We start from the raw sequence: 61,691 nt of genomic DNA, 5'->3' as shown, positions 1-61,691 counted from the left end.
GAAACAACTTTGGTCCAAAAACACAACGCTTTGAACCAAAAAATGGGAACATTTATATCACTTCACCATGTCTGATCTGAGTAGTCACTTCCGAACCCAATAGTAAACATTCATTCATATCCACCTGCTTGGGTCACGTCGGTAGGTTATAAGAGTTAGGGTTTCATTGGATAACTCTCGTGACTCGTGAGGATAAGAGAACAAAAGATGCTTGAGATTTGATGGGAGTGGGCTGTAAAGTGTAAAGACCTGAATTGGAACCGGGCCTACCAAGTTTTCAACAAAGGTCGGCCCATGTACATGACCCTGATTTTCACTGTATAAGCTGCCATGGCGGGAGAACTTTTTCCTCCCATTGCTAACCCTCTTTTTCAAGTAGGGTAATGTTACCCTTCATCTTAAACTTTGTCATTTTAAATCATATATATATATATGTATTAATGTAACATAGAAGAACCGCTGAAAATGTGTTATATCAGCGGACAATTCTCTTTATTAGTGGCATTTTCTTTTTCTCCTTATTGTCATCTAAATATGGTAGAATGTTCCTCATGTGATTCAACTATTAAGATTATATTATTGTCATATGATCTATCATGTGATAAGTGTTACATGCATGGATGGTATCCAGCTGACATTAACCTAAAATTTTGAAGAGTAATGTTAGATACAAGTCTTGAATAGACAAGTTTTATATAATAAAAAATAATTTTTTTACACTTTTTTTTTTTTAAATAAGATTTACTTTTTTATAAAGATTTATATGAGACTTGTCTATTTAAAATTTGTAAAAATAATTTTTCAATTTTGAAACGCTATTTTAGAAGCAATTTGAAGGGTTGGGAGTAGGTGAGGGTATGTGATCTGGTTTAAGCAGGTGTGGGTGAATTATGATCTGGTTTAGAGGATCATAATGATCCGTGCAATCATCCTCGGGCATGCGATCAATGTGCAGTGTAGCATATACATATATAGTACTGACTGTACTGTCTATATATATATATATATATATATATATATATATATATATATAAAGGGTGGGGTCCCATATGTTTTCTGTAAGCCATAATTGTGGCCACCAGCTTCGCGCACACTGCACTAATGATTCCAGCCCCTTTCACTCGATCAGCTTGGTGTCAAAAGATGGACAGAAAGACTTCGTGTGGCCTTGGTTGTTCTTTTGTTTTGTTCCAATCTTATTAGTTCAATGCCCCAAAAACAAAAACAAAAGAAGATGTGAAGCTTTATGAAATGGAAATCACAAAAAATCTGAACCGCTAGCTGTATATAATATATATGGTACATAATTATATATATATATATAATTTGAAAAATAGAAAATACAGACCTCTTTAATCATATATACAAGTTTGTTTACTTCAATACCAGATAGCCATGCAGCCAAAAGGTAAGATAGACTATAGTGAATCACTGATGATGAGCCAGAAGTTGACACTCATAGAATATATACTCTAAACATTATACAATTAGAGGCAAGTGCTCGCTCTTATAATAAACATTTTTATATTAGGATTCGATCTATTCTAGAGAGAGAAGCGCTACCTTCTCTCTAGAAACCCAAACCGAAAATCACCTGGGAGGGGGGGGGAGCTTCGGCTCCTCCCTCCTCCCAGATGCAGTTTTCTCTAAATGTTTTAATTTTCCAGTCGGTAGTTTGGTTTTGTTTTTGTTTATTCTAGTTAAAGCATGGAGAAGCGGCGTTTGATATTTTCCGATGGCCAGTAACAACCACGTGCCCCATCGTGGAGTTCCTAAGCCGTCGATTTTTCAAATTGCCGAAGGTTTTGCCAAAAGGAGCGGCGCGTGATCTACACGTGCGAGTCAAAGTGCGTGAGTGGCCTCTACGCTCCACCACACAGAGGGCTCTGCTGCTGCCAGGAGCGGCGTTTCTGGGGTCATCGATCTTGGTAGCTTCAGGATCGACGGTTCGGCACACTCCTAGCATGGAGCGTGTCCTTCACGCGCCATTACAGCCTCCTGGCTAAGTGTTTTTCTGGTTTTCAGTTTATTTCAAGTTTATGTTTTGTTGTGTTTTTGTTTTTTCAATTTTTCTATATTTTTCTGTTCTGTTGCTTGTATTAGGTAAAACAAAAATTCTATATACAACCACCCTGCATCCCATTGCGGCATCCCATCCGACATGACAAAAATTAAAAACGACGTCGTTTCATAATTCACTTCGTCCTGAAGATAGAAAGTTCTCTTGTCTACCCATTTCGCCCCACATTTTCTTTCTCTCTCTCTCTCTTCCACCCATCTTCCTTTTCGACATATGGTTAGGCCTGTCTGTTTTGGTTATGGATTTCTTAATTAATATAAAAGGAAAACTCAACCTCTTTGAACTAAATCATTTTCAAACTCCCTAGTCGACACTATTTATTATGTTTCAACCAACATAACAAAGTAAACTAGGCTCCGGTTGTTTCACGGAAAGAAAGTTTCCAAGTAAATCTAATTTTAGTTATTAAAAGAATTAATGAGGAAAAGTCAAGGAATTGCACATCTTGGAGAAAATTGAAAATGAAGTTTCATGATTTTTTATTCTATTTCGTTTTGGCACAATTCTAGGCAACCATACTGATAGAAAATAAATAGCCGATTCAAAGAAACATAGGGACTTGTACTCCTTGAGGAATCGATCATCGTCGAGATCTGGATCGTCTTGGAGTTCCTTGAGCTTCTCCTCGATTTTATCATCGATCCAGGACTTATCTTTTGGGAGAGAGGATTCTTCCTGGCCGGGCGTGAACGATGGTGGCTTGAACGCTAGGGGTTTTGCTAGTAAATTCCCGAGCTTCCGTTGAATGTCGTCCCATTGAGTCGAAGCGCCCTCCACTTCCTTGTACACGAAGTGATAGTCTGCCATTGTTGTTCATTTGTTTGAGCTTTCAACGTTCACTAACGCTTGCAGTTGCCTTCTAGCGTTCGATTTTGTTCCGTCTCGATTGGTTTGCAATTTTTTAGGTCCGCAAAGATTTCTTAATCTTGGGGCTACATGTTGTCCTCGTAAAGAATATAAAACAAAAAAAACCAGGAGATAGAGAAATGGGTGTTTGTATGCATTTTGTTTTTTAATATTTGTTGACGTGGCCAGTCGATGCAGCAAGGGTTTCCCACCCTGGTTGGCCCCAGAAGAACTGTAGGTAAAAATAAAAGAAATATGCTATCGGACTTGTTGTCCATAACTGGAGATGGTTTTCTCGCTCTTCATTTGGAAGATGGAGGTGGTTTTCCCTCTCTTCCTTTGAAAGATGGGGGGTGGTTGTCACTCTACTCCTTTGGAGAGTGGAAGTTGGTTATCTTGTTTTTACAGAGTGTTACATTCTTAGATAAATTGGGATTGAAATCTCTATTCTTACATAGTTTTATATCACAGAAGGTTTTGTTATTAGAGAGTTTATAGAAGTTAAGATAATACCCGTCACAAAGAAATTTATGTGCGGGGAAGTCCCAAACAGATGAGTAGTTTGGCTTGTAATTTGAGGTTTTTCCTGTATTTATCAGTCACAGCTGTAACTTCGATTTCATTGAATGAAATGAAGTCTATTTTTCATAAAAAGAAAAATTAATAAATATTTTTATAATTTAATATTATTTGAGAAATTGAAATAAACATTAATAAGTAGTATTGTAGGATTCATTTCATCATTAGCAAATATAATTAAATAAAATTCAATAATTTTATAATAAAAAAATTCATTATTGATATGCTCAACTAGGTTGCTAATAGCTATAATGGAAATGCTTGTTAACGGGAAAGAAAAAAGAAGGCATCTTTGGGAGCTTTGAAGAGACTGACAGACGACATGATTTAGTCGAAGATCCTTTTGTCCTGTTTTATTACAGTTAAGTTTGAAGAAGAAGTAGACTCAAAAAAAAAAAAGTTTGAAGAAGAAGCAATGTGGTTACAAGTACTAATAAATATATACATATATACCTGCAGTGAGTATTAATAGTTTAGTTTTATTAGTTTTCGAAGAAGATGAAATTATTTAGGCCAGGATCACTTCAACAGTCCACACCCTACGTGCGTCACACGTCTATATATATTAGCCCCTTATTTTGACCAATATATATATATATATATATATAATATATGATTGGTCTGCATTCTTGAAATAAATTAAAGAGTAATACTACATATAATCATGAAATGCATAAGTACCGTATAATTATTTTTAAAAAAATAGAGTTCACTATTAAAAAATTTATTTATTTTCATGTGGGTCCCGTATTTATTTATTTTTTTCAAAGTGATTGCGCGACGCTTATACACTCACGACTGCAATTATCATTTCTCTAAATTAAAATATATAAAATAAAAATCAATCACAAATGGGCATTGCACGCTTTGCAAGTTTCAAACCCAATAAATCCCCCTCCTCCGCTTTCATAGCACAGAAATTCCAAAGATCACAAGCGTTGAGACTGTAGTACAGGTGAAATCAATTTAGTTTTTGGATTTTTAGTTGGATGGATGAACAGTGGTTTTCATTGTAGCATCTAATCCAACTCATTCTCTTTAGTTTCCCACTTTAGTTTAGCTTTACACATAATCCAGACTTAATTTAAAGCTAGCTAATCTTTTTTTGTTTTCTTTTTTAGGGTGGCTTTAACTAACTAGCCATGAATGATTATAGCACCCAAAAGCATTGCAACCCTTCAGGATTCCTGCAATTTCTCTAAACAAAAACCATCTAAAAGGAGGTCACTCCCACCCTACCTTTCACCGAAAAGTGCAAGCACACCTGCATTTTTTTAATCTTGACTTTAGATTTAGCACATTATAAACACTCATTAAGGTATGTTTTAAAGTCATCACCACCCCTTGATCCAGCATGATTTCCTGTGACTTTAACCTCAGTGCAGCTTTCTTTCCAGACAGAGAAGGTTGTCCTTAAAGAAACTATATTCCCAGTTTTTGGTTTGTGACTGGAACGACAGAGGTTGTTGTTGTTAGGAGCTGAAGCAGTTATATTCTTTAAAGAGTGGCAATTATTTGGGTGTTGGTGGGAGTTGTGCAGAGCTATCAGTGGGAATTTTAAGGTTAAATTGCCAGTTTTAAAATTTTTTTGAAGACATGGGTGTCGTTACTGTTGGTGATTTGAAGCCAAGCATGTCAGGGAAGAGGTCGTTTCGTCCAAGTTCCAGTATAAGGCATGCTGCTGAATGGTAATCTCCTCCTCGACTCTTGACATGTTATTTCTCTTCCATCTTCTCCTCCTTGTGCTTTGGCTTCATTTTGTACAACGTTTCCCCAACAGTAATAAATCTTATGAAAAATTTGCATAGGAGTAATGCAAAGCCTAGAAGGAAAGCAAAAACCAAGCATGTTATGGAATTTGTTGTTTTCCTTACTCAAAACTGTCAATACATGTTAAGATTTAAGATGAATCGTCATTTTCACACTAAAAGTTAGATCTGATCACATTCAACCACATTCTGGGGTCAAACATTCCGGCAATTAGAGCTACTTTGCATTCTATCAGGTTATCATCATGGGCTTCTCTCTTTTCTACATCTTGTACTAAAAAACGACATTTTTAGATGATTTTGGGGGGCATTCCTTCTGTTCTTCAAAGCTGCCAAAATTTATGGAAGAAAACTGCACCTCATGTATCATGCTACATCACAAAAACAGAAAGCATGACTATGACGGATCAACCGTGACCATGGCCTCGAAAACCTTATACGACATCAGCACGAGGTTGATCTGATAAATGGACCATATTCCTTGCTGCAGCCCTCGAGATTGTGAACTGCAATTAATGTTTGCCGGGCAATAATTTGTGCGTATTTACTATCCATAGGTCCACAGACAAAGTACGGACAGGTAGTGCATTCGATCGGCGAGTGTGACAAACCTTCTAGCTCAATATACACAGAAGAGAACAAGCATAGGTAGTTATCAATTTAATCCGGAGGGACCCATATGGCTGCAATTCTATCTCTGCAACTCAGTAAGATTTCCCAAATTGGTTCGTCAAACCACAAAGATTTCTTCATTTTTCAGTTCTACTTTTTTTTTACCGTTTAAGAATCTACTCATATTGCCTAGAATACTGCCTGTCCAGTCCCACTCCTCCTAGCTGTATGTTTGATCCCTCCTTAGGTTTAAGCCTTTAAGGTATTTACACTGAGCACATGGCGGTGCAAGTTTACGGTTGAAGAAGCCACTGCAAGGCTCCTAAAATATTGACATTAATGAACATGTATGCGTGCAAGAGTAGTTTCTTTCTTTGCAATTCTTTCAACTCTCTGCTATCTAATTCATGCAATTCTTTCTCTTTCAGGCCAATATCTGATGTTTCTAGTGATCTTACTGTCGAAGTAGGAGCCTCAAGCTTTGCACTGCATAAGGTAAGATGGTACAACATTAGTAGTACTACTCTGTGTATCAAGTACTTGACTTCTAATTGTTATTTTCCTTATTCCAACTTCTGAGCTGCAAATTTTCTTTCTTTGAAATTTTGGGTTGTGTCTAGTAATTGATTGTAAATTAACCTGTTTGCACATTGTCATTAAAACTTAAAAAAACTTCCCTCTATGAAATCCTACAATATAATATCAAATCATAAATCTCTCTGTCAGTGGTCCTGCATTTGAGTCCGTCTGGGATAGTTTCTAGCTCAAGTTTCAGAATAAAAATTTCTCGAAACTTAGCTGCTGGTAATGAAACTACAAACAGTGCTTGATAGTCTGTAGAATTTTCATAAAAAGTGATTGGTTAATGTAATATTAAGGAAATTGAAGTGAGAATCGAAGAGGAAAAGAGAACTTCACCAGAAGCTTAAGTCAAATAATCATGGTTCTTTTGCAGTTCCCTCTAGTTTCTAGGAGTGGAAGAATTCGGAAACTGTTGCTGGAAGCAAAAGATTCAAAAGTTTCGCGCATAAATCTCCCTGTTGTTCCTGGTGGACCAGAGGCATTTGAGCTAGCTGCAAAGTTTTGTTATGGAGTAAATGTTGAAATTACACTCTCAAATGTAGCTATGCTATGCTGCACAGCTCATTTCCTGGAAATGACAGAGGATTTTGCAGAGAAAAATGTAGAAAGTCGAGCTGAAGCATATCTAAAGGAGATGGTGCTCCCGAATATATCAAGCTCAATATCTGTTCTTCATCGTTGTGAAAGCCTACTGCCCATATCCGAAGAGATCAACCTGGTTAGCAGACTTATCAATGCAATTGCCAATAATGCATGCAAAGAGCAGCTCACGTCTGGGTTATTAAAACTAGACCATAACTTCCCTGCGAAAATGGTCCCAAGCATAGAAACAGAAACACCTGCAGACTGGTGGGGGAAATCACTCACAGTGCTTAATCTTGATTTCTTCCAAAGGGTTCTGTCTGCAGTAAAATCCAAGGGTCTAAAACAGGATCTGATTAGCAAAATTTTGATAAACTATGCCCACAATTCTCTTCAAGGACTTGTTGCCAAGGACCCCCACCTGGTCAAAGGAGGCCTCTTGGATTTGGAACTGCAGAAGAAGCAAAGAGTCATTGTTGAAACAATAGTTAGCTTACTACCAACCCAATCAAGAAAGAGTCCAGTTCCAATGGCATTTCTTTCAAGTTTGCTGAAAACAGCAATTGCAGCATCAGCATCTACTTCTTGCAGATCAGATCTGGAGAGGCGAATTGGTCTGCAACTGGACCAGGCAATTCTTGAAGACATCTTAATTCCTGCGAATTCACATGGAAACAACCACAGCACACTTTATGATACAGAATCAATCTTGAGGATATTCTCCATTTTTCTGAACTTGGATGAAGATGACGATGAAGATAATCACTTGAGGGATGAAAGTGAAATGGTCTATGATTTTGACAGCCCTGGATCTCCAAAACAAAGTTCAATTCTGAAGGTATCAAAGTTATTGGACAATTATCTTGCAGAAATTGCACTAGACCCCAACTTGATGACATCAAAATTCATAGCACTAGCAGAATTACTTCCAGACCATGCTCGTACAGTTAGCGATGGATTGTACAGAGCTGTGGATATCTTCCTCAAAGTGAGCCACTCACTCTATCCCTCATAATTAATTAAACTGCACACTACATTATCATTTTGATCTTTCTTTTCAAAGTTGTGATCGAGCACCAGCTTGTGCTTCTAATTTCAGGTTCATCCAAATATCAAAGACTCTGAACGCTACCGACTTTGTAAAACAATCGACAGCCAGAAACTATCCCAAGAAGCTTGCAGTCATGCAGCACAAAACGAAAGGCTACCCGTGCAGATGGCAGTTCAAGTCCTATACTTTGAACAAATCAGGCTTCGCAATGCCATGAATGGTGGCCACAACCAATTCTTCTTTGGTACAATCAATGGTCAATTCCCTCAACGTTCAGGCAGTGGTGCAGGAAGTGGAGCCATCTCTCCGAGGGATAACTATGCATCAGTGAGAAGAGAGAACCGAGAGCTGAAGCTTGAAGTTGCAAGAATGAGAATGAGGCTAACCGACTTGGAGAAAGATCACGTGTCTATGAAACAAGAGCTTGTCAAGTCCCATCCTGCAAATAAATTATTCAAGTCATTCACCAAAAAACTAAGCAAGTTGAATTCCCTGTTTCGGATTAATGGAATGAAGCCCATAGGAGGAGGTAAGGCTAACTCAGAGAGTCGATTTCCATTTCAGAAGAGAAGGCGTCACTCAGTTTCATGACTCTGTAAATGTGTAAAATAATAAGCAGGAGTGTATAGTAGTGTTATATGTAGTAGCGTGATTGTGCCTTAATGTCAGATCAATAGCTTCTGAGTGTTGTTGATATTGGGTTACTGTGTTCAGTGATTTCTCCATGGGGCTTTGGAGGCAGGAACTCAAATCAAAATTGTATGCAAGAGGTATGCCCGGATGTGTGAGAATCTTTCAAATATTGAAATAGAATTTTGGAAAAAAAAAAAAAAGCCCCAAAATTTTCATGTTTTAGTTGTTTTATTTTTGAGGGAAAGAGTTCTGCTATGTACAGTCATTTTTATATACTTCACTGATGTGATTGGCTAAAACAGTTATTTTATATTAAAAAAAATAACATAATCAATTATATTAATAAAATGTACAAAGAAATATATAAAATAACTGCACATAGAAATTTTGATATTCATATAATCAGCGTAGAATTATTCTTCAGTGGACCAATAAGTTAATAAGATCCCATAAACTACTGGGCTAATTATTCTTCATTAACTTAAAAAAAAAAAAACCTGGCACAATAAAACAGGGACTCCATGGCCCAATGGATAAGGCGCTGGTCTACGGAACCAGAGATTCTGGGTTCGATCCCCAGTGGAGTCGTTTTTTGGCAAAGTTCAATTACAGTGTAAAACGCTTCGTTTTTTATTGAGTCATTAAACGGCGTCGTCTCTAAGTGCGGTCTCGCTAGTTAAGCCAGCGAGAAGCTGGAGCACGATCGTCGGTATCAAAACATTCTAGGAGAAGGCTCGTTCCCTTTCCGGTGGACATGCCACCGTTATCTTTCTCTCGTCTCGGGAAGTCCTTGCCATTCTCCAGGCTCTTCAGGTACTGACGATGTCTGTTTAGTTGCGTAGACAAAAATTCAGGAAAGAAAAAAATGAATTTCAAAGCGTGACATTGTTTTTTATTCCATTTCTTTCTCATCGTTTGGGAACCGGAGAATACCCTTCCGATTTTTTCCTATTATAGCTTTTTGTATAAGTTAATTTTTTTTTTTAAGGGAGCAAGCTCCCTTTCTTTACCAGTAATTGAAGCTGTTTGTTCGCTAATTCCTGGTACCGGTAGGCCAAATCGCTGTAGGAACAATTTAATCAAAGACTGATTGGAGTCTGCATATTTATTTTTTAACATAGAGATTAATTCATCTACGTATGTGGTGTAATATCGATAGAGATTTCTAGTTTCTTCTTATCCATGTCCAAACAGGGGGAAAGAAAGACATTCAGAACGCAAATTACAATCGCTTTAATATCTGAAACCTCTTGCATATTATATGGCTTAAGATTTTGTTGTCATCGTAGCTTGCTGCTGCCTGATTAATTGCATTCAGCAAATGTATATAGAGAAAGAAAGAGAGCCCTATTTTGTTGGATAAATATTTGAGAATTTGGTGTTCTAATGAAGAGTTGAAACTTTGTGAATGTTCAGAATGCTACTGTATTTTTTGTTTTGTGTTTAGTTATGAACAAGAATATCTGTCTCTCTCACATTTAGGACTACCTTTTTTTCTGATCACGGAGTGATGAAGATTAGCAAGAAAAAAGATCCATCACCCCCTAGGCATCACCCAAGCCATTCCACTTCCACTAAACACCCTAGTCACCTCACAATGTAATAATAAATGGTCCACCGATTCACCAACATTCTTACATAAGAAGCACAATCCAAAACAATTAAGCCACGCTTCTTGAGTTTGTCCAAAGTCAAAGTCTTCCCTAAAGAAGCAGACCAGTCAAAGAATGTGACCTTTGAAGGCACTTTACTCTTCCAAACACTCTTCCAAGGAAAGGAGTGTAGCATACTTGTACAAAGAACGAACTGAAAATTTCTTGTTACCAGACTACCAATGTGCTTCCAGACCATCTTATCACTCTCATCCCGCCCAAGCTGTGTAGCATACAATAAGCCAAACAATTTAGAAACAGCCTCTATTTTCCCAGTCATTAACGGCTCTAGAAAATTGAACATTTCAATGGGATGAACCACTAGAAGTGTCCAAAATCTCAGCCACCGAAGCATCCATATATAGAGAAATACGAAACAGATCTGGAAAAACAGCATTAAGAACGCTACCACCACACCATGGATCATGCCAAAAATGAAGTCTGGAACCATCACCAACCACAAAAAAAACCTGTTTTACAAAATCATCCCAACCACTCCTAATACGTTTCCACACCCCCACCCGAGTACCTCTTACCTCGTTAGAACTCCATCCCCCAAGCACTCCCATATTTTGAATCAATCACGGCCCATTTGCAATCTTGATGATACATCCATAACCACTTCCCAAGTAATGCTTTATTAAAGATACTTGGCTTTCTAAACCCCAACCCACCACATGACAAAGGAGTACAAATCTTATCCTAGCTAACCAAATGAAACCTTGCTTCCTCTCCTAAACCTCCCCACAAGAATTTGATTTGATATTATCTTAATCAAGTGATTTGATTTTCATAATTATTAAATCAAATAATTTGATTTTATAGTTATCCAATCAAGAGATTTGATTTTCATAATGATCAGAAAACCCATATGGGTTGGCTCAAGTGGTAAAGGCCTTGGTCTTGGTGGTATGGTCTCTCCAAGTCTAAGGTTTGAATCCTCTTGAGTGCAAACAATTTCTAGGGGCCATCGGATTAGGGGAACTTCCCTTGAATTATCCGAAGTGCACTTGCAAAAAACTTCTTGCCTAGGGGCCTGTGCACCCTCGAGATTAGTTGGAACTTTGTTCTCGGACACTTGGTGCCAATAAAAAAAAAAAAAAGAAAAAAAAAGAAAAAAATAATGATCAGAATATTTACCTTATCTCATTTCCATGTAATTTTTCCATATAATTTTCCTATAAATAGGGATATACACTTTGTATCTAAACACAATTGAAATTAATAGAATAGGAGATGGAGAAGAGAGGAGGGAGAGAGACTTTACAAGATAAGAAGGGAGAGACTTTAAGGGCTTCATCTTTCTAATTCTCAAGTGTGTTTGAATACAAAGCGTAGGTCTCTATTTATAGGGAAGAGAGACTTTATGGGAGAAGAAGGGAGTGACTTTAAGGGCTACATCTTTCTAGTTCTCAAGTGTGTTTGAATACAAAGTGTAGGTCTCTATGTATAGGGAAAAATTACATGGAGATGAAATAAGATAAAAATTCTGATCATTATGAAAATCAAATCTCTTGATTTGATAACTATAAAAATCAGATCACTTGATTTGATAATTATGAAAATCAACCAATCGATTAGGATAATATCAAATCAAATTCTTGATTTGATATTATGTCTAATAGATCCAGCCCCCATTGTGGGATCACTTTAAAAATTTGGGTTCAGCATTAAGGGTTCTAGTTCTACAAGATGCTCTTGTTTGAAACTACTGCTATCAACTGTTTCAGTGGCTTCTGATTTGTTTCTATGTTCGAATGTGTTTCTTGTTAGGTACTTGAGGATTCCATGCTTTTGAATTTCAAGTTTTTGCTCAGTTTACGAGGTATTTTTTATTGAACAGGCAGCTTGAGCAAGAGATGGAAACTGTGATAAAGGTGCTGCAGCCCGGACCACTGGGAATTATAGAACACAAATTCCCTGCTGAAGCAATACATGAGGCACATGCTACAGTTCGTAAAGCAGTTGAGAATTGGCAGAGTAATGCAAAGCTAGAGCAGAGAACCCAGGTCTTGAAAGACTATGTCAATTATTGAAGCTGTAAGGAACATGTGTGATGTTTTGTCATGGATGCTAATTATATAAACTCTTCTCTATGCTTCCTTAAAGTCATGATATTCCACCCCCCCCCCCCCCCCCCCCCCCCCCCCCCACGGCATCGTTTATTAATACCTGTTGCTGCAATAATTTTCTTCTCGGTTTCCTTTGTTATTCTATGATGTGGGATGAAGTTCCTTTTTTTTTTTTGAGTGATTAGGAAAGCCTCTTGCGTTATTCTTGACAACTGAAAGTTTTTGTAATTGAATATTTGTCTTTATATTGACAAATATGGTATTAATTAAGGCCTTTTTTACCATTTATTATGATTATGGTATTCCAGTTTGTAATTATTTTAAATGTGTCAACAACATTAATATGTCAGTCAGTTGTATAGTTCATCTCTATGCATTCAGAAGTTATAAATTGTTCTACAGTAAGATGTTTGATTTGAAGGGCACCTGTTTCGAAAGCAAGCATTGGTTTCGTGAGTAGGGTTACAGGTACGGGCAAATACAGGGCCCCAAACACTGATTTGCCTGTTTCTCTTATCATTTTTCTTTGTTTTGTTCAAAACAATCCTCAAAAGATGTTTAAATGGGGAATATCTCGGCCCTTGATTTTTAGGCACCGTTGAAACATGAAGGCAGGACAGGATGACAGAAACATGACCGAGACTCGATAAGTAATAGCACCTCATGAACTGGAGGGAAAGGGTGAGAATGGAATTAGCTGGAGGAGGTGATGTGCTATGGTCTCCTAAGTCCTAACTGTCGTATGAACTTAACCCAAGGGGTGGTGTAGTGGTCCTGAGGTGAGCCATATAAATTGGATATCTTGGATTCAAAACTCCGCATTCACACTTTTGGAGTTATCGAATTGGAGGATTTTCTTTTGAATTATCAGAAAAACTCCCTGCCTAGAGCCTAGGTGGGAAACTCTTTACTGAATGTTGCACCTTGAGATTAGTCAGCGCATTCCAATTAAAAAAAATTGTCATAAGAACTTTGCTCGAGTTTGATGGGAAAGACGGTTGGGGACCCTTCTAAGGCCCTTTATAGCTTATTTGGATTGGAGTGCTGCTAGGCTGCCACCGCCCAGCAGTGACAGCTGGGTGCGTCGCTTAGGTAAAATTTATCTTTTTTATTTTTTTATGTTTTATATTTTTTTAACATCTTTAAAGATTAAAAAAAAAATCAATATATTAATAATTAATTTCTTAATCAATAAGTAAAATAAATAAATAAATACATAACAAGTCAAAATAAGAGAGTAAAATGAAAAGGCATATTAGTATTATTTTTTAGATTATGTGGAGGAACTTAGCCAGCAAAGAGCTGCAGATTATGTGAAGCCCAATGTCTTTGGGACTATTGCCTTGGACCTGCCGACGGCGTTGCTTTTAGCAGGTCAGCATCCATTGTCTGGGCTCGTGCATTTCCTTCCACCTTGAATTGCAGATACAGGGCCCCAAGGTCAGGGCTAATAGAAACATGTGACAGTTTTTCACATGAAGCAGGCAATAACAGGTGGTCATTGACTAATTCTGACTCTTATTTTTATTCTATGTTGAAAATTATACGTGTTGGGCCTTACTCATCCATGGGAATATAAACCCAGGTGTAAACATCTATAGTAATGGTTAAGGGAGATTAAAGTCGACATTTCTTATCAACTTGAACTGGTGAATGAAATATGAGTTCCTGATGATCAATTTACACAGAAAATATACCCAAATGTTTCTCATAGTTTATGATGCTTAGGTTGCATACATACTTGACACTGAAACATGGTTATGAGCTTTTGCTGTCATGTTATCAAGGAAATATTGTGTAAGATAGTAATGCCTATATATTATATCAACAAACTCTACAATAGAAATGACTTTTTGTAAGAAAAAAATTGTTGCAAAAAGTCCATTTTTTATTGCAAAAGAGTATTTGCAATGATGACATGTTGTGTTACTCTTGCAAACGCCGCGTTGGTGAAAGTCTATCCCAACGAAATTTTTTTCGTTGCAAATAGTCAGTTTTAGTTACAAAATTTTAACGTTGCAAATTGATTTATTGTTGTCGCTACTGTGTTCGATCCAATTATGTACATTTCATTGCAAATAGATATTTGCAATGAAATGTAATCTTTGCAAGTGTCTAAATGGAACCAAATGTACTAGCTGCAAAGAAAGCTTCGAATTGGAAATTAATATTGGCTTTGCGGCCGTATGCATGGGCTTCGAGCTAATAGCTTTTGTAATTTACGAAAATGGCGTCCTATGGTTTCCTTTCAAGCATAATAGTTTGTGCTCCAATCTACATGACAAATCCTCTTCCAATTAAGAAATTTCCTATCGATCGCTAGAAATGTTAAAGCGCGCAGCAAGTAGTGATCAGTTGCATGCATACATTCATATATACATATATACATACACACATATGCTAAGTGCATACATACATACATGCATACATATATACATATGTTAAGTGTGTCTAAAGCGTCAATGCGTCGTGTGCATGTACGTGCGCGTGCGTGTGGTCAGTGCTTCGCATTGGGTGACACTTAGGGTTGTAATCGGTCCGAGCCGAGTCAAGCTGGACTCAAATAACTTGAGTTTGAGCTGAGAGCTCGCCGAGCCGAGTCAAGTTTGAGCTGATCAAACACAAGCTCGAGCTGAGTCGAGTTATTTATTGATCTTTGTTTGTACTCTTTAACAAGCCTAAATCGAGTCGAGTTATTACTCGAGTTTTGTTTGTACTCTTATATATATTTTTTGAATGAATTTAGTAATAACAAATAACGAATTACAAAACAAAATATTAAATCTAATTAAAATTCTACAATTAATATATAAACCTTATATTGAACTATAAAATTATAACATTTTTATGAATACATTTCTTATATGGTTATACATTGTAGCATATAATGAAACTACCAAGTCCTATATACTAACTATTACACATTATAAAATATATAATATAACTAATCATTTAAGTACTTACTTAACTAACATATAACTATGAACTATATTCACAATATAGGTAAAAATGACTAGGAATAATTAATTGAGTTACATACTACATATTTAATTATAAAGGTAACTATGCTTATGTTATTAAATTTAATATGTATAGAAGCATATATATGTCTGGGTACAAGAATACTAATATATAGAAATAAATTATATATATTCAATGATGTATGGATGAGCTCTAATTGAGCCGAGCTAATGAGTCGAGTTGGGCAAGAACGAGTGAATCTTAACGAGCCTTAATCGAGTCGTGTCGAGTTTAATCGAGTATGTGTCATTTACCAATCGAGCGGGTTTCTGCTTTTACAATCGAGTTTTCTTTTTTTCATGAGTCAAGCTCGGTTTGAGTTTAGCCGAGTGAGTATCGGGTGAGTAATCGTATGAACTTGTTCGTTTATAGCCCTAGTGACATTACTATTGTGTGTCTGCCCTTATATTCCAATTTATGTATTGTGAAACCCATTAACATATAAATCGCTAAAAGTTTTCCTGTCTTTCCAATGTGGGACTAACAAAAAATCACATTGAAGGGAAACTTAAAAAAAAAGTCAAAGTTAAATTGGAGGAATTTGAAATAATCCAACATTCCCCCACTTATTTCAAATAATAAATAATAGTTTTTTTTTTTTTTTTTTTTAAAAAACAATGCTTCTATTACAATTATATGTTGACACTTAAATGTAATTACCTTTTGGGTTTGAACTTCAATGTAGTGTATGATTCTCAAAACTTTATCAATATGATAGTAGACGTGATGTCTTTGAACTATCACATCTTTTGAAAAAACTAGAAAACCAACACATATCAACACATTTTTATTGTTATTTTATAGCCGCGCATTAAAGGCCATATGCATTGTCCCAACTTCATGAGTGCTATAGGCGGTTTACCAAACCCCGACGAAAGCGGCCTGACTTTACACTCACATAGGTAGAGTTCTTCTAGGTGCTCTTGCGTAAAAACACTTTTTATGCCAACTCACTAAGAGTTATGCTTAACCTTTCATTTTCATTGTAGGACTAGCACTAGACAATAATTTTTTAATGATGGTCTAATTCAATGCTATTACCATCACTAATAAGACTTTGTTTTTCCCATTGAACCTAGAACTTAGAATTCCAAATCTAGGTTGGGTTGCTATCTTTTAGTGATCTATTCCATAGGTTTTAGACCCATCTCAAGCGATGTTTTGGGAATCAGATCCTTATTTAAGCCTTTTGTTAGAGGATCTGCCAAGTTTGTACTTGACTTTATATAGTCTACTGTGATTATGTCTTCTTTCAACAGTTGTCTAACAGAGTTATGCCGAAAACTTATATGTCTTGATTTCCCATTGTATGACTTGTTGTACACTCTTGATAATGTAGCTTGACTACCACAATGTAATGAAATAGGGGGCATTGGACTTGGCCACTTAGGCAAGTCTATTAAAAGGTTTCTCAACCATTCAGCCTCTTTTCCAACAGCTCCTAAAGCCACTATCTCAAACTCCATAGTTGAGTGAATTATGCAAGTTTATTTCTTGGATCCCCATGAGATGGTCACGCCACCAAGGGTGAACACCCACCCACTTGTGGATTTAGATCCATCATCCACACAGTTCTAGTTAGCGTCACTAAAACCCTCAATTACAGATGGATATCCTCCATAATATAGAGCATAGGACTTAGTTCCTTTTAACAACCCAAAACAATGGAAATTGCTTTCCAATGTTCCACGCCTGGACAACTTGTGTATCTACTCAATTTGCCCATGGCAAAAACTATGTTTGGATGTGTGCAATGCATTGCATACATCAGACTTCCAATAAAACTAGAATATTCTAGTTGTGATATACATTGATATTTATTTGTTCCAAGCTTCGAAGTAGGGTTATTTGGAACACGAGATATTTTTTCAAGTAAATGATTAAATTTACTCAAAACTTTATCAATGTAATGACTTTGTGATATAGCATATGCATTATCATTCCTATATATTTTAATACCAAGTATGGTATTAGCAACACCCAAATCTTTCATATCAAAGTGAGATGACATGGAAATTTTGTATCTTTAATGCATGAGCTATTATCACTGAAAATCATTATATCATCTACATATAAGCATATTATCACAAAATGATTATTGCATACTTTAGAATAAATACATTTGTCTGCTTCATTTAAACGAAAACCATTATAAAGAATTACATTATCAAATCTTTCATGCCATTGTTTGGGAGCTTGTTTAAAATCATACAAAGATTTGACTAATTTACAAACCTTGTTTTCATGACCCAAAACAATGAAACCCTCTAGTTGCTCCATATATACTTCTTCATCCAAATAACCATTTAAGAATGTTGTTTTCACATCCATTTGATGAATTTCAAGGTTAAATAAAGAGGCCAAAGATATCAATATTCTAATGGACGAAATCCTAGTAGGAGCATATGTATCAAAATAATCAATGCACTTGGTCTGTCTAAACCCTTTGGCTACTAGTCTAGCCTTATACTTATCAATGGATCCACCAGTTTTTAATTTTCTCTTAAAAATCCACTTACATCTTATGGGTTTAGAACCAGAAGGCAAATCTACAAGGATCCATGTCTTATTAGACATTGTAGACTTGATTTCATCATCAATTGCCTCCTTCCAGAAAGTAGCATCCCTAGATTTCAACGCTTCTTATAGAGTAGAAGGGTTATTTTCCAAATTTTTATACAAACCAAACTCATGCAAGATTATATTGGAATTTCCTTCTACAAGATATGATATAAAGGCAAGACCAAAAGCTTTTCCTTTTCTTATTCTTTTGGATTTTCTACTTTTGAAATTTTTTTCATTTTCTGGAAGAACTTGTTCAATAGTACTATCTTTATTGGAAGTGCTACCTACAAGAGATTTTTAAGCTATAAAGTAATTAGTTTAAAAAAAGTCAGCATCTTTTGATTCGATAATTACATTAGATTCTTGATCCAAAAAATGATAAGTCTTACTATGTGATGCATATCCAACAAAAACACATTTAGAAGTTCTTGGTCCTAATTCAGATATTTTGAGTTCAGATAATGTTACATAAGCTAGGCAGCCCCACACTTTAAGATAATTTAAGTTAGGTTTGCGTTTAAACTAGAACTCATATGGTGACATATTTTTTTTTTAGAAGGTACTCTATTCAAAATATGATGAATTGCGGAAAATATAGCTTCTCCCCAAAGATTGTCAGGAAGACCTGATTGTTCAAGCATGTCATTGACCATATCCATAAGAGTTCTATTTTTTTGCTCAGCTATACCATTCAGTTGTGGTGTATAAGGTGCTGTGCTTTGGTGTATTATACCACTATCTTTACAAAAAAGATCAAAATCATTATTAAAATACTCACATTCTCTATCACTTCTCAAAATCTTAATATTGCAGTTAAGAAGATTTTTTACTTCAACTTTAAAGATTTTGAATTTATCTAAGACTTCATCTTTAGTTATAAGTAAATAAATGTAAGCATATTTTGAAAAATCTTCTATGTTGGTAATAAAATACCTTTTTCCGCCTTTGGTTAACTTACCAAGTAAATCACATACATTTGTATGTATCAACTCAAGCAAAGTTGAAGACGATCTATTAACATTTTGGAAAGGCTTTCTTGTTAATTTAGTCTTAACGCAAGTCTAACATTTATATCTATTATCACATAAATTAAAAGGCAATAAACCTAATTTAGTAATATGAAGTAGAGAATTATAATTTACATGACCTAATCTAGCATGCCATAATGAAAAAGAGTCAACAAAATAAACAAAAGCATTCTCCTTTATTAAATTAAGTCTAAACATTCCATCAACAACGTATCTTTTGCCCACAAACATGTCATTCTTTGTCAATACAAATTTATCAGATTCAAATACAAGTTTATAGCCATGTTTGGACAAAAGACTGTCAGAAACCAAATTCTTACAAATTTATGGTGCATGAAATAGATCAAGTAAAGTGACCATTTTTCCAGAAGTAAACTTCATGTAAAGTGACCATTAAATAATTACTCGCTTCAAATAGAAATTAAAAAAAAACCCTTTAGTCACTCACTTCATCGGGTGGAAGAGGAAACAACTATCGATACTAGTCTTCACTCCTCAATAGTGCTAGAGACTATAACAGAAAATCACAATTGAATCACAAGATCATTTATGAGAATCATATGGTGGGAAGAGCAATCTTAGATGCCATTCGGTATCAATTGAAACCGTTCATCATTCCTAGCTGCAATATTGGGTCTTTGTGATTTGAGAGATGATGAAGAAAGAAACGAGAAAAAGCTAGGGCATAAATAAGCTTAGATTGATGGGTGAAAGAATCCCTATTGGAAAGTAAAATAGAACGTGAAACCGTAATTAGCTCCAAACATTGGAAGGAGATTAGGTTGATGGGTGAGAGTTATAGAGAGAGAGAGTGTTTGTGTGTGTGTGTGAGTGAGAGAGATAGAAAGAGATAAGAGATAGACGGGCGGAGAAAGATAAAGAGAGAGATGGAGGAGACTTACCTGCTAGGCAAGGAGGCGACGATAGGCAGACGATGTGAGGAGGGGCAACGGATTTGTCAAAGAGAAGAGAGAGAGGGAGTCGAGGCGAAAGGATTCAAAGTAATGTTGTCGAGAGATAGAATTGAGATTTATGCCCTCGAGTAGGTAATTTGGGACTTAATACAACGATAAACATGTCGCCGTAAAATAGATAATATGTGATTTATGTCCCTTTTCTGGTGAAATCATTTGTGGCGATAAAAAGTCATCGCAAATAATACGATTTCCTTGCCTTTTCCTGGCAAAGTTATTTGCAACGACAAAAATACACCGCAAATAATACTTTTTATGACGAATTTCTTATATCGCTAGAACCAAAACGCGGCTACAATAATTCTTCAATTTTTGCATCCAAATATGTCTCGCCAGAAAGTTTTTTAGCCACAAAAATGCCATTTTCTTGTAGTGTCAACTCGACGATGCCTTTTCCAACCAATTTGGTGGTAGAAGAATTTCCCATGTACAATTCTATCTCGTCACCAATCTTCTCATATTTTTTGAAGAGATTTTTGTTTCCACAAATATGATGAGTTGCACGGGTATCAACCCATCAACCAGAAGTATTGAATACCATATTAACTTCAGACACTACAACAATGAGATTCTCTTCAATATTGTTTGTTTGCTCTTGTTTCTTTGGAAGTCTACATTCTTTGATGTAATTTCCTTTCTTTTTGCAAAAATGACAAGTTCATTTCTTTTTGAAATTACTCTTACTCTGTTTGTTAAAAACATGAGTATCAATTCTAGGCTTCTTCCCTTTCTTGTTTTCTGTTTCAACAACATGAACAAACTTACTCATTTTAGCACTTCCTTCGATTTTATCCTGGAACCTTACTCCTCTTCAATTCGGAGTTGTCTTTGAAGACCCCTAAGAGTAAAATCATCACTATTTCTCTTCAAAGACTTACGGTAATCCTTCCAAGTTGGAGGTAATTTGTTAATAATAGCACCCACTTGAAGTTTCTCATCAATAGGAATACCATCAGAAATAATTTGTTGGACAATAAGTTGTAAATCATGCACTTGATCAAGTATAGGCTTATTATCTACCATTTTAAAATCGAAATAATTACTAACGAGATAGCTTTTGTTTCCGGAATCCTCAGTTTTGGATTTATTCTCCAGAGCCTCCCATATGTCCTATGCATTTTTCTTTGGTGCATACATATTGATGAACAATGAATCAGTGAGAGTGTTGAGAACATTCCCATGGCATGTGTAGTTGTCATCATCCCATTTTTTCTTCACTGCAATTTCATTTTCCTGTAGATCTTGGGTTGTTGGAAGAACTGGACAAGGGGTATCCGACATATACCGAACTTTCAAAGTAGTGAGTAGGGGTATCCGACATATACCGAACTTTCAAAGTAGTGAGTAAAAATTCAACTTTCTCCTTCCAACGTTTGTAGTTGTTTCCATCAAACCGATCCAACTTTGAAAGATCTCGTGGTACAATACTCAAAGAAGCGATAGCAGAATTTGAAGAAGATGCCATTATATTAGTCTAAGAATTGTTAAAAAAGATCAAACATAGATTTAAGATTAGATCACAGTGAAGCAATTATTAATATGTCTCTTAGACAAATATTGCCTCCCACTCACAAAAAGAGTTTTGCAAAAGAGAATCTGACAATCTTGTACTCAGGATACAACACTGTTTATATAGTGTGCAAATTGTAAATTCTAAACACTAATTGTAAAATGAAAAGATGTAATAGCAGCAGTTGTATTGTTTCATTTGAATTTCAAATAAAATGATTTCTATTAGAAATGTGTGAAAATAACTGTCATTGATAGTTATTATTAACTGTCAAGAAATAAAAAAAGTATCATTTTGCTTGAATTAAAAATATTATAAAAGTCACATGAGATGATGCGTATGTGCTAAGTGCGTCAATGCGTCTATACGTCTATGTGTCGTGCGAGTGCACTGGGTGACACTACTATCGTGTGTCTACCCTTATATTCCAATTTATGTATTGTGAAACCTATTTACTACAAGAAAAATGGGTATTTGTGACATTTTTTTGGCGATAAAAAGACTATTTGCAACGAAAACAAGCTTATTTTAACTAGAAATAGTCATTTCACTGAAAATAACTGTATTCAAATAAACAGTTTTCTTGTAGTAATTTACTTATAAACCACTAAAAGTTTACTTGTCTTTCCAATGTGGGGCTAACAAAAAATCACATTGGAGGGAAATTTCAAAAGAAGTCAGAGTCAAATTGGAGGGAATTTGAAATAATCTAACAATATATATAAATTCATGCTAACATAAAATCTGAGATGATAATTTGGGTCACCCTATTGTTTTGAAGTTTACTTGTTCAATTATTTTTTAAAAAAGAAAATTCAGGCAATATATATATATGTGTGAAATCACCATTTATCTCAAAAACTTAAATTAATGGAAAAAGATAAATTTTATTAATTGTACTATATTCTTAACACTTTCCCTCACGTGTGAGCAAGTCTCTCACTCAATGAGAAAGTCCAACACGTAGAATATTTAATTAAGTGGGTAGAGTCTAGAGTTGGGATTCGAACTTAGGACTATTTTTTGATACCATGTGAAATCACCACTTGTTCCAAAAGGTTAAGGTGATGGGAAGATATATATTTTATTATTTGTATTATATACTTAACAATATATTACGTTTTGTATTCTAAACTACCCTAATTTTTACAATGTACGTGCTTATAAAACTACAAATCATTATCATATACGTTCTAAACTATATAAAAAATGTTATAATGCACACCTTCGATTAAAATTTGACTATTGAGATAAATGTAAAATGAGAAGTGATATTTGCAGTTATAGGTTGTGCAAGTGCCACACACTCGTTCTAAAAAAACTGAGTAAATACTATGGGATCCACATGAAAAAATTAATTTTTTAATAATAGATCCCACTCTTTTTCAAAATGAGTGCATAGCGCTTGCACAATCTATGACTATATATGTAAACTACGTCAAATTATTAATGGATGATGTGAATTGATATAACTTTTTAATAATTTGAGATTGGTATCATAACTTTTTGCAGCCAAGTTTCACATTGAAAAATAGGAGCTAGTTTGATAGTTTGAGAGCAAAATGTGTCATTGTCTTAGAATTGATTGAATTCACCGGACTAATTATATACTTCAACAATTTTATTTTCCATTACACAACTTTATTATTACTTCAGAAACTCTATAGGCAACCGGCCTGTGAACCCCACTGTGGCATTGCGGCTGACGTGGCATTAAAAAAAAATAATAATAGAAACAATTCTTGAAACCCATTGAAATCCCACCCCACGAACACAAAAGCCCTTCTTCTTCGACCCATCGAAACCCCCATCCCCACGAACACAGAAGCCATCGTCTTCCTCTGCCCCCATCATGTTCGGTTTCATTGGGGAGGTAGAGATCTTCCAGATCATCAAAAGTGAAATCGAAATCAGCAATCTCATTCAACCCCAACTCCATCCCCAGATCCGACATGTATGTCTCGAAGCTCATGACGTTGTTGTTTTACTCGGAGGTGAACATAGAATCAATAGGTGGAATTGGAAGGGAATCAAATGCAGAGGAGAAACCCTGAAAGTCACAGTCAACCGTTGTTGGGATTTTTGAAACGAAGAGGGTTTTAGAGACCCGTGTCCTTTCTTTGGGGTCTTCTCTTCTCCTAAGTCCTACCTGGAAGTCTCCATGCTAATTATAAAGTGGAACAAAAACTCTAAAGTTGTTTTTGTCTCCTCTTTTGTTGTTTTTTTTTCTTTTTTTTTAATAATATATTAGTTGGACGGTTTCCCAATGATTACTCATGCCAGTGGTATATAGAAGAACTCTTATTACTTGGTCTCTCGTAGAGCTGTTTATGAAGTGCTCTTGGGTATGCTACTCATGATCGATTATCTAGGGTTCTACAAACTCGGCATGAACTTAGTCTAGATCATGAGTAATAAGATTAGAGTCGAATATAATTGGGTTGGGGTTAATTCATCCCTAATTTGAAACAATTATAGTCGAGTCATTTTGCGGATTAGTTGTTGGACCTGCTCGACCCAATTAGACCCTTAAAAAAAGATGCAATTCATGGTCAAACATCTTTAATATCTGCTTGATCTAGTAGTTTGATCCGGCACGATCTAATTGCATGTCAAATTTAAAAAGATGGTAAAAAGGCTGATAACTTGAAAATTTACATGTGATATATGAGTAATTCTACATACAACCGTGATGTGCGTAAACGTCGCGTAATCGCTTTGAAAAAGAGTGGGGTTCACTATTTAAAAATTAATTTTTTTACGTGGATCCTATGTTTTATTCATTTTTTTTTCAAAGCAATTACACGACAGTTGCACAATTCACGATTGCAAATATTTTTTCACTATATATATATGCATATATTTAGTCTTTATTTTTGAATGATTTTTTTAGGTCAAACAAATCGTGTTTGGTTATCCTGTAAAATAATCATTTTGTATTTTGATCATAATATATAGCTGACCTCATTTTGTTAATCGTGACGAGCTCGAGTTTGACTCATAAATTAACGATCGAACTCAACACAACAATTGTGTTTGGCAGCCCCATGATTAACCAAGTCCATATCCTTTCTTATATTTATTGATTATCTAGTACTACGTAGGTACGTACTAGGTGCTATAAGATGTACGTTTTTAATGAATTATAGACCCAAAATGATGGAAGGGTCGTGGAAGTTAAAAATTAAAGAAGGGGGTTCTCGATCTCTAAGATGCTGCATGTTTGGAGCTTTGTCACTAGACACATCACATGACATGCATACTACTTATATAATGTTGCCAAGTATGTAAAAATATATAGGAGAGAGGAAGATATACTAATTAGTCATTGTAGAAACATATACTAATTAGTCATTGTATATAATATAGAGTAGTACTACAAGTTGAGTACTTAAAGTAACTCTATATATAGTCTATATATATGGAATCCATACCCGTTCACTTTTATTTATATCATAAAAGGGAAAACAAAAACCTTTGAGTGGTGGAGCCTGCTAGCTCAGATTTCAGATGCCTGTTATAAAGGCTGTAAACATCAAATTACTTTTTCTTCCACAGCCATATAGCTTTAACACTCATCAGCAATGGGACTAACTCATTCCTGAGGTGGAGACTCATGGTCTCATTGGCCCCACCAATGAACTCCTGCCCTATGAAAACAGCAGGAACGCTTGGCTGACAACCTCGTTGCAGCAGTTCCCTCTCAATTTGATGTCCATTCGACATCTGATCAAGCTCGTACACAGTAGGGTTAGCACCAAACCCAGTTATAAGTGTCTTGATGGAGTGGCTCATGCAGCAACTGCTCTTGCTGAAAATCACCACTGGTCTTTCACTCACCAAGCTTGCCACAGTATCCATTAATGCCAAATTAAAACAGTAATTAGAAGACTGCTAAAATTGGCCGTACGTAATCTCAGGCCGCAGGGAGATCTTCTTGCAAGTGAGTTGTGTATGGTGCTTAATTGCAGTGAAGAGCTTGAACTACCACGGAGGTCGATTTATAGTGCTAAAAGGTGTATTGTTTTATAGAATAGAACAACCATATATGCACTAAGAAGGAATAAAATTTTGCAAAGATATGTGATTGGATTCCCAGATAATTAACTTTATATTCATACATGATTACATGATAGAGACCCTCCTTGTTTCCATGGAAATGGACTATTAACTAATACGTTGCAAATCAGCCAGTTCACATCTCCAACCATCTTTTTCGGATAAGCCAAGTGCATGTCATGGTATTGTCGTTTTAATACTATCGGAGATCGAATAACAAGTTGCAAACACATGATTGCATTTACATGGCTACGTATATATTGTCTGATTAATTTAGAGAAGTGCAAAATTATAGAAAAGGCTAAATTTATGTTCAAGGTACGTCGGTCCGTACTCCAAGGTATAAATATCTTAAGGTCCTAAAATCATGAGGACGTTAATTTCATCGATTCAACATGACATGAGTACCAGGCTTGTTAGCTAGATTGTTTCCACACCCCCACCCCCCAACACCTTTACCCTATGATTTTCTCAATCATGATCATGAGTTTTCCTTCGCTTCATAGAAATTGATCACGTACTTATCTATATTTTTGAAGCATCTGCCGAGGTGATAAAGGAAGCATCGGGTTTATCTATTTGGAAAGCACTTTTTCTCCCCTTGCAAGATTCGCATTCGGTACTGTGATGCAGGAAAACTGAAAGCCAATTGAAAGACAAGATCAAAAAGAGTAAATTGAAAATATAATATGCTTAGAAAAGAAAAGTAATTCGCCCCCATATAGCACAAAATCAATATACGTAAGTAGAAACCGTACAAGATGGAGACAATGATTCCTTAAGAATCCACATATTATAAATGATGTTGACCCGGCTTGTAACTATTAGAATCAAAGAAATAACATTATTATCTAATTAATTTTGACAGTTAAAATGGAAAAAAAAAAAAAACATATGATCAGATCAGTACGCGACAATCTTAATGAGATATATATATATATATATATATATATATATTTATATAATCATGTATGAATTTAGAGATATTGTAAGTGAAAGATGCTTGATAATTAGAGAATGTGAATTTGTACTAATTTATGTTTTTCCTATTTATTTCAACACATCAATATTGATATTGCACTAATTGCCAATTGGAAAGATCAATATTGCTGTAATGCACAAGGGTGCTGAGGTTGCCTTGAATATTATTAATTTATAAGTAGTCAAGCAGGTATATGGGTTACACGAGTAATATGCAAGATTCAGTTATATTAGTTAGTTATCACTGAATGTATTTAAATAGAGACTTAGTTCATGTAATTGATTACCGAAGTAATACGATACAAGCAAGGGTGAAGTTCTGCATTCTCAAGAACTCTGTTTTCTTTTCTTTATTTCTTGCACAATCAAGATTCTCTGATATGGTATCAGAGTAATAAACTCTAATGACTTCCGCAAACTCTGATATGACTTTCGTATCAAATCCTGCTTTTTTGATTGAGGATTTTTCCAACCCTTATTTTCTTCATCATGGAGAAAGCCCTGGTTCCTTTTTGGTTTCTTAGCCATTAAATGGTGAGAACTATTATATGTGGAGCACATCAATGTTGACAACTCTCAATGCCAAGAACAAAATGGGTTTCATGGATGGAACTTTCTCTCGACCTACAAATCAATCTGATCCATTGTACGTTTTGTGGTTTTGTTGTAATAATATGGTTCTTTCATAGATCTTTAATTCTTTTACAAGAGAGATTGCTGCCAGTGTTATTAGAACTTCAGTTGTTGAAGAAGTTTGGAGGAATTTGAAAACCAGATTTGCTCAAGGTAATGGTCCTAGCTTGTTTCAACTCAAGAAAGATCTTGCTTTGTTGATCCAAGATCAATCTTTTGTAAGTACTTATTACACGAGATTGAAAGCTGTATGAGATGAGTTTTCTACTGTGAAACCAATTCCCAGTTGTTCTTACAATCTAGTCTGTTCTTGTGGAGCTTTAAAGATAGTAATTAATCAACATGAAAAAGAATATGTTGTTCAATTTTTGATGGGGCAGAATGATTATTTTACACATATTCGAGGGTAGATTCTATTAATGGACCCAATGCCATCCATTGATAGGGTTTTGTCTCTTACTTTGCGAGAAGAGAAACAAAGAAAGGTTGTGGGATCATCTTTGATAACTGAATCAGCTGCTTTACTCAGCAAGAATGTGGTTGTTCTTGGAACAAACAACAAGAATTATCCAAAGTAGCGTTGTAAGCCAGTCTATACTCATTGTGGTCTTATTGGACACATAGTTGAAATGTGTTACAAGTTGCAGGGTTACCCAATTGGATTTCGTCTGAATTCAAGAATCAAATCTTCTGTAAATCAGGTTTCTTTATCTTCTACTGGCCTTGATGAAGCACCCATGAATTCCACTCTCCAATTTCCCTTCTCTAAAGAACAATGTCGTTAGCTTCTTACTCTCATTCAATTCTCTTCACAACCATCTCAACTCACAACAATGAATGCTATGGGTCATTTCGATTCTCTTCCAAATTCTTTGAGTCTATTAGGTATGACTACACCATCTGATTTTGTTTCTGGTAAATCTAATTCCTGGATAATTGATAGTGGTGCTACTGATCATATGATCAGTTCTATTTCATACCTAACTACAATTACCTCTCTTGTTAATACTTCAGTAAAATTACCAAATGAAACATATGTTCGTGTTACACATGTTGGCACTGTAAAAATATCAAATTCTATGGTCCTTCACAATGTTCTATATGTCCCGTCTTTCTCTTTTAATCTCATCTCAGTCAAAAGACTTATAGAAAATTCTCGTTGTTTTCTGTTTCTTGCTCAATTTTGCTTTATACAGGACTTACACTCTTGGAAGATGATTGGAGTGGCTAAACAAGTGGCCTGTTTATATCTGTTGCAAGATGATTCTCAAGTTTCAATTATAAATTCTAGTGTCTTTTCTGTTGTAAATCTTTCTTCTTTTGATCTTTGGCACTTTAGGGTAGGACATCCCTCTTTCAATAAGATTCAAACACCGCAAAAATCCATTCCTGATATCAGTACCTACTCAAATTTTACTTGTAATGTTTGCCCATTGGCAAAGCATTTCCATTCAATACTAGTCATATTATCAGAGAAAAATCTTTGATTTGATACATTGTGACATCTGGGGGTCTTTTCTGTTGAATCATTTACTGGTTTCCGCTATTTCCTTTCTATTGTGGATGATCATTCACGTTGCACTTGGGTATATCTTATGAAAAATAAATCTGATACTTGCTCTCTAGTTCAGTCATTTTTCAAACTCATAGAGACACAATTTGATATTTGTATTAAAACAATAAGGACTGACAGAGGAGCTAAGTTTGATATGCCGGATTTTTATTCTTCTGGAGGAGTTTTACATCAACAAACATGTATTGCTACACCTCAACAAAATGGTGTAGTTGAGCGTAAACACCAACACCTCCTACATGTTGCCAATCCGTTAGATTTCATGCCAACTTACCCCTTGTTTTCTGGAGTGAGTGTGTCCTCACAACAACTTTCCTGATCAATCAAATACCTTCTCTATTGTTATCTAACAAAACACCATATGAAATTCTGTTTTCACCAACACCAAACTATTCTCATCTTAGGGTGTTTGGATGTTTGGGTTTTGCCTCCACATTGTCTCACAATCGTTCCAAATTTGCACCTAGATCTCGTCCTTGTACTTTTCTTGGATATCCATATCGTACCAAGGGATACAAATTTTATGATTTGGAAAATAATATAATTTTCTTGTCTAGATCAGAAGTCACCTTTCGTGAATCTATATTTTCTTTTAAAACATCTAATATTCTTCCAAATCAGTTAGTAGTCATACCTATTCCTCAATCAGATGAGTTTCTTCCTATTGATCCTCATACACTTAGATTCTCCACATCTCAGTCAAACTCTCCACTTTCCACCGACTTTTAGTCAAACTCTATCAATGAACTCATAGATAAATCACTTCCTACTAATTCTCAGTCAAACTCTATCAATGAACTCATATATAATTCACTTCCTACTGATTCTCAGTCAAATTCTATTCCTTCAACTCCTCAACCAAAAATTCGAAAATCCACTAGAATTCACAAAAATCCATCATATTTTGTAGATTATCATTGCAACCTAGCCAATACTGGAGCATCCACTTCATCTGATTCCTTGAGTACAACTCCTACTTAAGGTACTCAATATCCACTTTCCTCTTTGTTTCATATTCCAAACTTTCTTCCTCTTATAAAGCCTTTACTCTCTCCATTTCTTCTACAAAGGAACCTACATCATTTCGACAAGCCATACAGCATACTCAGTGGTGTGATGCCTTGGAAGCTGAAATTAAAGACTTGGAAGATAACAAAACCTGGTATATTACTCATTGACCTCCAAACAAGCAAGCTATTGGACGTAAATGGGTTTACAAGATCAAATAACTCTAATGGTTCTGTTGAGAGATACAAAACCCGCCTAGTTGGTAAGGGCTATAAACATTAGTAAGGACTGGATTACTTGGAAACTTTCTCACCAATTGCCAAGTTAGTAACTGTGCGAACTCGTTTAGCCATTGTTGCATCCAAAAATTGGTCTTTGCACCAACTGGACGTCAATAATGCTTTCTTACATGGAAACTTAGAAGAGGATGTGTACATGTCTCTACACCTGATTTTCACTGGAATACAAATGGGGCTTCTACTTAGGGGGATTTTTTACCTTCTATTTCTGTCAAAGCTAATTCTTCAAGTCCTCCATTCATGTGTCAACTTAATAAGTCATTGTATGGTCTTAAGCAGGCCTCAAGAAAATAGTTTTCCAAATTTTCTCCTACATTGATAACTTATGGTTTTGTGCAATCCTTGGTTGACTACACTATGTTTGCCTGACAGAAAAATGATTCCCTTATAGCATTATTGGTTTATGTGGATGATATTATCATCACCAGTAATGAAGATGCTGCTGTTGCTGATTTGAAGCAATTTCTTCACTCCTTCCACAAATGGCATTACCATTTCACAAAGGAAGTATGCCCTTAAAGTCTTATCTAATGTAGGCTATCTTGGTTGTAAACCATCTTCATTTCCCATGGATCAAAACTTGAGATTGTCTAAAATTGAAGACAAACCTCTCTCAGATTCAGTTTGTTATAGAATATTATTTGGTCGACGTCTCTACTTAACTCTTACAAGACCTGACTTATCCTTTTCTGTTCAAGTGTTTAAGTCAGTATGCTGCAAATCCTAATGGCAGCTGATCACCCATCTGGCAGCTGATCACCGTGTCTTAAGGTATATCAAAAGCAACCTTGGTCAAGAGTTATTCTATCCATCAACAAATGATCTACAATTGAAAGCATTTTGTGATGCTGATTGGGCCACATGCAGAGATACTAGAAAGTCCATTACTTGCTTTTGTGTGTTCCTTAGACAGTCTCTTATTTCATGGAAATCAAAGAAGCAAAATACAGTTTTTAGATCTACAACAAAGGCTGAATATCACACCATGGCAACTACAACATGCAAGATTACTTGGCCGCAACACTTGTTACAAGATTTATTAGTTCCACAGTCTAAACCAACAGTGCTCTTTTGTGATAGTCAGGTTGCTCTTCACATCGCAGCAAATCCAATCTTTCACGAATGTAAAAAATATATTGATATTGATTGTCATATTGTTCGGGAAAAACTGTTAGCAGGATCTCTGAAGAAATTGCATGTTTCCTCAAAACATCAACTAGTTGACATTTTGACTAAGACCCTTGGTTGTAACTCATTTTCTAATATTCTCTCCAAGATGGGTGTTCTTAACATTTACTCCATCTTGAAGGGGTTTATTAAGTTATAAGTCAAGCTGGTATATGGGTTACACATGTAATATGCAAAAGTAAGTTATATACTAGTTAGTTATCACTGAATGCATATAAATAGAGACTTAGTTCATGTAGCTATAAAAAATATTTTCTGTTTCTACCTTATTCTCTCTACAGAATAGGGTTTTTTTGCCGCAAGTTTCTTGGCCTTCACGTGAGGCTGCATGGCAGCTGCAGATGGTGGCACCGGTCGGCCTTCCTTTGCCGACCTGGTGGTTGCCGTCCCTCAACCCATACCTGAGATGGTGTTTGTGTCCAGACTTTTGAAGATGGTGGAAGGAGAGATTTATTTTCAGTTTTCCAAAAAGGATATCGCACGTTCAGCGGAGCCATTCCGCTCTTCTGTTGTGCTTAAGTTTCTGAAGAATCGCCCCTTGTTGGATGCTGTGCATGCATTCATTCACAATCGATGGGGGCTTACGGCCATTCTAGTAGTATCTTCAATGAGGAGACCGTGCAACGTCTTTGTACGTATGGCTAATGAAGCCGACTTCACCAAGGCTTTGTCACGGGAGGTCTGTGAGATTAATGGGATCTTTTATTGTGCATTCAGATGGTCACCGGATTTTAATGAGGATGAAGAGCCTTCAAGGGTTCCGGTATGGGTTTCTTTGCTGGGTCTCCCTCCAAATTTTTATCAAGAAGCTTTCTTGAATATCCTTATGGCTCCCATTGGAACGTTTATTCACCATGACAATCCAACTCGTTGCGCTACGAGAACGGATGGAGTAAGATTATGTGTGGAAGTTGATGCTACAAAACCCCCTGACTCATTTTTGGATTGGGGCACCGGGGTTGGCCTCGAGTCGAAAGCAAGAGATCGTCTATGAAACGCTCCCTGCATATTGTTCTTCTTGTAATATGCAGGGTCATAACTCACGGATGTGCAATCCTGGAAAAGCTGGCAAGAATGGGAGAAATAGAGTTGGTAGAAAAGGCCAATCGGAGATAAAAAAAAACTGGTAGAAGAGCAGGGGATTGAGCCAAGTGCTTCTGATAATGTTGAAGTTTCCCCTCCTATTGCTGTGGAAAATACTGCTGTTGTAGAAAATATTATGAGGATGGAAATGGAAACAGAGGAGGTCGGGGTGGAAAAGATGACTAAATGAATCCCTCCATCGGCAGATCATGTGGTGCAGTTGGTTTTTGAGAAGGAAGATTATTTGGTGCAGTTGGTAGACCATGTGGTGCAGTTGGTGCCAGCTGCTGAAACATAGGCTGAAAAGGAAATGGTGTTAAATGTTGATGACCTAGATTGTGCTGGGAATGTTACGGGTGTGTGTCGAGTGGAGCATTCTATGGACAAGAATCAGAATATGCTTGAGGCCCGGATTGCAGACTTGAATGTTCCAATAATTGTGCATAATCATCCATTGGTGGAAGAGGAATTTGATGAGAAAGTTGATGAAGACATCCTGATAGAGGAAAATATTTCTTCGAAACCAGAACTGGAACACCATCCAGAGATTTTTTCACAGGATAAGGAATATCTCACAGAATCTAAGGTGAATGAAGGTAAAAAAAGGTATAAGAAAAAGATGTTTATTAAAATGCGAAGTTCTTCTCGGGTTCTTGCCCGAAACTCTAATCTTGCTAAATGATTGATTCCATCTTCGTATGGAATACTAGAGGGGTTGAGACCGCTAGAAGTAGATTAAAGACGTTGGTTGGAAGATACAAACCAAAAATTATTGCTATATTAGAACCTTTTCGAAATTTAGAGGGTGCTCGTAAATTGGCAAGATGTCTAAATTTTGATAAGGTTATTTCAAATGAGGTGGAAGGGGGAAAATATGGATATTTCGGAGTAGTAATTATAAGGTGCAAGTTGCCAGGATGGGAATGCAATTTATTTCAGTAGTTGTAGGTGATGGTGTGTAGAAGTTTTTGTTATCTGTGATTTATGCTAAATGCTCCTGGGTGGAAAGGCGATATCTGTGGGACGAGCTCATCATTAATAATTTGGGTTCAGAACCTTATATATTTGTGGGGGATTTTAATATTATTTGGAACGATTTGGAAAGGAGAAGAGGAAGACCTCGGCCTAATGTTGCTATGGATGATTTTAATGATTGGATTCATCAAGGGGGTCTTATGGATATGGCTACGAAAGGGAGTATGTTCACTTGGTGTAATGGGCAGTCGGGTTTGGCCCGTTCGTGGGCACGGTTTGATCGCGCTCTAGTGGATAGTTCTTTCATTAATTTGTTTCCTAATGCTATTTGTTCTTATTTGTCGAGGTCTACTTTGAATCATGCCCCCATGTTCATTGAGTTCAAAAAAGATCCTTTCTCCTTTGGGCCGGCTCCATTTCGTTTTCAACAAATGTGGGTGGATCATCATGGTTTCCTGGATTGTGTTCGGTCTGCTTGGAATTTTTGGGTGGAAGGTTCCCTGTTACATATTTTAAGCAGGAAATTAAAACAAACAAATGTGATGCAGATTTGGCCGTACCCTGGGGCGTATTGATGCTCTTGAAAAACAAGTTGAGGTGATTGAACAACAGCTCCAAACGAATTGGGAGGTGAATTTAGAGAGAGAGCTACATGAGGCAGTCTCAAATTTAGCGGGTTAGAGGTGTCGGGAAGAGATGAGATTGGCACAAATGGCTAAGTTGAAATGGAAGTTGAAGGGCGATCGTAACTCAAAGTTTTTTCATGCTTGTCTTGCTAATAAGAGAAGGAAAAGAGTGCTGGAAATGAGATCGAATGGGGTGGTTCATGAGAGTCCAGAAAGCATACACCAAGGGGCGGTGGAATTTTTTCAAAACGCACTTCAGGGAGAGCCACCCGTAGAGCAACCTAGTTTGGAAGGGCTTATTGATCCGATCATACTAGAGGAGGAAAATGTCTCCTTGCTTCACCCGCCTACGCTAGAGGAAGTGTTTGAGGCCTTTTCATCCATTCCAAATCATAGTACTCCGGGTCTTGATGGGTTTGGATTAGGTTTTTATAAAAGCAGTTGGGAGGTGGTTAAGGTTGATGTGTGGAAGGCTGTATTGGAATTCTTTATGACTAAGAATCTTCTAAATTTTTCACAGCCTCATATTTGGTTCTTATACCAAAGATGGAGTCGGCCACAGGTTTTGATAAGTTCCGTCCTATCAGTCTTTGTTCTGTATTTTTTAAAATTTGCTCCAAGATTATTGTCTCTCGATTAACAGGTATATTTACCTCGCTTGATTTCTTCGGAGCAAGGAGCCTTTAATCCTGGAAGTATTTTTGAGAACATTAGCCTCACCCAGGAGTTAGTGCATTCTATTAATAAAAGGATCCACGGGGGTAATATTATGCTAAAAGTGGATATGGCGAAAGCTTATGATCGGGTGGACTGGGGGTTTGTGATAACTGTCTTACGAAGGTTTGGTTTTTCCTCTCAATTTTGTGATTTGATTTATTCATGTATTTCTAGCCCTTGATATTCTGTCATGATGAATGGTACCGTTAAGGGTTTCTTTCCGGGCGGTTGAGGTCTTCGTCAAGGTGATCCTCTGTCTCCTTATTTGTTTATCATTCAACAAGAGGTCCTATCCTATTTGATCCATAGGAGTGTGCGAGAGAGTCAGTTTGGCGTTTTCCCTCAAGCCCGAGGTACGCCTATTGTCTCTTATTTGATGTATGCTGATGATGTCATGGTTTTTTCTAAAGGAAGTTAGAGGTCGATGTGGGTTCTTCAACAAATTTTGATTCAATATAAGAGGTGGTTAGGACAATCTATCAATGTTCAGAACTCTGTTTTGTATTGTTCAGATAAAATTCCTACTAGGCGCAAGCAGCGGCTTTTACATCAGACGGGCTTTATGAAGGGGAACTTCCCTTTCAAATATTTAGGAGTGCCGATAATTCGAGGGAGATTGAAACAGACTCATTTAGAAGACATGGTGAATAAAGTGAGCAAAAGATCAGTGGTTGGAAGATGAGGCTTCTTTTTTCGGGAGGAAAACTTGTTCTTTTGAGGCATGTTATATCCAGTATGACTATTCACCTATTTGTTGTTTTACAAGTCCCTCAAATTACTATTTCCAAGATTCATAGATTGATGAGCTCATTCTTTTGGGGAGAAGCCGATGGGCGAGATAAAAAGAAATGTGTGGCGTGGAATCATATTTGTAATCCTGTGGAAGAAGGAGGGCTTAGTGTACGAAGTCTTCAGGACATTCAGAAAGCCTTGCATATGCGCTTTGCTTGGAACCGTATTCAAGGTAATTCTTTATGGGCTAATTTTTTCAAAGCAAAATATGTTGGATCGCGGCCATGGTCTCTTATAGAAACTAATAAAGGATCTAGATTTTGGAGAATGGTTGCTAATTGTATTCCGTTGTTGTTAAATAATTCCAAGTGGAAGCTTAGAGAGGGAGAGATTTTTTTCTAGTATGACAAATGGAGGGATAATGGTCCTCTGATTAATGATATGCCTGTAGTGGGTTAACCACTTTTGAAAGTTAAAGATTGCAGGTTGTCAGATAGTTGGGACGTGGAGTTATTGGAGAATTTAGTAGGGTAGGATAAGGTGGATGAGATTGTAACCGTTTTAGTTGGGCCGAATTATGGGAAGGATGTTCTAATTTGGACTCCTACGGATACAAGTATTTTCTCTACAAAATCTGCGTGGAATTGTATTCTTATCAGAGGTAATCCTATGGATTGGCATACTTGGATTTGGCATATAGTCTTCTATTAAAAATGTCTATCCATTTTTGGAGTGCTTGGTTTATGGCCTTGAGTGTGGATGATAGATTACGCCGTATTGGTATTCCTCTTATTTCTAAATGTGATTGTTGTAATAATGGTCATATTGAAGACATTAACCATGTGCTCTTTGAAGGTGATTTTCCAAAAAGAATTTGGTCCTTTTTTGGCAATCTTTTTGGTATACCTCTTGGTAGATCTTGGAAACAGAATGCTGGGATTTGGTTTAGGCGTGCTAGCTCCTCTTCGCAGGTGGGCTTTATTGTTGGCATCATCCCCGTTATTGTTACTTGGCGTCTATGGAGGAGGAGGTGTCTTGCTCGGATGGAAGGTATTCTGGAAACTCATAATTTTGTTGTTCATTCTATTTGTGTGTGGTTAGGGTCTCTTTCTCAGGCGGCTAAGCAAAATAAGAGTCTGTCCCATAGAGATGGCATGATCCTTGAGGCCCTGCGGATAAAGTCGGTGGTTCCGAAAGTTCCATGTTGTGTAACACCCCGTATTTTAGTGTATTTTCACTAAAGGATTATTTTTAATAATTCAAAAATTTATTCTCTTATTTTATAATTATCGGATATTTTAAATGTGTTATTTTATGATCTTTAAATTATGAAAAATTAAATTGTTATGTTTTCTTAATATTTATTTATTGTTGTACATTTAAATTGTTCTTCTTTTAAATTAATTCATTGTGAGATTTAATTATTTTATTTTCATTGTATCATTACGTTTAATTTATTTTAATTGATTTGCTGTTTTAAAATCATTTTCGTTGGATCATTTTTTTGACCCAAGAGGTGAGGATTGGACCTCATTTCTTTTCCCCACTTTTCTTTTTCTCTTTTCCCTTTCTTTTCTTTCTTCCCCTTTTCTTTTTCTTCCTCTATTCTACTTTCTCCCGCGCGACGTACCCCCTCCCTCTCTCCCGTTTGATTTCTCCTCCACTCAGCCCGCCGCCGTGAGCCGCCCGTGACTGACACCGCCCCTTCCTTTCACCTCCCCATCGGCCGGCGACCTCACCTCCCAAATCCCAGCCCTATCTCGCGCGCCGCCGTCACTCTACCTACGGCCACCATTTCTTTACCACTTCATCCTCGACCTCCTAGCAACTCAATAGACCCAACCCCAGCTCCGATCTGCCACCGGTGAAGCACATTCAACTCCATCTCTGATTTTGACTTTTTGGCCTTAAAACCACCCTTTGCGCCGCCACCCACGGCAAACCACCACCACCATTGGCTTCACCGACCTCTCTAGGCCCTACCCTATCAATTTCGGGTCTTAGTTTGTCTCCGTTGAAAAGTGGGTATTTGAGACCCACGACCACAGTGTATTTTACACTGTTACATTGCTGAGTCACCACTTTTTGCACCTCCGTGATCCTCTGAAAATTATTATATAGCGCTGTAAGTATTTTTCCAAAGAACTATCGTGATTTAAATATATTTTTGCACTAACTCATATTATTGTGAACTGGTTGGACATGCCGGACTGAGTCCGAGGAGTTCGGGGGTCGGATGGATTATGGACGGAGTTGTGTGTTTGGTTGGTATTGTGAATTGTTGGATGTTGGTTTTGGTGTTGTTCATGTACATGGCATATTGCACGCATGATCATGTTTGTAAAGGAAACTGGGTTTTCGTGTACATGCATTCATGTTCATGTGTTTTATGAAAACTGGGTTTTCATGTGTTAAAGGATTTTGGGTACGTGTGTATCACGACCCCAAGCCGAGATGGGGTATTATCTCGGTGGAGCTCCTCTGGTCACTCGGGAGCGGAATATACTGAGTCACGTCTCCTAGGTTGTCGCTGGGCGACAACTGGATCGGACGAGATGGTCTCGTGCCGACTCCGTGGCCCCTCTGCTGGTGGGGGCTAGAGGATGCTTGGCCACGTACGCGCTGGGCGCGGAACTGGGCATCGCTCGTTGCGTAGTAGGTGCTTGGTCACGAAGGCGCTGGGTGCTGAACTGAGCATCGCTAAGAAGCCAAGACGTGCGGATGATCCCTAGGGGAGATCATGGTGCATTGGTTAATGGAATAATGGGCTATTTTCTGGGAAAATAGCGTGAGTTGATTAAAAGGTTTTTATGTGATTCATTTTCTGGGAAAATGAGATTTTATTGATTTGGGTCATTTTTTGAGAAAATGACGGATTATTGTTTTTGGGCCAAAATGGGATTTTGTCGTGTGTGGGAAAATATCTATTTTCAGGAAAAATAGTATTTTTGAGAATAATGCATATTTCATCATATGCATGCATGTTGGTCGTATTAATGTATTTTTATCTCATAGTTGTTTGGTTTATACTTACCTGCGGTACCATTTTGTGGTAACGCAGATTTCGATGCAGATGAAGCTGAGGGTAAGCCTGAGGATTCGGCTCCGCCCGAGGAGTGATCTGGGATTACTCGTTTTGGTTTGAGACTTGTAAAATATTTATTTTGGATGACTGTATAATTTTTAAACCTTTTTATTGATTGTTTAAAATGTATTAACAATTCTGGTACTCAGTTGTATTAATTATCCGCTGTGTTGTTTTTGTACACTGTTGCATGCACACACACTTGGCACTAACGTTGGGATGTGTGACCCTGTTGTCATCATCCCGGAGTCTCAATTCCCGTGTCTCCTTACATGGGGGTCGTGGGCGCCATAGGTGGTATAAGAGCAGTTCGGCTCTGGGTAAAACCACATGTCCCATAGGTGGAGTACCAGAAAGTTTTAAAGTTGTGATTTGAAATTATTTGGTTTGAAATATGTTATTTTAATGGTTTTAATTTATTTATGTTTTTATATTTTGTTGGTTTTATTTATTTTATTGTATACTACTTGTTTGTTTATTTTATATTATTTGTTTTATTTTATGGCAGGTTGTTTTATTTTATTTTATTTTATTTATTTTTTTAATTATTTTATTGTGCACTACTTCATTTGTTTTATTCATTTTATCTTATGATATTTTATTGTTGGTTTTATTTATTTTGTTGTATATTATTTATTTATAGAATTTTATTTTATTTTGTTTTGTTCGGAGTTGAAAAGCGGGTTAAGAGTTATGCTATGGCAAGAAGATGGTACGACCGTAAATGTCATTGTTAGGCTTGAACATTTAGTGTAGTAGGCCTGAACTCTTGGCAATTGGTTTGTTTTAATATCAAGGCTTGAAGGAAACGACATGATCTGGGTGAACTCTTTGGAGTAGGAACTCAAGTTGCTGCTAAGGAGGGGAATAGTTTTAAATTGCTTAGGATAATTGAGGTTTTATATTTCGTGGAGATGTCATGAGGCTATAGCATAGGAGGTTGTAAGTTCAACGAATTTCAAGGTTAGATTTTTGAGAAGGTCACCTAAGATTTGAGGCCTTATAGTTTTTAGGAAATAAGTTATTGGATTTAAGGTGATAGGTTCAACAAGCATTCGAAGGATTAGTTAGATTAGAAGTTTTCGATTTTGCTTTGATAAGCAGTTTGATAACATTTGGGGTTTTAGAATTTACAAGTTTTATAAGGTGAATGTTTTAGATTTAAGGTTATGGATCTTTAAGATTTTGGGAAATGATTTTTATCTGGTTTAAGGTTTTAGAATTGCAGAGTTGAAGGGTTGAATTATAATAGGATTTGAGTTCTTAGTTTTGTAGACTTGGTACGCTAGCTTGGTCTATTCTATCAATTGATTAGTTGGTAACCATCAAATTAGGATTGATCTTAATTGAGTTACTGATATGAGAATTTTTAGGAGAGAACTTCTTTAGAGATGGAAGGTAATAATCTACTTTGTGTATTTTCCGAAGATTGAAGATGTTGATCTCGTTCAGATAATGATTGTTTTTAGCTTGAGGTTAGTGACAGGTTGATGATTTAATCCATATCAATTTTAAGGAATAATAGATGGTGCAGACGTAGGAGATGATTCTTGTTGATTTCGAGGATATAGGCCCAGATGGTGGAAATGGTAGTGACAGATCCGTTACACGTTTGGAGGATTATTGGTTCTAGCTAAGTGTGTATGAGATCGATGCGTAGTAGTGGTGAGTGTGTATGCATTTCGGAGAGTACAGGGGTCCCTGTCTCATTTTTGGCTTGGAAGAAGTGTCTTGAGTAGGTGTTGAAGATGAATAAATACAATAGTATTAAATTGAAGAGATTTTGGTTTGGAATTTTTGGTGAGTCAATCGGAGTGTGTAGTCGAAACGGATTACTCAATGGAATGACGGTTGACAATAATTATTGTGATTATCTATAGGAATTAATTGTGACTTGAGGTTACCTAGGAATTTAAATTTTGAGGTTATACTTTCTTTGGAGATTGAGAATCCAGTTGGTTGAATTAAGGACATTGTTATTTAACTTGAAGAGAGATTGATGGGTCGTCGTATTTGGTGTATGATAAGATCTTGGAAGTTGAAGTTTAGGCATTAGCGATGAATAATATGATCAAGTATGTGAGTTAATCAAGCATTAGGATCATTGGGTGATTTGCATTGGCTTTTGGTGGATTAATGATTTGAGCAATATGGCTGGCCTTGAGGTTTAATAGTGATGTGTTATTGAATGAGCTAGTCGTGCTAATACTAGCTTATAGGAGTAGAAGTAGCTGGGCGAGTTACTAAGGAGGTTTTGTTAATGTTTTGGTGAAGTCATTGATGCTTCGTAATGGGTTTAGTCACCGCTAGATTATGTGTTATTCTGAATGTCGGTGATGAGCTTTTGGGTTTAGATTTTTGGGTAGAAGTTTATAGGTGCTCTTTTTGGTTGGTCGGATTGGAATCGAATCTTTTAAAGTATGCTCCTTATTGTAGATGAGATGGATGTATTTTAGGTTGAGGTTGCTTATTTTTAATTTGGGATGCTGAGGTTGGTTTTTTGTCTATGATCATGGATGTATTTTACGGAATATTGATTTTGATCAAGGCAGCGGGAGTTAATTGAGGAATCTGAGTGATAACTCCTGGTTTTGGGGAAAAGAGTATTTTCTACCAAAAGGTGGTAAGAGTTTTCTGGTTAGTAGGTATGGAGCCACCTTGTACTCGATGGTGCTAGCTTTTATGAGGACATAAATTTTATGCAGGTGGCGAATTATCAGAGTGTGCAGCATAAACGTGATATTTGTGGTTGTAGTTAGGAGTTCGGATTTTGTGCTGATCTTGAGGAATTAGTGGTGACTTGAATTTTTAGATGATGCTTGTAGTTAGAGATTAATCTTTTGGTTGTGCAATTTGTTATTGATGGTTAACCTTGGAAGTGGCCATTAGGTTACCAAATGTAGAATTCAATAGAGGTTTAGAAGTTAAAGCATAGGAGCTGATTGAGGTTAGCATGGATTATTGTATGGAGCTATTGATCATTGGAATTTTCTGGATATTGTATTAAGGTTCTTGTGGAAAATAAGATTTTGGTTAGTATAGTTATCTTGGAATACTGGTCGTGATGTGCCACTGGAGGACTAATACGAGTATGTTGGATATCGCCATATTTTTTTTAAGAAATGTGCCACGTGCCGTCAAGTTAAGGCTGAGCATCAAAGACCTGTTGGTAAACTTCAACCTCTCCCTATTCCTAAGTGGAAGTGGGATGATATTTTATGGATTTTGTTGTGGGTTTGCCGAGGACCCTAGTGGAAAGAACTTAGTTTGGGTGATAGTTGATCGGTTGACCAAAAATGCCCATTTCTTGCCTATCAATAACACTGACTCTTTGGGTAAGTTGACTCGGTTATATGTTAAGGAGATAGTGCGTTTGCACAGAGTGCCCAAGAGGATCGTGTTAGATCGGGCCCCGCGGTTCACGTCCCATTTTTGGAAGAGTTTGCAGGTAGCTTTAGGCACTAAGTTGAAGTTTAGTACTGCATATCACCCACAGACAGACGGTCAATCAGAGCGTACTATTCAGACTCTTGAGGATATGTTGCGGTCTTGTGTCATGGAATTTCAAGGGAGTTGGGAGAATCACCTGCTGCTAATTGAGTTTGCTTACAATAACAGTTTTCATTCCTCTATTCAGATGGCCCCGTATGAAGCTTTGTATGGGAGGAAGTGTAGATCACCGTGGTGTTGGGATGAAGTTGGCGAAAGTAAATTGATTGGGCCTGAGATAATTCAAGAAATGAAGGACCAAGTTCAGTTTATAAGGACTAAATGGCGGAAGCCCAAAGTCACCAAAAGAGTTATGCAGATATAAGGAGAAGAGACTTATCATTTGAGATAGGCGATTGGGTTTACCTTAAAGTCTCTTCGATGAAGGGGGTTAAGCGCTTTGGCAAGAAGGGTAAGCTTAGTCTGAGGTATGTTGGCCCTTTCCATATTATAGAGAAAGTTGGGCTAGTTGCTTATAGAGTTGCTCTGCCGGATTATTTTGGAGATGTCCATGATGTGTTCCATGTGTCATCTTTGAAGAAGAGTTTTGGACAGGTAGAGCCGCGTTTTGTCGACTCTGAACGCATTGAACTTCGGCCTAATCTTTCTCATGAAGTTGCCCCGACTCAGATTGTGGATTGGAAAGAGCAAAGGTTAAGGTCTAAGACAATACCTTTGGTGAAGGTGTCGTGGGGCGATCCGATGGCTTAGGATTTCTCTTGGGAGAGAGAAGCTGACATGAGAGAGCAGTACCCGTATCTATTCAATTGATTTTGGCTGTATGTTCTTAAGTTTGCTCCTAGTTGAATCTTATTCTTGTCTTAGTCTTATGTTTGACCTTGCCAATTTCAAGGACGAAATTTTTTTTAAGGGGGGAGGATGTAACACCCCGTATTTTAGTGTATTTTTACTGAAGGATTATTTTTAATAATTCAAAAATTTATTCTCTTATTTTATAATTATCGGATATTTTAAATGTGTTATTTTATGATCTTTAAATTGTGAAAAATTAAATTGTTATGTTTTCTTAATATTTATTTATTGTTGTACATTTAAATTGTTTTTCTTTTAAATTAATTGATTGTGAGATTTAATTATTTTATTTCATTGTATCATTACGTTTAATTTATTTTAATTGATTTGTTGTTTTAAAATCGTTTTCGTTGGATCATTTTGTGACCCAAGAGGTGAGGATTGTACCTCATTTCTTTTCCCCACTTTTCTTTTTCTCTTTTTCTTTTCCCTTTCTTTTCTTCCTTCCCATTTTCTTTTTCTTCCTCTGCTCTTCTTTCTCCCACGCGACGCACCCCCTCCCTCTCTCTCGTCCGATTTCTCCTCCACTCAGCCAGTCGCCGTGAGCCGCTCGTGACAACACCGCCCCTTCCGTTCACCTCCCCATCGGCCGGCAACCTCACCTCCCAAATCCCAGCCCCTATCTCGCCGCCGATAGCCTCTACGCGCAACACCCAGCTGCGGCCTTCTCTTCCTTCGCGCGCCGCCGTCTCGCCACCTCCAGCCACCATCTCTTCACCACTTCATTCTCGACCTCCTAGCAACTCAATGGACCCAACCCCAGCTCCGATCCGCCACCGGTGAAGCACATTCAACTCCATCTCCGATTTCAACTTTTTGGCCTTAAAACCACCCTTTGCGCCGCCACCCACGGCAAACCACCACCACCATTGGTTTCACCGACCTCTCTAGGCCCTACCCTATCAATTTTGGGTCTTAATTTGTCTCCGTTGAAAAGTGGGTATTTGAGACCCACGGCCACAATATATTTTACACTGTTACGTTGCTGAGTCACAACTTTTGGCACCTCTGTGATCCTCCGAAAATTATTATATAGCGCTGTAAGTATTTTTCCAAAGAACTATCGTGATTTAAATATATTTTTGCACTAACTCATATTATTGTGAATTGGTTGGACATGCGGACTGAGTCTGAGGAGTTCGGGGTCGGATGGATTGTGGACGGAGTTGTGTGTTTGGTTGGTATTGTGAATTGTTGGATGTTGGTTTTGGTGTTGTTCATGTACATGGCATATTGCACTCATGATCATGTTTGTAAAGGAAACTGGGTTTTCGTGTACATGCATTCATGTTCATGTGTTTTATGAAAACTGGATTTTCATGTGTTAAAGGATTTGGGTGCGTGTGTATCACGATCCCAAGCCGAGATGGGTATTATCTCGGTGGAGCTCCTTTGGTCACTCGAGAGCGGAATATACTGAGTGACGTCTCCTGGGTTGTCGCTAGGCGACAACGGGATCGGACGAGATGGTCTCGTGCCGACTCCGTGGCCCCTCTGCTGGTGGGGGCTAGAGGATGCTTGGCCACGTACGCGCTGGGCGCGGAACTGGACATCGCTCTTTGCGTAGTGGGTGCTTGGCCACGAACGCGCTGGGCGCGGAACTGAGCATCGCTACGAAGTCAGGACGTGCGGATGATCCCTAGGGGAGATCATGGTGCATTGGTTATTGGAATAATGAGCTGTTTTCTGGGAAAATAGCGTGAGTTGATTAAACGGTTTTTATGTGATTCATTTTCTGGGAAAATGAGATTTTATTGATTTGGGTCATTTTCTGAGAAAATGACGGATTATTATTTTTGGGCCAAAATGAGATTTTGGCTTGTGTGGGAAAATATCTATTTTCAGGGAAAATAGTATTTTTGAGAATAATGCATATTTCATCATATGCATGCATGTTGGTCGCATTAATGTATTTTTATCTCGTAGTTGTTTGGTTTATACTTACTTGCGGTACCATTTTGTGGTAACGCAGATTTTGATGCAGATGAAGCTGAGGGTGAGCCTGAGGATTCGGCTTCGCTCGAGGAGTGATTTGGGATCACTCGTTTTGGTTTGAGACTTGTAAAATATTTATTTTGGATGACTGTATAATTTTTAAACCTTTTTACTGATTGTTTAAAATGTATTAACAATTCTGGTACTCAGTTGTATTAATTATCCGCTGCGTTGTTTTTGTACACTGTTGCATGCACACACACTTGGCACTAACGTTGGGATGTGTGACCCTGTTGTCATCATCCCGGCATTCCCGTGTCTCCTTACATGGGGGTTGTGGGCGCCACATGTTGCAATGTGGTAAGATGGTTTAAACCGCCGTTGGGGTTATTGGTAATCCAGGTTCTTGTGGCATTGGCGGGGTTATTCATGATGATTCAGGTGGGCTTCTCCAGGCTTATGCATCTCATGTTGCTTATGGTTCTAATAACAACGTGGAGCTCATGGCACTCCTTCATGGGTTGAATTTGCAAATCGTTGAACATCTTAAATGTGATAGTTGAAATGGATTCTATGGTGGTTATCTCTTGGTGGCTCAGAGGGAGATGTGGTGTGTGGTACCTTGAGGATTTTTGGGAGGAAATTGTTGGTTTATCCTACCTAATTCATTGTCATTTCCAACATATTTTTCGTGAAGGTAATTGGGTGGCAGATTGGTTAGCCAAGGAAGGGCTTCAGGTATTGAATTTGATTTTTCTAATAATTCTACAATGCCTCGGGCTCTTCGAGGCCTGATTCGTTTGGATTCTTTGGGCTTCCCTCTTTGCGGTGTTAAGTCTGGTTTCTTTGTGGTGGTTTTCTTTTTCCCTTTTGTCCTAAAGGCTTGTTATAGTTGGTTTTTTTTCTGGTTGTGGTTTTTTGGGGTCACCCATGGACCTTGTTTTGTTACTACGGTATTCTTCCGCCACAAGTGAGAGTTTTATTAATAATTATGGGAGGGGTCACTATTGAACATGTGACATTCCATTCTTTTAAAAAAAAGAAAAAGAAGAAAAAAGAGACTTACTTCATGTAATTGATTACCGAAGTAATACGATACAAGCAAGGGTGAAGTTCTTCATTCCCAAGAACTTTGTTTTCATTTCTCTATTTCTTGCACAATCAAGATTCTCTTATAAGTGTGTGTGTATATATATATATATATATATATAACCCTTGTCTAAAAGCCCTGGCCTAGTCTACTTGGCGATGTAAGTAAGTACTTATAATAATATTTTGGTTCATCCATTATTAATTAGCTAGTGATCATGTGGAACAGGATATATGCATATATATGGTACAATCGAATATATATAACCCAACAATAAATTGACTAGTTAACGAGTCCTTCTGTAGCTTGTATTATTTGAAATTGGCGATGCTTGTAATAAGTACATTTACCTCGATCGTTGCTCTAAAGGGGATTGTATTGTAGACTCAGTGTATGAAATGACCAAATTGTCCCCACTTTTAGGTTTGAATTGACTACATTCCATATTTTTCTTCTACAACCTAAAGCCTTTTCATTTGAAATTCCAGATTTTTGTTCTCTGCCGTGCGCCCCACAACCCAATCTCCTCCACCATCATTGACCACCACAACCCAATCACCTCTACCATCGATGGAACAACCACCTCCACCATTGACGGAGTCACATACTCCATTGCCGACGACCTCCTTGGCCACCATTGACACATGTCCTAATGCTTATTTTGGTCACTGAATAACTAGAAAATTCTACATGTCCTAATGAAAAATGGTGCTTATTCCAGCACGAATCTTGAGAATATTAAGGTAGAGGAGGGAGGGCTACATAATTTTTTCAACAAAAGCACTAGAGAACAGTAAAACAATTAGTTCTTATACATATTGGGAACGTGATGAGAGGAAGATAAAATTACACCTTGAAAATAAAAATGCGTCATATATAGACTCATAAAAGTGGAACGAAAAATGATAAAGCACAAGAGCCCGACACTTTTACTAGTCCAGAAAAAATTTCTGGAAAATGAAAACCCATATAAGGAGGAAAAAAAAATGAAGCGTTGATTGACACAATTACATAAATTTGGTTCCGAAGGATTGGTGAAAAGTCTTGAGCTTTGGTAGAACAAGTCTGAACTTTGAGCGACCCCCTCGTAGGACGCGGTGGCTGATGGATAAATCTTTGTCGTGGTGATTGAGAATTGCCCATTAGTGCTCTCATCGCAGCTCTACTATTTTTGTTATCGCTGTCGCTGAGCTAAAATGGGTGAAGGGTTTTCAGTAACTATTGTTCTTGTTGTTGTTGGGTCCTGGGAGATATAGTGAAAATGGGTTGACATTTTTGGTCGGAGAGAGGAAAAAGGGGCTATAGAATTTTAGATTTGAGTCGTGCTATTTCGATTTCATCTGGGCGCAGGGGTGGTGATTTCGACTTCACTGGTTTCAACTTCACTGGGCAAGATCCTCATCTAGGCTCTTTCGATTTCATTCGGGTGAGGTCCTCATCTGGTTTATTCCATGTAATGAAACGTAGTGTTTCATTTAATAATGAATGAAACATTGCATTTAATTAAGCTTGCAATGCAGAATGGGGACTGCAATAAGAATTTCTCTTTTAAGCCACACCATGTTTTTGGGCCAATGATGTTGCAATGTATTATTTGTCGATCGACTATGTTTATAATTAATAGACGTTGGTGGGTGTAAATATAAGGTCTTACATCATGATCATGCATGCATGCTACTTGCAAGCATTATAATGTACCTTGAGAAACTTAAGGTAATGGGCTTTCATTATGTCGATCGAGAGATTATATGGCATGCTTTTGGGTGCATTTTATTATCAATTTTTAGCTAGATTTTGCATGACTTTTTTTACCATAAGTATATTATAATTTACTAATTAAAACACACACACACACACACATATATATATATATATATAATCCATATAAGAGATGGGGACAAAAATTGATCAGATAGAGGATAAAAAAGTACATCTCTAGCTATAAAGTGAATGTGGGGGTGGGGGTAACGTAAAATTTGGTAGTTGGATCGATGTGCATACATGTGTAGAACAAGATCAGTATAAAGAATGCAAGGACGGTTCCTAGCACCACTTATGGATTAGAATCATTAGATCTCATGGTTCTGAAGTCACTGCTTTTGCTTGTACAAATTATTCACCTCTCTCTCTCTCTCTCTCTCTCTCTCTCTCTAGCTAGCTGCCGACACGGAAGTAGGGCTGCAACCCGACCAACCTGATCCATGTTTGGGCCCGATCTGATCCGATTCGACCCACATCATGGACAAACCAACCTGATATGGGTTGACTCGACCCGAGATTTGAAGTAGGCAAACGAATCGGCTCCAGAACAATGCAAAACCCAAATCTCTCTCGTTCTCACATTCCATCTGCCTTTGGTTTCACTTCAAAAATCCAGTTCAAAAGCTCGATAACAATGCACATGCAGCGAAAGATGTAAAGAAAACAAAGGAATGAAAATAGTACTAAAAATCAATGCTTTACATAGGAAATGGTGCACTATGATCTTCATCATCACCAGTGGAGAAAAGGTGAGAAAAATATTGAAGAAGATGAGGAGTAGATTTGAATCCAAAAGAAAAGTTCGGGTCAAGCGAAAATGGCTGTAGTGGCCCAACAGACTAGACCTTCTTCTTCCACTAGACCACTCCAGCCACCTCCTCTTCAGTCCATGGCTCCACCGCCACTTCCTACTCGCCCTTGCTTCGAACTCGTCGATGATGGAAAGGCCTCTTTCTCTCTCACTCCCCTTCTCTGTCAGGCTTCCTCTAGGGTTTGTTTACCACAGAAAATCATTTTGAATTCACCCGTGAACATATTAATTTGTAATTCCCTTTTAAAACGTCAATATGTGGTTTCAGCAGGTTCAATCGCAAGTTTCTTCAACACGTTTTTTTTTTTTTGATCGGGTCGGGTCGGTTCGCACGGATGTATCGGGTCACAGAATTTTCTGCACAGGCCTACACGGAAGGACGTTGACCACTGTTAATTTGTATGCTTCGCCTTTTTATATGCATGCTTTTCTAGATGCGAGTAAATTGGAAAGACTCCACCAAGTATAGTATATATATATAGTCTTTTCAAGCGTGAAACATAATAAATAACTCAAACCACGTGACAATTAATATGGCTCAACTTTAATGCTTTTTCTACGTGGAGGACAGGAACAAAATTCTCCAAAACGATGTAACTTTTTTTTTTCAAGTATAGAACCTGATATATATGCAACGTCTCTGCAGATATATAGCAGATCGATGACGACGTGTACTGATGATCTTTGGTAAATATATTATTCTTCTTCTGATCAAATCTAACGTCCAAGATTGATCAAAATCTTCAAGAGCTCGAAAGTTCCCCATGCAGGCAGGTGTATGCAATTGGTTATTGCGTGCATGTATCGAATTAATAATACGTTCATGCATGTGGTAATTATATATATAATATACGAATTCTTCATTTGATCAATTGCCACGATGATATTCATGTTCAATATCCCGAATCGTCTTTATTAATTGGCATGCAAGATGCGAGCCTTTATTAATTGGCATCCATGCAATTACTCATATTCTACACTTTTGTTTAAGGGAAATGTCATTATTCATTCATTCATAAAGAGAAACTTACATCCATGATCGGATACATGTGGGGATATCCCCATATCAATCATTTGGAGCTCCACCAGTACACTACTGGACTGATCTAGATTTCATTACTTCTGATACTCTCTGTAGACAAACGTCTAAAATACAAGACTCTGCCTAAACAGAAACTTAACCTCACCCTTCATAGAAAGAGAGGGCTCAATCTCTATAGACAAACCGTCCAAGAGACAAACTCATTTTTTATTTTTACAATACAGTAAGAAAAACAAGAACGAAAAATGATGGATTACAGTTTGGACCAACTCCGATAGACTTTGAGGGCACATGAAGGTAACAAGCTAGCTTGTCTCTTTTCAGCCACGAAAGTCAGATTCGAAAGATATTCTGATGGTGGCAATTCCGGTGATCCGGTGCGTGTGGGGAGAAGAGAGGTCGGAAGAGGTGGCACGTGAGGACCACGTGCAGTTGTGAGTGGCACGTGAGGACCACATGCGATGATTTCCACAAAACCGCCACTATCTTTCGAATGATTTGCAGCCTATAAGCCAACCTACGCATCACATTTGGGGCTTCTCCACATACAAATTTCTTTGTGGCAGACATTGTCTTAACATCTCAACAAACTCTCTCCTAACAGAGAAAGCGTTCTATAAAACAGAACTTAAAGGCCCCATTTGTCCTGCCAGAGAGGAAGAGTACGAGACACTGCTATGGACACCAAATCCAATAACCTATTTCTATATTATTAATAACTAAAATAACAAAAAAACTACAAATAAACACATTAACAACTACGGAACCACAAGCATTGGTGTGACCTCGGACGTCACGCCCAACTCAAGCATCGATCTCTTGAGCCCTAACGACATGAGCACCCATCTCACGCAAGGAAAAAAATAGCCTCCATTGCGCAGGTAGCATCTACGCGCGAGCACTAGCCGTAGCATAACCCACCACTCTCGAACAACTCTTGCCCTAGCACTATAACAAATTTGTCCATTTCCCGTAAGTTTTTTTTTTCCAAGACATAAGTTGGTAGAAAATACTTACCTAATGGTACAAACACCTTCCGTGGGAAAAAAAAACATTTTACCATGAAATCACATTCGACGACAATAAATTCGTAGGAAAAAGTCACTTTTTGCAGCCACTTGGTGTGGCCGCAACACTAGAATAGGAAATAAACTAGTTTTTGTGGCGACTTCATGTTGCCGCAATTTTATTATCTGTCAATTGTTACTTTTTGCGGTGACATTATCTCGCGGAAAAAACTCAAAAGATGAAAAGTGAAAATTACGGTGGGTTTTTATTCTTTTGCGGCGAGAGTAAATCGCTGCAAATGTCCAAAATTGAAAACGGTGTGTTTTCCGTTCCCCCTTATTTCTTCTCCCCCCCAGGCAACCGATGCCCTATTCCTCTAAGTTTTCTCCCGCCCCTCCCCACGCCATCCGCCAACTGTCGAACTATCAGCACCTCACTTAGCTGGAGAGAGTCTTCTTCTTCCATGGGAATGTTCTCTCTCTGTGCGTCTCTCTCTCTCTCTCTCTCTCTCTCTCTCTCTCTCCCTCTCTCTCTCCCTTCGTGATCTTTTCTATTCTTGTTCTTTGTAAGGCTTGGTGTCTCGCGCTCGCTTTCTCAAGGTTCAGTAAACACTGATCGAAGGTAAGGATTTTTTCAGCAATGCCTCAATGTATACTATTTTTGCATCTGTCTTGGTTTTATCCGATTTGGTGGGTTAGTTTTATGAGGTTCTAGGATGAGGGTTTGTATGATGGTTGTTGATTTTGGGATTTTAGAAATTTCTTTCAGAAATTTTGTGTTACTTTGTCGTGTTCCTCTATCATGAAGGGTTTGAGTTTTCTATTTTCCTTATATCAAGTTCTATCTCTATTTTGATTTGTGTTTTTTTTTTTTTTTTTGTGATTTTTGGTTTACCACTTGTGGGTGTTTTCGATTAATCTATTATGTTGTGATTTTGTTGTCAAAGGATGAAGGGTGAAAAAACAAAGTTTGAATTTTGATTGAATGGACCCTTACTAGTTACTATGCCTTTGTCTACAAATAGCACGCCACATTATTCGGGATTGAGAGCCTTAAGCTTGAATGGCCATTGTATGGTTGTATAATGGCTGGATAGATTTTGTACATTGAATGTATTGTGTGAACTCTTGCTTGAATAATGAATGTGTTTAAGTGGATAAGTAGAGGAATATAATGGATTGAACTTATGCAATCATGAGTATGCTTGTCAAGGGCTTATGAGTTCAACCTACTGCTTGATGAGGTAGAATAAGATTCTGTTCTGTTTTGATTTAGGCAATATGAGTTTGCATGCCTTTTTGTACCTTCATCAGTGCAATGATTATTTATTTAAATTTGGCTTCTAGGTTGTTGAAGTTATGGACATATATGGTCAGTTTCTAAGGATATGATATTTGTTTTGTTTTATTTTTATTTCTATTTTTTTGGTTATTTTTAGACAAGGCCTTATATTTCCAAAAATGCTAATTTTTATGGCATATTGCACTGAAAAAGTAGTTATTGAAGAAATACATGTCGATATGGCTGAGAATTTTGTTGCAGAAAAGAGACGTGAACTAATAGAGGTTGTTTATGAGGTTGATGATAAACTTGCCGATGCTTCTCTTACCTATCAAGCAAAATTTTGCTCAGTTTGTTTGGGTTTTAATGGCATTTGGTGTGTTTTGGAAAGCAAACCTCAAGCTGATTAATTGGATTCAGTGGGGTATTTTCCTTACAATTCATTTCAGTTCCCTCTTATCAGTCTATAGCTAGGATTCAGTAAAATGGTTGTTTCTATAACCTAGACTTGCAAGAGAGAAAATTTAAATGAAAAGGTAGAGCAAGATCAACTTGAGTGTAGTTTTGGATCCATGATGCAGCAAACTAGATCGATGAAATTAGTTTGCGTGATAGGGATAGTTATAAGTGCTATATTTGGATATTGAAAATACAATTTTTGATATTAACAATGATCAATAGTCAAAGACACTAGTCAAAGACTTTGAAACTTTGCGAAACCTTGCCATAGTTGCATACTTGCGTCAGAATAAGTTTCAAGTTGCATTAGCAGCCTAAGTTTTCAAGTTTCAGAATAATCTAGTAATCGGTGAGATTTTCTATGCAATTTCATTTGTTTTATATATATATATATCCTGTCTCTAAGTAAAAATATTTTTAGGATCATGATCATTGTCATTGGTACTTCAGTATAGGTGGAAGCAACAATTGAATATATTTGTCACCATGAAGGTGATGGAGCTATTCTTGTATTCCTTATGGGCTGGGATGACATGCATTTCAACATTCTGTAATTACTAGGGGTAATTGTGGTTCAAAAAAATATACTTTCCTACTCTTCTTTGCATGACCTTCTTGTCTTTAATTTTATTGTTAAACTGTGTGCACATATCAATTTTATGTAGATATAGATGCATTTTCCAACAGGATGAATATTCTTTATTCTGATATTCAAATCTTTGATGGGCACAATGGATGCCGCTAGCATTTTTACATGGGAGCATTTGTTGAATCATGTGTTAGGTGCAATGCCTCGTGGACTTGGTCTGGAGGAATGGCTTCAAGCTTTGCCTTGTGCGTTGGTTGATTGAGTTTGTGAAGACTGACAAGGAATTCCAGAGCAGAGGCATGGAAATTGGCCTCTTTCTTTTCTTTTTTGTTTTTACCTTGAAAAAGACTACACTTTATTTCCTGTCTACTTGAAGGCCTAACCCATCTGACATGAACTGGTTGGCTTGAACTGGGTCTTGTGGATTAAAGGAAGATCTCCAGTTATTTAGCAGACCAGTCCCGTGATATGTGAACTTGGTTTATGATTATATGGTTGTGCTATTTATTGTGTTGCACTCAAGTGTTAGATGGATAAAATATCTACATTTGTGTTGGATTGGATTACATGGGTAGCAAGCATGTTGATATGCCTTACAATTTGACTCTTTGAGTTATATACATGGGAGTGTGAAGTGGAATGATGTGAATTGGTACTAAATATTGAAGTAATATGTTGATTAGGATTGTTGTTGGTGTGTATGAAGCTTGAAAGAACATTTATAGATTGATATTAACAGTTGGACAGACTATGTTGAAAGTGGTTTTATTGCATTTCATGGTTGTGTTGGTCAGTATATAACTTTTTAGCTCATATTAGACATTTTTTTATGATCATTTTTGGCTTAGTCTCATTTTTTGTTTTTGCTTTAACATTTTTTTTTACTTCTTTTAGTATTTGCCAAAACGTTTTTTTGCCGAAACAAGTTTTTTCCACCAAATATTCTAGTGGGTAATACTAATACCCACCAATACCTCTCGCGGTAATTGCTCCTGTTCCCACGAGCATAAACGAAAATGGACTTACTTTTGTGACGAGCTTCATCAGCTCTTGCCGCGAGATGTGTCGTGGGAAAACATAGGTATTGGCCATGAATTAAACCTTTCGTGGGTTATAATACTTTTTGCTGTGAATTATACGCTACGAGCTTCCCATAACGAAATTTTGTGGGAATAGAGTTTTTCCTTGCAGATTGAGTCCAATCCAAAGGCTCAGCATCACACTCAGGTCAACAAAAAACAAAAAACAAAAAAAAGAAAAACAAACAACAAAAACACTAAAATGGAACAACACAGAAATAGAAAAACAAAAATGGACGAACAATGCATAATGCGACGGCAGTGGCATGTGTAGAACACTGGTCACTCTGGGAGGAAAGCTGATGGTCAATCTTGGAAGTCTCGGAGTCAAGGATGCCAGAGAAGCCGAGCGTGACATTGGCAGAGGGCTCCTTGGTGGCGTGTAATGGTCATGCGCTGACGAGATCCGGACCTTCATCCCGCGCATACGGGCTATGCTTCACTCCGATGGATGCCGGATTTGGTTGTCTTGAAGATCGGCGGCAGGGCGTCATTCCGGTGGGGCGCGTGTAGAAGGGTGACGGCTGGAAAGACCCGAACGACGATCCTCCCTTATTTGGCCTAAAAAACACAAAAAAATAAAACCAAAAAACACGTCACAGAAACTAAAATGGATAGAGGAGAAGGGAGGGGGAAGGAAAAATAGAGGGGGGAGGAGCCGAAGCTCCCACCCCCTTTCATTAGGTCTGGAGTTTGGGAGAGTTTAGAGAGAAGGTACAAGGTGTTTTTCTAGAGGAATATTTTCATTTATTGATCACTCTTTTAGTAAGTTTTGAGTGAAGTGATAATTTTAAAATTTATCTTTCAAATCAAATTCTTGCCTTGATTGAGAATATTATTTATGACCATCATTTTATTTGAATAAAATTAAGGCCCCATCAATGTTCTTTATAATTAGAAAATGATTTATACAGTTTGAGGGTACTACACAAGCCTTACGTAATCCTTTTTGAAAAAAAAGTGGAGTTCAACTCATGAGACCTACATGAGATACTTACTTTTAATTTATGATGAGCCCTGCATTCTTTTAAAAGGATTGAGTGGGGGCAGTTTGCACACCCTGAAACTATATCTAGTATTACTATTTCTTATAAATAACTAGTTTGCATTTTATAATCTCATTTTTCCTCTCGAAAACATAAATAATCTTTCAAAGCAATTTTTTTAATTCTAAGTTCTGTATGATGTTTATTCCCAAAAATAGAATTCTAATTATCTTTTTGTACAAAATAATAAATTAAAGATTTATATTTTGGCAGGTTTGCTTTTGTTAGTGCATAACACAATCGAAAAATAAGTTTTTGAGCTGCATTGTATGATCTTTTAGATCCTTGAATTTCCTATGAAATGTTCCGAAGGAGACACATGATATATATCATGACACTCGTTCAATGATACACACTACAACATAATTTGTCTTTTGTGACAGAGAAAATAGTCACAAAAATAACCAAAACGTCACTAAAGACATTTGGTGATGGTTTCAAACCGTTACTACGACCGTCACCTAATGTGCATTACAGAAAATAATTGGTGACGGTTTACTATTGAATCGTCACTAAAAATATTTTTAGTGATGATTGGAGGTGTTTCGTTTGGTGTAATGTTCGAAAGTTCTCTTTTTTGTGATGGTTGAGATTAGCCATAGAAAATAACGTTCGGACGTTCAATCGTCAACCCAACCAATTGGCATTCGAATGAAAAAAGTTGACATTCGTTGATTATAGTTTGAATGTATCATATTTACGTTCGAATTTTCATTCGAACGTAAGGGGTATAATGTTCGGATGTTAGTTCGAATGTTAACGAAGAAGCGCTTGAATACAAGTGGTACGTTCGGAGGTTTGTTCAAGCTTTAATCATTTAAACATTCGAACATTTTGTTCGTTTGAGGGTGAGTACATTTGAACGTTAAGTCGTATGTTTGAACATTATGTTATAATTTTGTGTAATTACATTTGAACATTGGTTTGAATGTGAACCAATGTTCGAACGTTTTTTATTTACATTCGAATGTACAGATCAGAAATACTAATTTCATAAAGTAAAAAAAAAACCAATTGTATAATATTGCACACCATCATTTAACAACTAATAATGTCTTATAAAGTTTCAAAATTAGATATTAAAAGTTATATACATTGATAAAATTAATGTCTTGTTCTTTCCTCACCCACCGCGATTCTGCTGCAATGATATAACACGCTCCATTTGCACCATCATCTCCCGTTACACTTGATCTTGGACTTCACTGCGTATGCTTTCCTTCTGGTTTCTTTGTTGGTCCTGCAAACGTGTCCCTAAATGAGACTGTTGTTCTAAGAGGGACTGCAACTCTTGCTGTCTCGACCTCAATACTCATTCTTGCGCCGTGCATCTTCTAAATCTTTGGTAAAATTATTAATTTGTGAAGTCAATGAGGTTGAGGAGGATGAACTGGAATGCTTGAAAGATCGTCTCAAACCTCTTGCCATACTAGACGTGGGGCTCGAGCACTTGCGTGAATATGTCTATGTCATTCGGAGAGGATTCCCCAGAAACTGACTGCATCTCCATCATTTTTTCCTGTAATTTGAAAGAAAACACACAATAAGTAACGTATTAAAATAAATACAAATAAAAAATAAATTATTCACATGTCGTATAATTTATTTAACAAAATTAATATCGTTTACATAATTATCAGCAGCGGCAGGATCTATCCACTCACTACGCTCGTTAGTGTGATCAGCAACATAGACATGAATGAGGGAAAAGTTTTCAGGATCATAACGTTTCTAACAAAGCGACATTAGCAATTTTAAAAAGATAATGTTAGTACTTAAATAAAAGAATATCAAAAAAATAAATGAATTCTATAATTTATTAATTACCATTTCATCAACAAAACGGTGGAATGACCTTGAACCGGCACAATGGTGGACAGTCAGAGCGGATCTATTCTCTGCATTTGTAGAACTTAAGTGCTACAAAATTAATGAAGAATGTTAATTGTAGAATGAATATAAATGTAAATAATTAAAAGATATAAATCTAGAATATTTGATAATCTGGAGCTGCGAAAAGATCATAACACTTTCTCCAATCGTCTAACTTCATTTGCTAGAAAGAAGATGTGTAACCTCTTTCAACATCTCAAACTTTTTGAAGTAGTCATGATATCGTCCCCTGTGCTGTCAGAACAGTGAAGCCATCAACTCATTCATAGTTCTCGAATCCTTACTACGGCCAAAGTCAAAGTTGAATTCATTCTAATAAGTGAATTACGTCAAAAATATGATATACTAATCTAGGTGAAAAAATGCACTCTCAAAGTAAACTCACCAGCACACTACTCCGAATGTGCTCCTTAATCTCATTCGGAACATCTCGTCATGATTGCACATAAAATGAAACATAAGATCGAACTACTGTGTCAATATAGGAGGAAAGCGCCAATGCACTATCATCACTCCTCCAGTGGAATTATCAAGAATGGTGACCTTGAATTTTCCGTGCCTTCTATTTTTCTTAAGAGAAATGTCACGTGTATAGCCACGACAGCGATGAACGGATGCATCAACTAAAAGATAATAGTATCATTATAGTTATATACTATTAATATATTATCAACGACATTTCCTTACTGGTAGGTGTCGATTGTCTGTCGTTCTCTTGCGTATTAACTTGATCTTCAGGAGCATATTCCTCGGGTGGGGAGTCCTCAATGGGTTCAAGATTTGGACTTGGCAGATGAGGCACATTTTTTCGCTGTCGTTTTGGCGGCATCCTCGAAAATGATTAATATGATAAAGAAAATTAGTTAGAAGAAATTATGAAAAGTACAATATTCTATAGTCACCTATATGAATAAAATATTTAATACTTTTATACTTCATCTTCGAATGTATTTTCCATTTGTTTCAGAATCTCCCTCAATAACATATTTGTCATCATCATCAACCTCTTCTTCGTCTTCTTCTTCTTCCTCACTTACTTGAATTGAATGATCATTTAATATGGATGGGTTGAGATAGACGGGTGACACATCATCTCTACACAAGGGGAGCAACTCGAGTACATCGAGATCAACAAACAAGTTAATACCCTCTCCATCTTCTTGGTAGGCTTCTACAATTGGAGTGTCATCTTCATCTCCACTATTCTCGTAATCCGCACTCGTTCCTGCTTCACATATATTTTGAACAACAAATTTTTGTACGACTTGCCAAGTTATCTATCCACTATCTTCAACAACGATTTTCATTGGATCAATCAAGTAATAGACTTGGATAGCTTGACAAGCCAATACGAATGGATCATCTTTGTACCATTTAGATGCAGTATTGACACTCGTAAAGTGATTATCCCTATGTATCGAAACTTGACCACCATCTAAATCCCACCATTCACATTTAAAAACAAATGTTACAGACTCACCCAGATATTTCAATCCGATAATATTATGTATGACACCATAATAGTCAATATCATTTGTTCCATGACTCTCCTCGACCAATATTATACGTTGGAACGTTAATTGTTATGTTTGAACTTTAAACACATATGTGTGAACAGTTTATTTGAACGTTCGAACATATGTTATATTATGTTCGAACGTTAATGCAGAGCAATTTAAAATTAATACAAAAGATGCATCAATAGTACTAATAATTTTTTTTCCTTTTCTATTTTCAAAATGTGGCTCATCCTTTGCATACCAAAAAACGGGGAAGGGAAGGAGCCACCCAGGATACTGCTCAGATCGAGACTCGTATTGTTAAAGTGGAGTGAGAGGTCCTGATTAATGAGTTCGACGAGCTTAGATGGGAGTAGATGAACCTCAGAGATATCTTCATCAGTAAAGGCTCGGAAAATATATGCACATTGAGGGGGAAGGTATACCCCTCAATGGTTCGGGAGTTCTATATGGGATGTGCTCCATGTCTCAGGACACATCCTCTCACATCGTGACTGTACGTTGTGTTTCGTTTGAGATTTCACCAGATGTCATCGCTGAGCTCTTCAGGATTCGTCGAGTAGTTGAGACATCGACTATAGTTGACTCTCAGACTGGTGACACAGTCGTGGTTCACACATCTACATCTACACATTGCACACTCAATGCAGATGTAGGCACTTCTGCATTATCTACTGGCCCAGTTGAGCCATCATTAGCCAGAGATGCAGATTAGTTAGAGGCCGAGGGTATTGACTGTGATGCTCAGGATGATGGTCGAGACGATGATTTCTACATCCTCACCGAGAGAGATCTCACCCAGATCGAGAGGAAGAACGCCTTCAACCAAATACATCTGCTACCTTTTTTTTCCCTTTGTTGCAGCTTATTATTGCAACAAACCTGAATCCTGTGGCTTATAAGACCACATTTAGTCAGATTCGGGCACAGTTTTTGATACGAGTGACACGTGGAGATCTCATCGATTTGTCATTGCGCATCTTTGAGAGGATTCGTTACGAGACAAACATCGTCTCCACAGACAACCTCCCATACGGTGTCATCATCAGTCGGCTATTACTTGCTCGAAGAGTGCCACTCCAGTAGAGGAGCTGGTCACAGATTAGATAAGCCCCATCGACATGAGCACGCATCGACGTGGCATTGGACAGGCGAAAGGCTATCCTCGACGTCAGCCACCCCCTGTAGCGGATCTAGTTCTTCTGACGCAGCCTAGGCCCGGTGTGGAGAGTAATAGTCAGCAGCTGACGAGTACATCTGCGGGAGATGCACGGCCTACTTGGGTTGATGCGGTGATCTCATAACTGACTGCACATATTGATCGACAGATTGTGGTTGTAGAGGAGTCTGTCGCCGAGATAGCCCATCGTGTAGTTATCCTCAACGAGAAGGTTGATACCTTGATCAAGAAGATATAAAGTACTACGAATTTCATGAACAATGCGTTCGTGTGAGTGTTGTTTACAAAATTCTATTATATTTTGTATTTTGCTTTTAATATATGTAAGGAACAATCTTATTTAATATATATATTATTATTTAATTTCAATTCTCAATCTTCTTTAATGTTAGATTTTTCAACTTTAATACTAAATCATTGTACTTCAAATATATATAAACATAAATACATATTTATATATGTATATATAAATATATAATTAGATTTTACAAATTGTGTATATATAAATATATATTACAGTTTTTTAGACTTGTTCACAAATTATGCACTATAAAAATCACATAATTTTTAAATTAGAGTCATATTTAATTTAAATTTACAATTAACGTTCGAACATTGGCACCAAAACATTTCACGTTCATATGTAAGTAGTATTAATGTTCGAACGTATATGTGACGTTCGAACTTAAATTTTCCCTCTGTTCGAACATCAAAAAAATCTCATACGTCTATAGTGACAGTTTCCAAAAACCGTCACAGAAAATACTTTTTAGTGACGGTTTAGGGACTATCACAATTTCCCAACCACTACTAAAAAATAATTATGTTGCAGTGACACGGTGAATCAATTAGGCGGGCGCGGGTTTATATGATCGTTAAGTTCCAAAATAGGCTTGATTTTTTATATATAGTTGATGAAAATTTCTGGTTTTCCCATATGAAATGAACGTAATGAACGTAGGGCCGGTACTACCGGTACGTGTGGGATTAAGGAGTGAGGTTTCCCATTTGGTCGACTTCAATCAAATAAATTACGACAAAGGCAATGATCACATGAAAACTTTAATTGAACCTGGCAACACATAGCTGGTTTGGGCTCATATATTTTATAATATTGCTGCATGTATTACTTGCCAGATACTGCATGCGCTAGCTCATGATGTATTCGCAGTGGTTTTAGTAAACTAGCTGCAGGCTCATCCCGCTCAGCCAAGGAAACACCAAACTCGATGATCTGTGTTACAAGCATCTAATTTGTGTCACTTCCATGCACGAATCCAATTATTGGCGATTCAGCTAGCGGAAACACAATCAAGAAAAGACCAAATTAGCAAGCTAGCTTGATTTGGTCTCTGCTTGCTCGACATTTTTCAGTTAAGGTCATCGATCTAAGGTTATCTTCCAAAGGTAAATCATTCATGTGTTAATCGTGTATGGTCGCTTGTTTCTTTTCATTTTGCATTTCTAGTTGCACTACAAAATGGTAAGTTTGCACAGAACACGCAGTAGTACTACCAGCATTAATTAATCCAGATTATCAGAAGAAGCTGCAAATGTTTTGGTGAAAGATTCACAAGCATTATTTTAACTATATTGTATGTCAAACATTTCTCAGAACTCACTTGAACAAAAAGGAGTTTAACACTTAATAATTAATATGACCAAAATCTAGCACTTGAAAAGACCTCTCGTCACGAGTAGTAGTATATAGTAGTACTTCACGTTTCCTCTTGCAAAAAGTGGAAATCCCTTATTCAGATCGATATATATATATATATATATTTATTTTATTTTATTTTATTTTATTTTATTATATTAATTACGCTTCATTTCCTTGCTAGCCTTCAGAGAAATATAGCTCCAGCCCTTTTAAGCAAGGGGACAAGCTCGCTCCTTAGGTTGAGACTCATGACCTCTCTTGTACCACCAATGAAAGTTTGCCCTATGAAAACAATAGGAACGCTTGGCTGACAACCTCGTTGCAGCAGTTCCTTCTCAATTTGATGTCCATTCGACATCTGATCAAGCTCGTACACCGTAGGGTTAGCACCAAACCCAGTTATGAGTGTCTTGATGGAGTAGCTCATGCAGCAACTGCTCTTGCTGAAAATAACCACTGGTCTTTCACTCACCAAGCTTGCCACAGTATCCATTAATGCCAAATTAAAACAGTAATTAGA

The 61,691-nt window shown here is 37.1% G+C and overlaps 4 protein-coding genes, 1 long non-coding RNA gene and 1 other non-coding gene across 8 annotated transcripts in view; 4 read left to right on the top strand and 2 right to left on the bottom strand.

The window, feature by feature from the left end:
• Positions 1 to 4,551: 4,551 nt before the first annotated feature.
• Positions 4,552 to 8,956, top strand: LOC121259299 (BTB/POZ domain-containing protein At1g03010-like). 2 transcript variants are annotated; one of them, XM_041160836.1, is made up of 4 exons: positions 4,552 to 5,193; positions 6,315 to 6,381; positions 6,842 to 8,038; positions 8,150 to 8,956. In XM_041160836.1, the coding sequence occupies exons 1-4, from the start codon at positions 5,102 to 5,104 to the stop codon at positions 8,690 to 8,692; spliced, it is 1,899 nt and encodes a 632-aa protein (XP_041016770.1). In that variant the 5' UTR covers positions 4,552 to 5,101; the 3' UTR covers positions 8,693 to 8,956. The 2 variants fall into 2 exon arrangements, with proteins under 2 accessions (XP_041016770.1, XP_041016771.1); XM_041160837.1 differs by lacking the exon at positions 4,552 to 5,193 and adding an exon at positions 5,834 to 6,233.
• A 293-nt stretch (positions 8,957 to 9,249) lies between these two features.
• On the top strand, positions 9,250 to 9,322 carry TRNAR-ACG. Its single transcript has one exon. It is a non-coding gene; the product is annotated as a tRNA-Arg (tRNA).
• Positions 9,323 to 9,438: 116 nt separating this feature from the next.
• LOC121259298 lies at positions 9,439 to 12,746 on the top strand. The gene is made up of 2 exons (XM_041160835.1): positions 9,439 to 9,547; positions 12,230 to 12,746. Exons 1-2 carry the CDS (start codon positions 9,489 to 9,491, stop codon positions 12,420 to 12,422), a joined length of 252 nt encoding a protein of 83 aa, XP_041016769.1. The 5' UTR covers positions 9,439 to 9,488; the 3' UTR covers positions 12,423 to 12,746.
• A 12,149-nt stretch (positions 12,747 to 24,895) lies between these two features.
• Positions 24,896 to 25,509, bottom strand: LOC121259297 (monothiol glutaredoxin-S6-like). Its single transcript, XM_041160834.1, has one exon. It carries the CDS (start codon positions 25,415 to 25,417, stop codon positions 25,097 to 25,099), a length of 321 nt encoding a protein of 106 aa, XP_041016768.1. The 5' UTR covers positions 25,418 to 25,509; the 3' UTR covers positions 24,896 to 25,096.
• A 25,289-nt stretch (positions 25,510 to 50,798) lies between these two features.
• LOC121259296 lies at positions 50,799 to 51,548 on the top strand. Its single transcript, XR_005939556.1, has 3 exons — positions 50,799 to 50,946; positions 51,035 to 51,085; positions 51,411 to 51,548. It is a non-coding gene; the product is annotated as an uncharacterized LOC121259296 (long non-coding RNA).
• A 9,563-nt stretch (positions 51,549 to 61,111) lies between these two features.
• Positions 61,112 to 61,691, bottom strand: part of LOC121259295 (monothiol glutaredoxin-S6) — a 671-nt gene continuing 91 nt past the window's right edge. Inside the window, exons 1-2 of one of the 2 annotated variants that reach the window (XM_041160833.1) lie at positions 61,323 to 61,691; positions 61,112 to 61,292 (exon numbers count right to left, since the gene is read on the bottom strand). The exon at positions 61,323 to 61,691 is cut by the window's right edge and continues 91 nt beyond it. In XM_041160833.1, coding sequence (XP_041016767.1) covers positions 61,356 to 61,664 — 309 coding nt within the window. In that variant the 5' untranslated portion in view covers positions 61,665 to 61,691 and the 3' untranslated portion in view covers positions 61,112 to 61,292; positions 61,323 to 61,355. Of the gene's footprint in view, positions 61,294 to 61,322 lie in introns of both variants that reach the window. The other variant, XM_041160832.1, reaches the window with a different exon arrangement.

Source organism: Juglans microcarpa x Juglans regia, chromosome 4D (genome assembly GCF_004785595.1).
Source record: "Juglans microcarpa x Juglans regia isolate MS1-56 chromosome 4D, Jm3101_v1.0, whole genome shotgun sequence".
In the NCBI taxonomy this organism is placed as follows: Eukaryota; Viridiplantae; Streptophyta; class Magnoliopsida; order Fagales; family Juglandaceae; genus Juglans; species Juglans microcarpa x Juglans regia.
The sequence above is the reverse complement of the archived record's forward strand: the minus strand, read 5'-3'. Positions and strand labels throughout refer to the sequence as shown.

What these genes read in the sequence shown, in the direction of transcription:
- LOC121259299 (XM_041160836.1), top strand. Translation starts at nt 5,102, where the DNA reads ATGGGTGTCGTTACTGTTGGTGATTTGAAGCCAAGCATGTCAGGGAAG. An exon ending in CAAGCTTTGCACTGCATAAG is followed by an intron (nt 6,382 to 6,841) that starts GTAAGATGGTAC and finishes GTTCTTTTGCAG; the next exon opens with TTCCCTCTAGTTTCTAGGAG. An exon ending in CTGTGGATATCTTCCTCAAA is followed by an intron (nt 8,039 to 8,149) that starts GTGAGCCACTCA and finishes TTCTAATTTCAG; the next exon opens with GTTCATCCAAATATCAAAGA.
- LOC121259298 (XM_041160835.1), top strand. Translation starts at nt 9,489, where the DNA reads ATGCCACCGTTATCTTTCTCTCGTCTCGGGAAGTCCTTGCCATTCTCC. An exon ending in CCATTCTCCAGGCTCTTCAG is followed by an intron (nt 9,548 to 12,229) that starts GTACTGACGATG and finishes TTTATTGAACAG; the next exon opens with GCAGCTTGAGCAAGAGATGG.
- LOC121259297 (XM_041160834.1), bottom strand. Translation starts at nt 25,417, where the DNA reads ATGGATACTGTGGCAAGCTTGGTGAGTGAAAGACCAGTGGTGATTTTC.